The sequence below is a fragment of the Nicotiana tabacum genome, chromosome 1, assembly GCF_000715075.1.
Source record: "Nicotiana tabacum cultivar K326 chromosome 1, ASM71507v2, whole genome shotgun sequence".
Taxonomy (NCBI): domain Eukaryota; kingdom Viridiplantae; phylum Streptophyta; class Magnoliopsida; order Solanales; family Solanaceae; genus Nicotiana; species Nicotiana tabacum.
The window spans coordinates 120,867,456-120,939,544 of record NC_134080.1 but is presented as its reverse complement, the minus strand read 5'-3'; the positions used below and the strand labels follow the sequence as shown (position 1 = coordinate 120,939,544).

Genomic DNA, 72,089 nt, shown 5'->3' with positions numbered 1-72,089 from the left:
GAGAGTGCGAGGTTTCTGGGAATATAAATTTTTACCGATTCTGAGACATGGTCCCGAGGGGCATTTTTGTCATTTTCCATAATTTCGCGTATTAGCTTTGAATTAAAACATAGGATCATTTGTTTGAGATGATATTTACGATATGCAATTGAATTGATTAGATTTGGGCCAATTGGAGTCGGATACTCGTGGCAAAAGCGTGGTTTCTAGTTGATTTTGAGCCGGTTCAAGGTAAGTGGCTTGTCTAACCTTGTGTGGGGGACCTTTCCCCTTAGGATGTGCTATATTTGATAATTAAAATGCCTTGTACGTGAGGTGACGAGCGCGTACTTGAGCTAATTGTTGAAAATCCGGTTTTTCCTTAAGTATTTCAATTGAGTTCTTTTCTTGTTTTATTCTACTTGTGAATTTAGCATGTTGCTAGTCTATAAAGGCATGTTTAATTGACTTAATTGCCTATTTGCTTAAATTGCCTAAATTGCATTACGTGAAGCATGTTAGGCTAGAAGTAAATGTTTACTTGGTACGAAATTACGGTTTAATTTAATATTCTTGTGTTGTTGCTCCGTGTTTTAAATTGGGACTACTGGTTAGATTCCCGGGAGATTCCCCCTGCACATTTACTTTGGGACTACGGGTTAGATTCTCGGGAGATTCCCCCTGCACATTTACTTTGGGACTACGGGTTAGATTCCCAGGAGATCCCCCGTACATATATTGAGGATACCGAGAGATCCTCAGGATACCAAGAGATCCTTAGTACATATTGAGGATACCAAGAGATCCTCGGGATACCAAGTTATCCCTGGCTTATATTGAGGATACCGAGAGATCCTCGGGATACCAAGATATCTCTAGTACATGTCGAGGATACTAAGAGATCCTCGGGATACTTAGAGATCCCCGGTTACTTTCCTTATGGTTTGCTTTCATCATTGTTTCCGTTATTGTACTCTTATTATCCTGCATAGATTCTTACTGTTGGTTCTCAATTGCACTGCTTATCTTATCCTGCCATCTTTATATTTTATATAACCTCAGTAGGACCCTGACCTTCCTCGTCACTACCCAACCGAGGTTAGGCTTGGCACTTACTGAGTACCGTTGTGGTGTACTCACGCCTCTTCTGCGTATGTTTTTTTTTCATGTGCAGATCCAGGTACCTCTACTCAGGCGCACTATCAGTGAGGTAGGAGGACTACGGAGACTTCGAGGTAGATCTGCTGCGTCCGCAGACCGACGAGTCTCCCTCTTTATTCTATCTTTAGTACTTAGTTCTCTTTCCTTCCGTTTGTTAGATATTCTAGAGTTTGGAGCCTCACTATACATTTCTGTAGCCTGTTTTTTCCCGTGAGTTTCCGGGTTTTGGGATTGTTTTAGTCTTGAGATATTGAGTCGTATATGCCGAGCGGCATTCAGTACAATTTCCTTTTTAGATAATTAAATATGGTATTCTATTTTTCCACAATTATTATGTTTCCGCAAGTGTTAGGCTTACCTGGTCACGGAGACTAGGTGTCGTCATGACATGTTCACGGTTGGTGAACTAGGGTCGCGACAATCTAGCGGAAAGTTCCAGCATAATATACTGAAGATTCGAGCACATGTGCATGAACTTTCAGCATATTATACTGGACCGGTATACTTTGCTGGAACTCCATTATATTATGCTGGAGTTCCAGTATACTTCTATTGGAACTCCAGTATAATATGCTAGAGTTCCAGTATACTTATGCTGGAGCTCCAATATAATATACTGGAGTATTTTCCGGATTTTGAACAGTGTTTTCGTTCAGATTTATCTTTGCATGAAAAGTGGCTAAATTTCGATTACTTTTGAAAGCGTGACTATTTTTAAATGACCACTTGTAAATCTGGCTATTTTTTAATTTCTCCCATTTTAGCCCAAGTAACATTTGGGCATGATTGGGCAATAACCCATTTATTAGTTTAGCTCATTTTGACCCGCCCATTTTCCGCCATTTGCCACCCCTACAAAATATCACAAGATATTTACTATACTAACACAAAAGTCACAATGCCGAAACCACAACCTTCTGATGCCCTGATACTTTTTTATTTCCTATTTTAACTCAGTTAAAAATAGATCTGACCCGACCCTACCAAAACCCATCACTAGGTCTCTACTACTCAATCAGTTTCTTTTCTTTGTTTGGTCATATTAACTATTCTAAGATGACTTTACCAAGAATAAAATTTTATGACTGTTTATGTAATATAACAATGAAATGAATGCAAACTTATTTAATTACATAGTTTTCTAAATTAACAATCTGACGACCCGGCCAGTCGTCTCATGATTTACCGCTCAGTTTTCCCCATTTCTGCTTCTAATTGCTTTGTATAATGGCTCTATATGTGATCGGGTTGATTGGTTAAGGTTTGGAAAGGATTTGATAAGGTTTGAGACACTTAGTCTTATTTAAGGAAGGTTAAGTTGGAAAAGTCAACCGGATGTTGACTTATATGTTAGAGGGCTTGGATGTGAGTTTCGATGGTTCGGTTAGCCTCGAGAGGTGATTTGGGACATAGGAGCATGATCGGAATGAGTTTTGGAGGTTCGGAGTAGATTTAGGCTTGAATTGATGAAAATCGATTTTTGGCAATTTCTGGTTGGTAGGTGAGATTTTGATCCAGGGGTCGGAATGGATTCCGAGAGTTGCAGTAGTTCCGATATGCCATTTGGGATGTGTGTGCAAAAATTCAGGTCATTCGGACATGGTTTGGTTGGGTTTTTTATCAAAAGCGAAATCCGGAAGATTTTTAGAAACTTAGGCTTGAATCCGATGTGTTTTAGTTGATTAGAAGTTGTTTGAGGTGTTTTGAAGTTTCGAACACATTTGAATAAGGTTTTGGGATATGTTGGTGCCTTTGGTTGAGGTCCGAGGGGCCTCGGGTGAGTTTTAAAGGGTTGATCGGACCATTTTTAGTTAAGGAAAAGTTGCAGAATTTTGTTCAGCTGTTGCAGGCATTTTTACTCTTCGCGTTCGCGAGTTGACCCTCGCGCTCACGAAGAGTCAGTTGAGGAAGGCTAAGATTAAGCCTTCGCTTTCGCGATGGGAGCTCTGCGTTCGTGAAGGTCTAAGGATTGATGCATCGCGTTCGCAGGATAGGTGTCGTGTTCGCATAGAAGGAATTGAGAGCCTGAGCTTCAGTTGAATTAATTCATCGCATTCGCGAACTTTTGTCTGGGTAAAGCATCACATTCGTGAGAGCTTGGTCGCGATCGCGTAAGAGGAAAAATTGGTCAAAGTTAAGTTGTTCTTCGCAAACGCGAGCCTTTGACCGCGTTCGCGAAGAAGGATTTTCAGGCCTGGGCCGAAAGTTTAAAAGGTCGTCTTGTCCGCGAATGTTAGGTTTATTTCCTCCATTGTTGGTCGTTTTTGGAGATTTTTTGAAGGAGATTGAAGAGGGATTCAAGCGGAAACGTTTGGAGGTAAGAATTTTGGACTTAAAACTCGATTCTATTACAAAATCTAACTAATAAATCATGGAATCTAAGCCTAAAATTGAGAAATTAGGGCTTGAGATTAAGACACTTTAAATGAGGATTTGAGGGGTCATTTGGACTCTGATTTTAGTTTTTTTGATACTCGTGGGAGGATAAGGATTCCGGAGATGTGATTTTTACCGAGTTTCGAGACGTGGGCCTGGGGGTCGGGTTTGGCCAATTTCGAGATTTTTGGTATTATTTGATTGTTTTTGCTTGGGCTTTGTTCTCTTAGCATATTTTGACGTCGTAATTCTGATTTTGCATAGATTCGACGCGAGTGGAGGCCGATTCGAGGGGAAAAGGCGTCGCGGAGTAGTATTTTCACCGGTTTGAGGTAAGTAACCATTGTAAATCTGGAATTGAGGGTACAAAACCCCAATATTTGACTTGTTTTGATAAACGCGGTGACGCACATGCTAGGTGACGAGCGTGCGGGCATGTACCGGTAGGGATTGTGACTTGGTCCGTCCCATAGCGACTAATAAGCCGCATTTTTTATTTGGAAATGTTAGGTTATTTTGTATTTTGGATATTTATACTGTATTATGGGTTGTGTGCAATGTTTGGGGCGTTGTGTCGACCTGTAGAAACCCTTAGGGGCATTTTGACTGTTTTTCTCACGTTACTTGCTAAAAGCATATCCTCATCCATGTTTTACCTGCTTAAATGTTTAAAACTGGTTTTGTCATTCCACTTCTAGATGAGATGACTATTTGGGCTGAGTTCCCTAATTTTCACTATTGTACCCGAGAGGCTGTGAGGTTAATGAATGAGAGAGGTTGAGAACCTAACTGTGAGGATATTTATATATATGATGTATGGATCTGGCTGCACGCCGCAACGATACTTATATGGATCGGGCTGCACGCCGCAGTAATATATATATTGGATCGGGCTGCGCGCCGCAGCGATATGACGCTTGGGCTATAGGAGCCACTCCGGAGTCTGCACACCCCCAGTGAGCGTAGTCAACTATAAATTATGGATCGGGCTGCACGCCACAACAGTTATTATGATTTCTATTATTAAGAGACTGAGTGACGAGAGTTGAGTCACGAGTGACTGAGAGGCTGCCCGAGAGGCCATATTCTGAGTGATTCCTTGCCCAAGGGGCCCAGTTATGATTTTTTCACTGATTTTACTCTTCTTTTAAATAAGCCTCTGTTGGATATATTTCTAAGTATCTAATTTCAAATGTTTTAAACTGTAAAGGTTGATTTTATGACGAAACTATTTTAAATTGTAAAGTTGATCCGTTATTCTGTTGATTATTCAGTTATATGCTTTTTGAACTGCTCGTCACTATTTTCATTCCTTATTTACTTTAGTTACTTACTGAGTTGGCGTACTCACGTTACTCCTTGCACCTTGTGTGCAGATCCAAGTGCCCGAGCGGCCGAGTGAGGGTCTTCAGTTGATCCAGTGTGTTGACGGAGATTTCCATGTAGCTGCATGGCGTCCGCAGCCCTATTTTCTCCTCCCTATCTTATTATTTTTCCGCATTTTCTAGGCTTATGATGTAGTAGGTATTCAGGCATGTACTAGAGGCTCTAGACTCATGACACCAGATTATGGGCTATGCAGTTTCCTATTTATTTGACTTCCGGATATTTTTCTGTTGCTTTAAACGTTATAATGAAATTTGGTATCTAAAACATGTGTTAGAAAATGGCTTATTGTTAAAGGAAAAAGGGTTGTGGTTAATTAATTGGTTAGCTTGCCTAGTAATGTGATAGGCGCCATCACGACCGGTATTTGGGGTCGTGACAAGTTGGTATCAGAGCCTAGGTTGCATAGGTTTCGCGAGTCATGAGCCGATTTAGTAGAGTCTCCCAGATTGGTACGGAGACGTCTGTATTTATCCTCGAGAGGCTGTAGAACCTTTAGGAAAAACTTCATATTTTTGAAATTCTTGTCGTGCGAATCTGTTGATCTGAGTACTAAACTTTTGTTATTCCATTCTCTCATAGATGGTGAGGACACGTGCTACCCGGCAGGATGGACAACCGCCAGTACCACCAGCTGGGGCCACCAGAGATCGAGGTCGCGGTCGAGGCCGTGGCAGGGGCAGAGCAGCACCAGCAGATCCACCAACCGCCCCAGTTCCAGACCAGGTCCCAGTTGTGGACGCTACAGTAGGACCAGCTGTGCCTATTGTGATCCCAGACCTTTAGGAGGCATTAGCTCAGATCTTATCAGTGTGTACCGGTTTGGCTCAGGCGGTCTCAATTACTACGGCCGCAACTACTTCTCAGGCCGGGGGAGGCACCAAGACTCCCGTTGCTCGCACACTTGAGTATGTTGTGCAGGGACCCGGGGGCACCTCCAACCCAGCCAGTTACACCAGTTACACTTGTGCGGTTCTCCGAGTTAGCCCGACATGCGGTTTGGTTGGTTCCCACATATCGAGAGAGGATCAAGAGGTTTGTTGATGGCATCACATATCAGCTTCGGATTCTCATGACTAGGGAGAGGGTGACAGGTGCTACCTTCGAGGAGGTTGTTGATATCCCCCGTGAGATTGAGTCGGTTTGCCATCAGGAGCGAGAGGAGAGGGAGGCCAAGAGGCCTCGGGGATCTGGTAGCTTTAGCAATACTCCTTCGAGGGGTCAGTTCCAGCAGGGTAGAGGTCATCCTTTCAGGCAGGCTCATTCAGCTCGCCCAGGTTACCATGGAGCATCATCAGGTCATGGCTTTCATAGTTCTCATTAGGGTCACTCATCACTTAGTTCTCTTCCAGCTTAGAGTTCGTCCCGTGCTCCATCAGTCCAGGTTTCTTCCATGCCAGGTCCTTCTACTGGTCATTTCGGTGCTAGGGGTTCCCTTCAGTCCCCATCTCCAACATTGGGGAGTTGTTATGAGTGTGGAGAGTTTGGACATATGAGGAGGCAGTGTCCTCATCTTCATAATGGTCAGTCTTAGTAGAGGGGTCAGCCCTCGACTTCTTCTCCAGTTACTTCACCACCCGCCTAGCCAGCTAGGAGTGGAGGTCAGGCATCTAGGGGTCGCCCCAGAGGGGGAGGTCGATCAGGTAGTGGTCAGGCTCGTTTCTATGCCCTCCCAGGTAGACCAGATGTTGCTGCTTCAGATGCCGTGATTTAAGGTATTGTTTCAGTCTACCACAGAGATGCATCTATATTATTTGATCCTTATTCCACCTTTTCTTATGTGTCATCATACTTTGCTCGCTATCTGTATATGCCTAGTCAGTCTCTTGTTTCACCTGTTCATGTATCTACTCCAGTGGGCGATACTGTTGTTGTAGACCGTGTGTACTGGTCGTGTGTGGTGACTATTGGGGGTCTGGAGACCCGAGTGGATCTTTTATTATTGTGTATGGTGGATTTCGATATCATTTTGGGCATGGACTGGCTATCTCTGTGTCATGCTATCCTAGATTGTCATGCTAAGACAGTCACATTAGCTATACCGAGTGTGCCACGGATAGAGTGGCGAGGCTTGATTGATTATGTTCCCAATAGAGTGATCTCATTCTTGAAGGCCCAGCGTATGGTTGGGAAGGGATGTCTTTCGTACCTAGCCTTTGTGAGGGATGTTGGAGCTGAGGCTCCCAGTATTGATTCTGTCCCAGTTGTGTGGGATTTTCCAGATGTGTTTCCTGCAGACCTTCCGGGTATGCCACCGGACAAGGATATTGATTTTGGTATTGATCTGGTGCTGGGCACTCAACCCATTTCTATTCCGTCGTATTGTATGGCACCAGCGGAGTTGAAAGAGTTGAAGGAGCAGCTTCAGGAACTCTTTGATAAGTGGTTCATTCGGCCTAGCGTGTTGCCTTGGGGTGCACCGGTTCTATTTATAAAGAAGAAGGATGACACAATGAGGATATGCATTGATTATAGGAAATTGAACAAAGTAACAATTAAGAACAAGTATCCCTTGCCTTGCATTGATGATTTGTTTGACTAGCTTCAGGGAGCGAGAGTGTTCTCCAAGATTGATATCCATTCGGGTTATCACCAGTTGAAGATCAAGGACTTGGATATTCTCAAGATAGCTTTCAGGACCAGATATGGTCATTATGAGTTCATGGTGATGTCTTTTGGGCTGACTAATGCCCCAGCAGCATTCATGCATTTGATGAACAGTGTGTTTCGGCCTTATCTTGACTCGTTTGTCATAGTCTTCATTGATGATATTCTGGTGTATTCGCGTAGTCAGGAGTAGCACGCGGAGCATTTGAGAGTTGTGTTGTAGATATTGAGGGAGGAGAAGCTTTATGCAAAATTCTCCAAGTGTGAGTTTTGGCTCAGTTTAGTAGCTTTCTTGGGGCACGTGGTGTCTAGCGAGGGTATTCAGGTTAATCCAAAGAAGATAGAGGCGGTTCAGAGTTGACCCAGACCGTCCTCAGCTACAGAGATCGCAACTTTCTTGGTTTGGCAGGCTATTATCGCCGGTTTGTTCAGGGATTTTCATCTATCGCATCGCCCTTGACCAAGTTGACTCAGAAGGGTGCTTCATTTCTATGGTCGGACAAGTGTGAGGAGAGCTTTCAGAAGCTCAAGACAGCTTTGACCACAGCTCCAGTGTTGGTTTTGCCATCAACTTCAGGTTCATATACCGTGTATTGTGATGCTTCGAGAGTTGGGATTGGATGCGTGTTGATGCAGGAGGGTAGAGTTATTGCTTATGTTTCTCATCAGTTGAAGTCCCATAAGAAGAATTACCCCATTCATGATTTGGAGTTGGCTGTCATAGTTCACGCATTAAAGATTTGGAGGCATTACTTGTATGGCGTGTCTTGTGAGGTGTTCACTAATCATCGCAGTCTTCAGCACTTGTTCAAGCAAAAGGATCTTAATTTGAGGCAGCGGAGATTGTTGGAGTTGCTTAAGGATTATGATATCACTATATTGTACCATCCGGGGAAGGCCAATGTGGTGGCCGATGCTTTGAGCCGAAAGGCAGTGAGTATGGGGAGTTTGTCATATATTCCAATTGGGGAGAGACCTCTTGTAGTTGGTGTTTAGGCCTTGGCCAATCGGTTCGTGAGGTTAGACGTTTCGGAGCCCAGTCAGGTATTGGCTTGCGTGGTTTCTCGGTCTTCCTTATATGAGCGCCAGTATGATGTTCCGCATTTGTTTGTCCTTAAGGACATAGTTCAGCATGATGATGCCAGAGATGTGACATTGGTGATGATGGGGTGTTGAGGATGCAGGGCCGGATTTGCGTGCCCAATGTGGATGGGCTTCGGGAGTTGATCCTGAAGGAGGCCCATAGCTCGCTGTATTCCATTTATCCGAGTGCCACGAAGATGTATCAGGATTTGAGGCAGCATTATTGGTGGAGAAGAATTAAGAAAGACATTGTGGGATTCGTAGGTCGGTGTCTCAATTGTCAGCAGGTGAAATATGAGCATCAGGGACCGGGTGGCTTGCTTCAGCAGATGGATATTCCCGAGTGGAAGTTGGAGAGGATCACTATGGACTTAGTTGTTTGGCTTCCACGGACTTTGAGAAAGTTCGATGCTATATGGGTGATTGTGGATCGGCTGACCAAGTCTGCGCACTTCATTCCTGTGTGTACTACCTATTCTTCAGAGCGGTTGGCAGAGATCTATATTTGGGAGATTATTTGTTTGCATGGTGTCCTAGATTCCATCATTTCAGATAGGGGCACTCAGTTTACTTCGCAGTTTTGGAGGTCTGTGCAGCGAGAGTTGGGTACTCAAGTTGAGTTGAGCACAAGTTTTCACCCTCAGACGGACGGGCAGTCCGAGCGCACTATTCAAATATTGGAGGACATGTTGCGTGCTTGTGTCATTGATTTCGGAGTGTCATGGGATCAGTTTCTGCCGCTCGCAAAGTTTGCTTATAACAACAGCTACCAGTCGAGTATTCAGATGGCTCCGTATGAGGCTTTGTATGGGAGGCGGTGTAGATCTCCAGTTGGTTGGTTCGAGCCCGGTGAGGCTAGGCTATTGGGGACAAACTTGGTGCAGGATGCTTTAGAAAAGGTGAAGGTGATTTGGGTGAGGCTTCGTACAGCGCAGTCGAGGCGGAAGAGCATTGCTAATAAGATGGTTCGGGATGTGTCCTACATGGTTGGCAAGAAGGTTCTGTTGAAGGTTTCACCTATGAAGGGTGTTATGAGATTTAGGAAGAAAGGGAAATTGATTCCTCGATTCATTGGGCCTTTTGAGATGCTTCGGAGGATTAGGGAGGTGGCTTATGAGCTTGTGTTGCCACCCAGCTTGTCGAGTGTGCATCCGATATTTCATGTTTCTATGCTCCAGAAGTATATTGAGGATCCGTCTCATGTTTTGGATTTCAGCACGGTTTAGTTGGATGATGATCTGACTTATGATGTGGAGCAAGTAGCTATTTTGGGTCGTCAGGTTCGAAAGTTGAGGTCAAAGGATATAGCTTAAGTGAAAGTGTAGTGGAGAGGTTGGATCGTGGAGGAGGCTACCTCTGAGACCGAGTGGGAGATGCGGAGCATATATCCTCACCTGTTTGAGGCTTCAGGTATGTTTCTTGACTCGTTCGGGGATGAACGTTTGTTTAAGTTGGGGAGGATGTGACGACCCGGCCAGTCGTCTCATGAGTTACCGCTTCATTTCCCCCATTTCAGCTTCTTTATGCTTTGTTATCCGTGTTTTTGTGGTATCGGGTTAGGCAGATCGAGTCCGTTTCAGCATAAATATTTAGTTTGGGCCCAATATCGATATTTCAATTAGTCTCGACTTTTTTACTTTATTTTATCAAAAAAAATTACTAATATATTTCTTCTTTTTAGTTGCTTTTAGTTTATTACTTTTCGTAAAACTAAAAAAAAATATATACAAAAAAGTACCTTATTTTATTTTAGTATGATATTTGAAAATTGCCAAAAATAGGTTTGTTTTAAGGATTGGTCATATTTTAATAGTTATTTACTTAAGTAGGATTAATTAATAAACAAGATAGTATTTTAGTCTTGCTTGCGCGAAAAAAATAAAAACTTGGGCTCGAGCAACCCATTTTTAGGCCTAATTTTGGACCTAACCCATAATTCCCAAGCTCATAATTCCTAGGCCCATACTCCTAACCTAATTCCTAATCCTATATAATAGTAGCTAATCCCTGCATAGACCTAAGCTCTAATACCGTAGACTCTATACACAATCCGCCATTTTCCATGATTGTCAGAAGAAGGACCTAAGAGCTAAAGGACACAAATATTGAAGAAAAAAAAGGCTGCCTCGACCTAGGGACTTGAAGTTGTCCACCGTTCCCATCTTGGACATAAACTCCAAGGCTAAAAACGAAACAGGGAGCTGACCAAAATCGATAAGAGAAGTTTCAGTCGTTATCCCCTTCTCCATTATACACCAACTGACGAAACCCACCAAAAATCATTGACCCCTAGCAGCCATCTTCATTTCGTGCCTTAGTTCTAATGGAATGATATCCATACCTGACTTTATATTTTTTGATAGGAGCATTAGATCTCTTTATGTAAGGCTTGCTGGTTAGTTCTTAAGAGAAGAACGTTGAAAGTATGCCAGACTTCTCCACAGGCTAAAAGAAGTGTGATCTCAATCAGTCCAAGTTTCTGTTACCGTTCGAGTCGTCGAGGTCACCACGGTCCTAAGAATAAATTTGATTTGCTAGAGGTATTTTATTTTTATATCTCTCCTTTATGACTTATTGAAATTTGTTTGATTGAGAGTTAGAGTTTGGGATAGTATATATTGTTATTTGAAAGTCAGAAGAGGCAATTTGCTTAGTTTTGTTGTATTGAGAATTAGCTTGCAATTTGACGTTTTTGTCTGTAAGTTAAAAATAGCGTTCTTATCAAATGTATGTTACCATGCAGTTCATTGCTATATTAGATGCCATTTTGGGGGTGGTCACCCCAGCTAGTTATAACTACAATTGCTATAAGCTTCGATAGCATGCTTTTCTTGACCATATATATTGTATACCCCAAAATTCATGAACACCGTAACTATGAACACCGTAACTTATTTAGGCGCGTTTTATAATAAACCATCGTGATTATGGGTATAGTTCTCGTAGGATAGTCATGATACCTAATTCCCAAAGTCGGGGGTGCATTTCATGTAACCCGATTATAACAACTTCGAATAATAAAACCCTTTGGAATAATTCGAGGCGTGCCATGCCAAATAAAATCCCGAAACCCATGGCCCTCACTCAATTAATTTTAATCCTTAGAAATCGAGGCATGCCATTTAGTTGAATTTCTATGGCCCTCGCAAATTTGAAAATGCGTAGTTGCTTTAGGCGCGTTATTTTAATAATATTACCTACCTAAACTCGGGTGCACATTTATGTGACCCAAATCCAAATCTCAACAATATTAAAATATGTCAAAGACCCCGGGTGCATTTATGTGACGTGGTTCAAGACGTGTTTTAGTAACGCTGCAATCTTTCTAAAAATGAATAAAAGCGGTTAAAAACTAAAATTTGCACATAGGGTCATAATTGTTTAAAATCGGATAATTAAGCCAAATATAACAGTTGAGCGACTGTGCTAGAACCACGGAACTCGGGAGTGTCTAACACCTTCTCCCGGGTTAATAGAATTCCTTACCCGGATTTCTGGTTCGCGAACTGTAATACAGAGTCAATCTTTTCCTCTATTCGGGATTTAAACCGGTGACTTGGGATACCATAAATTATCCCAAGTGGCGACTCTGAATTTGAATAAAAATAATCTCGTTTCGATTGTCACTTAAATTGGAAAAAACTCTCTTTTATACCTCTCCGGAGGTGTAGGTAAAAAGGAGGTGTGAAACTTTGTATAATGGTTCTATATGTGATCAGGTTAATTGGTTAGGGTTCAGAAATGATTTGGTAAGCTTTAAGACATTTAGTCTCTTTTAAGGAACGTTAAGTTGAAAAAGTCAATCGGATGTTGACTTATGCGTTAGAGGGATCGGATGTGAGTTACGATGGTTCGGTTTGCTTCGGGAGGTTATTTGGGACTTAGAAGCGTGATCGGAATGAGTTTCGGAGGTTCGGAGTAGATTTAGGCTTGAATTGGCGAAAATGGATTTTTGGCGATTTCTGGTTGGTAGGTGAGATTTTGATCCATGGGTCGAAATGGAATTCCGAGAGTTGATGTAGTTCCGTTGTGTCATTTGAGATATGTGTGCAAAAATTCAGGTCATTCGGACGTGGTTTGGTTGGGTTTTTTTTATCAAAAACGGAATCCAAAAGATTTTTAGAAACTTAGATTTGAATCCGATGTGTTTTAGTTGATTTGAAGTTGTTTGAGGAGTTTTGAAGATTGGAACACGTTTGAATAAGGTTTTGGGATATGTTGGGGCCATTGGTTAAGGTCCTGGGGGCCTCGGGTGAGTTTCAGAGGGTTGATCGGACCATTTTGAGTTAAGGAAAAGTTGCAGAATTCTGTTCAGCTGTTGCAGGCATTTTTACTCTTCCCGTTCGCGAGTGGACCCTCGCGTTCGCGAAGAGTCGGTTGAGAAAGGCTAAGATTAAGCCTTCACATTCGCGATGGGAGCTCCGCATTCTCGAAGGGCTAAGGATTGACGCATCGCGTTCGCAGGATAGGTGTCGCGTTCGCATAGAAAGAATTGAGAGTGGAATTAATTCATCGCGTTCGCGATGGACGAAACACATTCGCAAAGGTTCATCTGGGTAAAGCATCGCATTCGCGAGGGCTTGGTCGCGATCGCGTAAGAGGAAAAATTGGTCAAAGTTAAGTTGTGCTTCGCGAACGCGAGGCTTTGACTGCCTTCGCGAAGAAGGATTTTCAGGCCTGGGCAGAAAGTTTTAAAGGTCGTCTTTTCCACGAATGTGGGGTTTATTTCCTCCGTAGTTGGTCATTTTTGGAGCTTTTTTGAAGGAGATTGAAGAGGGATTCAAGGGGAAACGTTTGGAGGTAAGAATTTTGGACTTAAAACTCGATTCTATTGTGAAATCTACCTAATAAATCATGGAATCTAAGCCTAAAATTGAGAAATTAGGGCTTGAGATTAAGAGATTTTAAATGAGGATTTGAGGGGTCATTTGGACTCCGATTTCAGTGTTCTTGATACTCGTAGGAGGATAAGGATTCCGGTGATGTGATTTTTATCGAGTTTCGAGACGTGGGCCCGGGAGTCGGGTTTAGCTAATTTTGAGATTTTTGGTATTATTTGATTATTTTCGCTTGGGCTTCGTTCCCTTAGCATATTTTGATGCCGTGATTCTGATTTTGGATAGATTCGACGCGAGTGGAGGCCGATTCAAGGGGAAAAAGTGTCACGGAGTATTTGAGATAAGTAACCAATGTAAATCTGGAATTGAGGGTACAAAACCTCGATATTTGACTTGTTTTGATAAATGCAGTGACGCACATGCTAGGTGACGAGCGTATGGGCGTGCACCGGAAGGGGTTGTGACTTGGTCCGTCCTGTAGTGACTAATAAGCCGCGTATTTGATTTGGAAATATTAGGTTATTCTGTATTTTGGATATTTATACTGTATTATGGGTTGTATGCCATGTTTGGGGCCTTGTGCCGACCTATAGAAACCCTTCGGGGCATTTTGAATGTTTTCCTCACGTTACTTGCTAAAAGCCAGTCATGTTTTACCTGTTTAAATGTTTAAAACTAGTTTTTTCTTTCCACTTCTAGATGAGAGGATTATTTGGGCTGAGTTCCCTAATTTCCACTATTGTGTCCGAGAGGCTGTGAGGTTAATGAATGAGAGAGGTTGAGAATTTAACTATGAGGATATTTATATATGTGATTTATGGATCGGGCTGCATGTCGCATCTATACTTATATGGATCGGGCTGCACGCCGCAACGATATATATATTGGATCGGGCTGCGCGTCATAGCGATATGACGTTTGGGCTGTAGGAGCCCTTCCGGAGTCTGCACACCCCCAGTGAGCATAGTTGACTATAAATTATAGATCGGGCTTCACGCTGCAGTGGTTATTATGATTTCTATTATTAAGAGATATTAAGAGACTGAGTGACAAGAGTTGAGTCACGAGTGACTGAGAGGCTGTCCGAGAGGTCATATTCTGAGTGATTCCTTGCCCGAGGGGCCCAGTTATGATATTTTCACTGATTTCACTCTTCTTTTAAATATGCCTCTGTTGGATATATTTCTAAGTATCTGATTTCAAATGTATTAAACTAGAAAGGTTGATTTTATGATGAAACTCTTTTAAATTGTAAAATTGATCCGTTATTCTGTTGATTATTCAGTTATATGCTTTTTGAACTGCTCATCACTGCTTTCAGTCCTTATTTACTTTAGTTACTTACTGAGTTGGCGTACTCACGTTACTCCTTGCACCTTGTGTGCAGATCCAGGTGCCCGAGCGGCCGAGTGAGGGTCTTCAGCTGATCCAATATGTTGACAGAGATTTCCATGTAGCTGCATGGCGTCTGCAGCCTTGTTTTCTCCTCCATATCTTTTTATTTTTCCGCATTTTCTAGACTTGTGATGTAGTAGGTATTCAGGCATGTACTAGAGGCTCTAGACTCGTGACACCGGATTATAGGGCTGTGTAGTTTCTTGCTTATTTGACTTCCGGATATATTTCTGTTGCTTTAAACGTTATAATGAAATTTGGTATCTAAAACCTGTGTTAGAAAATGGCTTATTGTTAAACGAAAAAGGGTTGTGGTTAATTAATTGGTTGGCTTGCCTAGTAATGTGATAGGTGCGATCACGACCGGTATTTGGTGTCGTGACAAACAATTTGCTTGGCATATCTTGTTGCATAAACAAAGACTCAACTATTTTCAAATTTTAACCCACATAGATAAGAAAAAAAAATAATATATCTCCCTCTCACTTCAGGAATATACTAGATGAATGTCACTTCGCCTAATATTCAATTAGATGTATTTATTGTACCAAATATTATTTGGTAAAGCCATATAATATATTAATTACCTGTCAGAAATGAAGAAAATAGAAAATTGGTTTAAAATGTAGGTCGATTTTCATCAGATTAAAAACAAAAAGTAGGTTAATATGTGGAGTAAGAGATTATCAGTACATTAAAAGGTTGGGTTCTTGGCACCGTGATTTTTGTGATAGTATGATGTGATGTAAACATATGGTCCACCAAAACATAAAGAACCTCAGTTTCTCCAGAACATACTCACAACAGAGTTTTACGTGAAAAACTCCCAGTTCATAGGATTGAAAACCACGAACTACCTTCGTAGGATTTCAACTTTTCTAACTGACCAACTTTCAGATTACAACCTATTGTATTCTAGGAATTAACCTCTTAATCCCATACATACTTGCAACATCTCTATTACAAGCCTCTTTATAATAACTCTATTACAAATCACATACTTTGACTAACTCTAGCCAATACAAAAACACAGTATGATGACCCAAAGGGTCATCTCATGTTGTAGAACTCAATTCTATGTTTCGAGGCCTTTAAAATCTTATTTTATCCCTCCTCGACTTGTGTGCACAGTCAAAACGTATTTTCGGAAAGCTTTTATGTTGAAAGTTGATGAAAATAATAATTTTTACCTTTAAAAAGTTGATTTAGTTGACTTCGATCAACGTTTTAAGTAAACGTACTCGGACTCGTATTTTGACAGTTCTGGTGGGTCCATATCGAAATGTGGGACCTGGTCGTATGCCCGGAATCGAATTCGGAGGTCCCTATCTCAAGTTATGAATTTTTTTAAAAAATTGTAAGTCTGAAAATTTAATGGTTTTTAAGAAAATATTAATGTTTGATCTTGCTGGTATAGGGTCCGTATTTTGGTTCTAGAGCCCGGTACAGGTTCAATATAATATTTAATTCATGTTTGTAAAAATTGGTGATAAATGGAGTTGGTCTGACGTGATTCGGACGTCCGGTTGAAAAAATAGAAATTTCAAAGTGTTCTTGAGAATTTCATTTGATTTGGTGCTAAGTTCATAGTTCTAGATGTTATTTTGGCTATTTCATCGCGCGAGCAAATTCATATGATGTTTTAAGATTTGGGTGCTTGTTTGGTTTTGAGATCCGAGGGCTCGGGTGAGTTTCGGATAGGCTACAGAGTAAAAATAGGAATTTGAATACTACTGGTTTTTGTAGCAGGCCTCAGACCTCGCAACGCATTTGCGATCTCTGAAGAGTTTCGCATTTCTGAGCTTCTCATCGCAAATGCGAAGAGAAGCTGGGCCAGCTTATGTTCGCAAATGCGACCATTCCTTCGCATTTGCGATAGGGACAGGGGGAGGCAACCTTCGCAATTGTGATCATCTGATTGCATTTGCGACAGCTTAGTTCGCATTTGCGAAGAAGGCAGGACTGTGGAAATGTCACGACCCAGATTTTCCCCCCTCGGGAGTCGTGATGGCGCCTACTAATGAAAGCTAGGCAAGCCGACTGTTTGAACAAATTAACTTTTTCCCATTTTTAATCCTTTGACAATTATGAAGAAATAACTTGTAGACAGCGGAATTTATAACAAGCGGAAAAAAAACAATAAAACTATCTGAGTATATCCAATACAACTGTTTGAACAACAACTACCTAGAACTGGTGTCACAGCTTCACAGACGGTCTAAGAATAGTACAAAGAAAGTCTGAAAGATAAATAATACATTGTTCTGAAATACGTAAATGAAACAGGATGAAGGGATAGAGGGAGACGCCAGGGCCTGCGGACGCCTGCAGGACTACCTTGGATCTCCGTATAGACTGAAGGCAGCCACCCAAGCTAAGGTCCAAAAGCTGCCGCTCAAGGATCTGCACACAGTGCAAATTGTAGTATCAGCATAACAGACCCCATGTGCTGGTAAGTGCCTAGCCTAACTTCGGCAAAGTAGTGACGAGGCTAGGACCAGACTACCAAATAAACCTGTGCACTAAAACCATATACAGCGGAAAAGAAGAACAGTAATGTACAGTCAAGTATGGAAAGGGGAAACATGTTGTGGGGAAACATCAATTAAGAATAGAAAGACAGCGGATAAATAAGAGGAACACCATATCTCAGTCATCAGCAAGAATCTAGAATCAATAAGTGCACGACATCACCCTTCGTGCTTTTACTCTCGTCCTCACCAAAGAATCAATATAAATTGCACGGCATCACCCTTCGTGCTTTTACTCCCGTCCTCACCATATAATCAATATAATCGGCACGGAATTGTATATCGTGCGGTACGGCATCACCCTTCATGCGTTACATTCTTCCTCACAAAACATACACGGCATCACCCTTCTTGCTTTAACACTCTCTCACCAAAATAATACACGGCATCACCCTTCGTGCTTTAACACTCTTCCTCACTCAAATAACAATCACAAGCAATAGGGCAAGGAAATAAATAAAATTACAATAAAAATATCAGCAAGGGAACAATAATTCAACAATCAAGTCCCGGCAAGGGAACAACATCAAAACATCAACATCCCGGCAAGGGAGATAGCATTAAAAGCAACAATATCCTGGTAAAGGAGACAATATAATGATTCTCTTCTCTTTTTTTCACTTTTACTTTACAACTCACTTCGCAACTTGAGCCAATACTCTAAAAGGTTCAATTACCATTTATACTTTAACATTTCATTGTACAACTTGAGCCAACGCTCCTCAATGTTCAAATATCACTATTACTTCCACAAACTTTGCCCAACAATAGAAATCATCACCAAAGGCATGAACAATACAACGAAGTCATAATAATCATAATATAAGACTCACGGGCATTCTTGACACCAACGTATAGATACTCGTCACCATACCTATACGTCGTACTCAACAAATATCACATAGCAAATAGGACTCGACTCCTAATCCCTCAAGATAAGTTTAGACCAAACACTTACCTCAATGCCACGAACACAATTCAAGTCTCAACTATCGCTTTACCTCTTGATTCCACCACCAATTCACTCGTATCTAGCCACAAGTTACTTAATTACATCAATAAATTCTATTTGAATCAATTCTAATGCATGAAAAAAAGTTTTTCTAAAGTTTTCCCCAAAAGTCAAAAAATCGCCCCGGGCCCACATGGTCAAAACCCGAGGTTCAAACAAAAACCCGATTACCTATTCCCGCACGAACCCAAATATATATTTCTATTGAAATCGGACCTCAAATCGAGGTCCAAATTCCCAAAACTTGAAAAACCTAAGTTCTACCCAAATCACCCAGTTTCCACCATGAAAATCATTGATTTTGAGTTGAAATCATGTGAAAAGATGTTAAAGATTGAAGAAAACTAGTTAGAAACGACTTAGAATTGATTTGGAGAAGAAACTTTCTTTGGAAAATCGCCCAAGAGAGTTTATATTTTGAGAAGATATGAAAAATGGTTGAAAATGCGTCTAAGTGTGAATTTACAGGTTGCATGTATCGCAATTGCGAACCCACAATCTGCTATGCTCGCATTTGCGAAGTGACTTTTGCATTTGTGAAGTCGCTTTTGGGATACATATGTCGCATTTGCGATGATTGGCTAACACTAGGGGCATCGCATTTGCAATGAGTTCCTCGCATTTGCGAGGTTAAGCTGCCTGGGCTCTTTCGCATTTGCGTCATAGCCTTCACATTTGCGACATAGCCTTCTCATTTGAGAGCTCGCATTTGCGATGCGAAGCCTGTAGGCCTGCTACACCCCAGTTCAGATCTTCAACACACTAAGTCAAATTCCACTCCGTGGCCTATCCAAAACACACCCGAGCCCTCGGGGCTCCAAACCAAACATGCACACCAACCTAAAAACATCATACGGACTTGCATGTGCATTCAAATCACCAAAATAACATCAACAACTATGAATTTAGCATCAAAATCATGAAATTACTTAAAAACATCATATTTTTCAATTTTTCTCAAATAAGGTCCGATTCACGTCATTTCAAGTCCGTTTCTTACCAAATTTCACAAGCTCGACTCAAATCATATATAAGATCTGTACCGGGCTCCGAAACCAATGTACGGGCCCGATACCAATGGTTTCAAACATGAATTCGTTTCTTTACTTCATAATTAATTCAGCAAAATAATTTCTTTCAAAATTTCATTTCTCAGGCTTGGGACCTCGGAATTTGATTCCGGGCATACGCCCAAGTCCCATATTTTCCTACGAACCCTCCGGAACCATCAAATTATGGTCCGGGTTTGTTTACCCAAAATGTTGACCGAATTCAACTTAAAATTATTTTAAAGTTAAAATTCATTATTTTTCACAAATTTTCACGTAACGGCTTTTCGGCTACGCACCCGGACTGTGCACACAAATCGAGGTGAGGCAGAAAAAGGTTTTTAAGTCCTCAGAACGCAGAATTTATTTTTAGAACAAGTGATGACCCAAACAAGAAATCTTTGCAAATGCGATGGATTTCTCGCAATTGCGGGCTTCGCATTTGCGAAGCCCAGATCGCATTTGCAACATCTGAAGCTGGTAAAACTTGACTTAGACAGGATTTTTGCTCATTTTTGAAAACGTTCAAAATAAGAAACCCTCTAGACGATTTTCCAAAGATTACTTCTTACCCAAATCATAGGTAAGTGATTCTTAACTCATTTCTTTGAATCATTAACTTTATTTTACAAGATTTCAACCTTGAATCTAAGATTTTCATGGTGGAATTGGATTTTTTGTTCGAAACTAGGGATTTCTAAATTTGGGGAATTAGACCTCAAATTAAGGTTGGATTCCAAAACCAATTATATATCCGGGCTCGAGGGTGAATGAGTAATCAGGTTTTGGTCCGAATTTTGGGTTTGAACCAAGCGGGCCTAGCTGTTGACTTTTTCAAAAATGGCCTAAATTGAATTTCTTGCAATCGTAGGTAGTTCCTAAGGCTTAAATTGAATTGTTTGTTGGTAATTTGTTAGATTTTATTGGTCCATAGGCTTGTGTGAAGGGAAAAGTGGTGGTTGAGCTTTGAGTTTGGCCTTGAAGCGAGGTAAGTGTTGTGTCTAACTTTGACTCGAGGGATTAGGAACCCTTGACTTATTTGCTATGTGAAAATCCATGTGATTTGCGTATAGGTGAGGTGACAACTACCTATGCCCCGCCAATTTACCCTTTTGCCTATTTCTTTCTTGTTCTCTATATATTGTTCCTTCCCTGCTTTAATTTTTACATGCCTACTTCTACATCCATGTCTAATTGCTACCTGTTGATACTATTTCACCTTGTTAAAGATAATTGTTGTATTTATTTGTCCCCAATTACTTGCTTAAGTTGTTCTTGATTGTGTTTTGGTAATATTCTGGTTTGGTCTCACTGAGTAGTATAATTCGTATAGATTCTATATTGATTGAGGTTTATTTTTCTTAGTTTAGTTTGGTAATTATTTATCGTAAAGGCCTTCTGATTTAGCCTATTGATTTGTATATTGTGTGTTTAGTTTTGATATGGTAGGATCGGGCTGCACACTGTAGCTGGTGTAATAAGGGAGGATTGATATGGTGGAATAAGGGTGAATATATATTATATGTATACAGGGTGGGATCGGTTGCACACCGCAACAGGCATAATAAGGGTGGATTGATATGGCGAAATAAGGGTGAAATCTCGATATTGATATTGATATATGGTGGGATTGGGTTACGCACTGCAACATATATATATTATTTACTGTTATTGACATTGTTATGGTGGAATAAGGGAGGATTATGTGTTGTCTGGTGGGATCGGGTTGCGTGCCGCATCAACCTATATGTTTCTATTTATTGAGATGCGTTGTTTTTATGATATTTTTGTTTGAACTAGTAAGATTGGTAATACTGGACGATACTGGTTTATTTTCGAGGTTGTGGTTATCATTTCGTATTGGCTGTTTAATTTCGTACTGTATTTCTATTACTCTGTCATTATTATATATTGCATATAGGTTTATCGTAAGTGACCCGCCTTAGCCTCGTCACTAATTCGTCGAGGTTAGGCTCGGCACTTACCAGTACATGGGGTCGGTTGTACTGATACTGCACTTTGCACTTTCTATGCAGATATTGGAGGAGGTACTGCTGATCGAGAGGTTGGCTGCAGATTTTTACAACAGGAGACCCAAGGTAGTCCTGCTGGCGTCCGCAGGCCCCAAACGTCCCCTTCTATGCTCCTACACTTATTGTTTTTACTTCCCTTCATAAACAGCCGTATTTTCATTCAAACAAATGTTTGTAGCAAATCTTAGTGTATTCGTGGATTGTGACACCGGATTCTGGATAGTAGTAATAGTATTGGTAATAGTATATAAACAAAGAGGCTATTTACTTACTTCCGCATTTATTTATTTTTACTGGTTTTAGCTTGTTTATTGTTAATCCCTGAAACGTAAAGGATTTGGTTAATAAAAACTCTAACGTTGGCTTGCCTAGCATGTGTGATGTTAGGCGCCATCACAATCTCAATGGTGGGGATTCTGGGTCGTGACAAGTTGGTATCAGAGCACTAGGTTGCCTAGGTCTCACAATTCATGAGCAAACTTAGTAGAGTCTGGAGGATTGGTACGGAGACGCTTGTACTTATCTCCAGAGGCTACTGAGCTTAGCAATAATTTCAATTCTATTCTTCGCTGTCGTGCAATTTTGTTCTCTCAATACTAATTGAACTCTTTACTCTTGTTCTTTCATAGATGGCGAGAACACGTACCGCTTCTTCAGTTGAGCAACAGCCGGAGCCCGCAGTGGCAGCTCCTACAAGGGGCAGAGGACGAGGCCGAGGCAGGGGAAGGGCTCAGTCTAGAGCCTAGGCAACAGCACCAGCGGAGGAGCCTTAGGTAGAGTTTGATGAGGAGGCTCCATCCCAGACTGTTCCAACAAGGCCAGCTTATGTTTCATAAGGGTTCATTGCTACCCTGATACTTCAGGATGCTTTGGTCTGTCTAGTGGGCCTCATGGAGAGTGTGGCACAGGCCGGCACATTCCCTGTAGCACCAGCCATCTCTTAGGCTGGGGGAGGAGCACAGACTCCTGCTACCCACACTCCGAAGTAGATGACTCCTCAGTTTCAGACTCCAGCAGCTCAGCCTGTTGGGGTAGTTTCGCTGAGTGTTGCAGCACATATCGATAATGGATCGGTTATATCTTCTAAGGCTTTGTGGAGATTGGATAGGCTTACCAAGCTTTTCCTAGTTCGCTATGGTAGTACATCTTCAGAGGATCCCCCAGACTATCTGGACAGTTGTCATGAGGTGTTATGTAACATGGGGATAGTGGAGACCAATGGGGTCGACTTTGCTGCGTTTCATCTGTCAGGTTCCGCTAAGAAATGGTAGAGTGATTTTATGTTGGCTAGACCAGCTGGATCATCATTTCTTACTTTGGGTCAGTTCTCTCAGCTATTTCGGGAGAAGTATCTTCCTATCACTCAGAAAGAGGACTACCGGAGGTAGTTCAAGCGACTGCATTAGGATTCTATGATTGGCACTCAGTATGAGACTTAATTTGTGGGTATGGCCTGTCATGCTATTCTTTTGCTTCGTACTGAGAGAGAGAAGGTTAGGAGATTTATTGAGCAAATTGCCCAGCCTATCAGACTGCAGATGGCTAAGGAGACTGGGAGCAAGATTTCCTTTCAGGCGGCAGCCAATATTTCTAGGCGAGTCGAGATGGTTTTAGCTCTAGGAGTGGTCAGGGGTCTGACATTAGGCCGCATCACTCTAGTGGATTCATTGGGGCCTCATCTAGAGGTTGAGGTACTTTTGGTAGAGCCCATTCTCCCAGTCCATTTCATTTAGTGCTCCAGACATCCCACAGTGCTTCAGGGAGTCATGGTCCTTATGTGCCTCATTCGGGACAGCCAATTTACAGTGCACCCCCACCTTCTATCAGTACACCTCCTATCCAGAGTTATTATCATGGTCAGCCGGCCCGTTTGGGTTTGTCTCAACTTCCACCACCATAGTATCAGGATGGATGTTTCGAGTATGGTGGTTATGGGCATATCAGGAGGACCTGTCCAAGATTATTTGGTGTTTAGCCAAGCATTAAGGTTCTCGTGCCATGCTTCCAGCACCAGTTGTTGCACCGCCCGCTCAGCCAGCTATAGGTAGGGGTCAGGGAGCCAGAGGTAGATCTCACGGAGCTAGAGGTGGAGGTCGGGCCGTTAGAGGTGGAGGCTAGGCCACTAGAGCTAGAGGCCAGCCAGTAGGAGGTCATCATAGAGATATGGTTCAGGGTGGTGGGGCCCATCCCTGATGTTATGCTTCCCAACCAGGCATGAGGTTGAGTCATCCGATGTTGTTATCACATGTACTATTTCAGTTTGCAGTAGAGATGTTTCATTTCAATTTGATCAAGGATCTACATATTCCTGTGTGTCATCTTACTTTGCTTCGTATTTGGTTGTGCCTCGTGATTTATTGAGTTCCCTTGTATATGTGTCCACACCTATAGGGGATTCTATTGTTGTAGATCGTGTCTATCGTTCATGTGTGGTTATTATTTAAGGTCTTGAGACTCATGTAGATCTCCTACTTCTCGATATGGTTGATTTTGATGTCATTTTGGCGATGGATTGGTTATCACCTTATCATGCTATATTGGACTGTCATGCCAAGATAATGACCTTAACCTTGTCGGGGTTGCCTCAATTAGAGTTGAGAAGGACTCATGGGCATTCTACCAGCAGGATTATTTCACATATGAAGGCTCGACGTATGGTCGAGAAGGGTTGTCTAGCTTATTTGGCTTATGTCCGCGATTCTAGTGCGGAGGTTCCTTCCATGGATTCTTGTGATGACCCAAAAGGTTATCACTTGTTTTAAGAAAATAAATTATGTGTTTCGAGGCCTTAAAACCCTCTTTTAGCATCACCTCGATTTGCATGCGCAATCCGAGCACGTAACCGAAAGCCATTATGTGAAAATCTATGGAAAATGATGAATTTTGACCTTAATATGAATTTAAGTTGACTTCGATCAACATTTTGGGTAAACGGACCCGTACCCGTAACCTGACGGTCCCGGAGGGTCCGTCGGAAAATATGGGACTTGGGCGTATGCCCGGAATCGAATTCCGAGGTCCCAAGCCCAAGAAATGAATTTTTAAAGAAAATTATTTTCTGGAATATTTATGAGTTTTTGGAAATGAAACGTGTTTATAACTTGATGGTATCGGACCCGTATTTTGGTTCCGGAGCTCGATACAGGTAGATGAGTCTTTGAAATTTGGTAAGAAACGGAAGTTGTTTGAGGTGATTCGGACCCGTAGTTGTGAAAATTGATACTTTGAAAGTTTTGAGATTTTTCTTAGATTTCTATGCTAACTTCGTTGTTTAAGAGGTTATTTTGGCAATTTGACCGCATAGATAAGTTCATACGATATTTTTGAGTTAGTATGCATGTTTGGTTTAGAGCCCCGAGGGCTCGGGTGAGTTTCAGATGGGTTTCGGAAGGTTTTGAACTTAGAAAAAATTGCAGGTTTTTGTTGTCTCAATGCACAGAGGTTTTGTTCTTCACGTTTGCGTGGTTCCACTCGCGAACGCGTAAGGCAATTTCCTTAGGTGCCAGTTTTCTCTTTGCGAACGCGGAGCTTGGGACGCGAACGCGAGGCTGTGGGGGGAGTACCCTTCGCGAACGCGTCCAGGCACTCGCGAACGCATAAAGTTAAAGGCCTGGGGGAGGGGTTTCACCATTGTTCTACGTGAATGCGGCCATCTGACCGAGAACGCGAAGGATCTAGGAGCTGAAGCTCTGCAAATGCGAATCGTCGAACGCCAACGCGAAGGTCAGCTAGGTCTGACCCATCGCGAATACGACAGGCCTATCGCGAACGCAATGAAGGCCTGCCCAGTGATTATTAAACAGTAAGAGAACATATGGGATTTAACAAAAATTTCATAACTTCTTTTTCCAAACTCCAAATTGGGCGATATTTGAAAGAGAACTTCACCACAAATCTATAGGTATGTAATCTTAGACTCATTTTCTTCAATTTCCATTAACACCCATTATATTTCTAGGCCTAAATCATGTTCTTAAGGGTAAAAAATTAGGGATTTGGGTATAGTTAGGGCTTTTTGCATAATTGGGATTTAGACCTCATTTTGGGGACAGATTTTGGAACTAATTACATATTCGGGCTCGTGGGTGATAGGGTTTTGGTCCGAACCTCGTGTTTTGACCATGCGAGCCCGGGGTCGATTTGCGACTTTTTGGGAAGAATGATAGAAAATCTATAATTAAGCATTTGAATTGGACAATTTAGCGTTTATTGATGTTATTAAGTTGATTATGTCTAGATACAATTGATTTGGAGCCAAATTCAAAAGGAAAAGCGGTGTTTGAGGCTTGAGTTGGCCGTGGAAGTTCTAGGTAAGTGTTTGGTCTAACCTTAGCTTGAGGGATTAGGAGTTGTGTCCCATTTGCTACGTGTTACTTGTTGAGTACGACGTATAGGCATGGTGACGAGTATCTATACGTTGGTGTCAAGCATGACCGTGAGTCTTAAAGTGAAATTGTTGTGTTCCTAATAAATGTTATGAATGCCTAAGTTGTTGATTATCTGTGTTGAGCAAGGATTATGATTATTCTCGTAGAAATTACTTATGATCGAATATTTTTGCTAGTTGAGGAAGTTAGATGTTAGAACAAGTTTGGTTATAGTTGGTTTTCCCTTGCCGGGATGTTTTTACTTTTACTGTCGATTTCCTTTCCTGGATAGTATTGTTTCTGTATTGATCCCTTGCCGGGACTCTCTTTGTGATTTGGTGTTGAACTGTATATGTGGATCGAGTTGCACGCCGCAACAATATTATGTTTGGATCGGATTGCATGCCGCAACAATGATATAATTAGATCGGGTTGCATGCCGCAACAATAATATAATTGGAACGGGTTGCACGCCGCAACAATAATATAATTGGATAGGGTTGCACACCGCAACAGTGTTATTATGTTTTGGGATCAGGTTGCGCGCCACAACAATAGATAATACAAAGTGTTTATAGATTCGTTACGAGTTCCTTATTGTTTTGCTGTAAATTCTAAATTGTCCTTGTGTATTTCCCTTAAATTACTGTTGGTAATGATATTCCCCCCTCCCCCCCCCCGCAACATTTTCCCCCTCCCATTTTTACTTGTTTAATTCTTTTTTATTTTCCGTTGCATATTATATAACTGCACAATTTTATTTGGTAGTTTGGTCCTAGCCTCGTCACTACTTCGCTTGGGTTAGGCCAGGCATTTACAAACACATGGGGTCGGTTGTGCTGATACTATACTCTGAATTGTGTGCAGATCCCGGAGTGGCAGCTTTTAGACCATAGCTTTAGGTGGCTGCCTTTAGTCCAGTCAAAGATCCCGAGGTAGTCCTGCAGGCGTCCGCAGGCCCGGCATTCTCTTCTATCATTATATTCTATTTTCATTTACTTTAGAGACAGATTGTACCTTTCTTTCCAGACATTTGTATGTAGTATTCATAGAAGGTCCATGATATTGTGACTCCGGTTCCGGGTAGAGACGTACTTGTTGTGGTCGTACTTGTTTTTGGCTAAGTTATTGGAATTACGTCTTCTGCAAGTCTTTAATTATTGCTATTATTTCACTGTTTATCGCATGTTGATTCAAATTGTTAAAAAGGGCTAAATAAAAGAGTTAGTGAATCTATAATATGCGGCTTACCTAGATTTCATGAGTAGGCGCCATCATAACTCCCGAGGGTGGGAAATATGGGTCGTGACAATTCTATACTAGTTGTTCGAGAGTTTCCAAAAGTATTTCCTGTAGACCTGCCAGGGATGCCACCCGACAGGGATATTAACTTCTGTTTTGATTTGGTTCTGGGCACTCAGCCCATTTCTATGCCTCCATACGACATGGCCCCGCCAGAGTTGAAAGAGTTGAAGGAGAAGTTGCAAGATTTGCTTGATAAGGGCTTTGATAGACCCAGTGTCTCACCTTGGGGTGCGCCTATGTTGTTCGTAAAGATGAAGGATGGATCGATGAGGATGTGGATAGATTATCTGCAGTTGAACAAAGTTACTATCAAGAACAAGTATCTATTGCCGAGGATTGATGACTTATTTGATCATCTTCAGGGTACCAAGGTGTTTTCGAAGCTTTGAGGTCTGGCTACAATCAGTTGAGGATTAGAGCATCCGATGTCCCTAAGATAGATTTTCGAACACGGTATAGGCATTATCAGTTTTTAGTGATGTCATTCGGGCTAACAAATGCCCTAGCAGCATTTATGGATTTGATGAATCGGGTGTTCAAGCCTTACTTGGATTCCTTTGTGATTATGTTTATTGATGATATCTTGATCTACTCCCGCAGTCGAGAGAAGCACGAGCAGTATCTTCAAATCGTACTCCAGATTATGAGAGATAGCAGTTATATGCTTAGTTTTCAAAATGTGAGTTTTGGTTGAGTTCAATTACTTTCTTGGGTCACATTGTATCAGCAGAGGGTATTCAGGTGGATCCTAAGAAGATTGAGGTTGTTCAGAATTGGCCTAGACCTTTTGTAAAGGGGTTTTCATCTAGTGCAGCCCCATTGACCAGGTTGACCCAAAAGGTGCCCCGTTTAGATGGTCAGACGAGTGTGAGGCAAGTGTTCAGAAGCTCAAGACAGATTTGACTAAGGCAGCGGTGTTGGTGTTGTCCACAGGTTCAGGGCCTTATATAGTATATTGTGATGTATCTCATATTGGACTTGGTGTGGTATTGTTGCAGGGTGGCAAGGTTATTTCATATGTGTGACGACATCTAAAGGTTTATGAGAAGAATTATCTAGTTCATGACTTGGAGCTGGAAACCATTATTCACGCGTTGAAGATTTGGAGGCACTATCTATATGGCGTGTCGTGTGAGGTGTTTACGGATCATAAAAGTTTGCAGTATTTGTTCAAGCAGAATGAGTTTAATTTGAGGCAGAGAAGGTGGTTGGAGGTATTGAAAGACTATGATATCACCATCTTGGATCATCCCAGGAAGGCTAATATGGTGGCCGATGCTTTGAGTAGGAAGTCAGCTAGTATGGGCAGCCTTGCGTACATTCCAGTCGGTGAGAGACTGCTTGCATTAGATGTTCATACCTTGGCCAATCAGTTCGTGAGATTGGATGTTTCTGAGCCTAGTCGTATTTTAGCTTGTACAGTCGCTCGGTCTTCTTTGTTTGATCGCATCAAGGAATGGCAGTATGATGACCCTCATTTTATTGTCCTTAGAGACACAGTGCGGCAGGGTGATGCCAAGCAGGATACGGTTGGAGATGATGGAGTTTTGAAGATGCAGGATCGTGTTTGTGTGCCTAATGTGGATGGACTTCGTGAGTTGATTTTAGAGGAGGCCCACAATTCCAGGTATTCTATTCATCTGGGCACCGCCAAGATGTATCAGGACTTGCGGCAGCATTATTGGTGGAGGAGGATGAAGAAGGACATAGTTGTATATGTAGCTCGGTGTCTAAATTATTAGCAAGTAAAGTACGAGCATTAGAGGCTTGGTGGTTTGCTTAAGAAGATATAGACTCCTGAGTGGAAGTGGGAGCGTATCACTATGGATTTCATTATTGGACTCCCACAAACTCAGAGGAAGTTCGATGTCGTTTGGGTTATTGTGGATAGACTGACCAAGTCAGCGCATTTTATTCATGTGGCAATTACCTATTCTAGCGGTTGGAAGAGACTTATATCTGTGAGATCATTCGTCTTCACGGTGTGCCCATGTCTATCCTTTTTGATCGAGGTACACAGTTTACCTCACACTTCTGGAGGGCAATACAATGTGAGTTGGGCACGTGGGTTGAGCGGAGCACCGCATTTCATCCTCAGATGCACGGACAGTCCGAGCGTACTATTCAGATCATGGAGGATATGCTTCGTGCATGTGGTATAGACTATGGAGGATCGTGGGATCAGTTCATGCCCCTTGCAGTGTTCACCTACAATAACAGCTATTAGTCGAGCATCCAGATGGCTCCCCATGAGGCATTATATGGTAGATAGTGTCGATCGCCGGTTGGATGGTTTGAGCCGGGGGAGGCTCGATTATTGGGTATAGATTTGGTACAGGATGCCTTGGATAAGGTTAAGATCATTTAGGATAGACTTCGCACGGCTCATTCCAGGCAGAAAAGTTATTTCGATCGTAGGGCTCGTGATGTGGCATATATGGTCGGAGAGAGAGAGTTGCTTCGGGTATCACCCACGAAGGGTGTAATGAGGTTTGGAAAAAAGGGCAAGTTGAGCCCTATATATATCAGGCCTTTTGAGATCTTTGAGCGAGTGGGAGATGTGGCTTACAGACTTGCGTTGCCACCAGCTTTATGAGTGGTACATCCAGTGATTCATGTGTTCATGCTCCGGAAGTATCATGGCAATCCATCCCATGTGTTATATTTCAGCACTGTCCAGTTGGACAAGGATTTGACCTACGAGGAGAAGTCGGTAGCTATTCTAGACCGGTAGATTTGTCAGCTGATGTCGAGGAGTTATCCTTTGGTTCTAGTGCAGTGTAGATGTCAGCCTATTTTGGCAGTTACCTGGGAGTCCGAGTCCGATATGTGGAGCAGATATCCCCATCTTTTCAGCAGCACAGGTACTTTTCTATGTCCGTTCGATGACGAACAGTTGTTTTAGAGGTAGAGAATGTAATGACCCAAAAGGTCATCGTATGTTCTATAACTCAATTATCTGTTCCGTGGACTTTAAAACCTCATTTTATCCCTCCCCAATTTGCATGCACAGTCCGGGCGTATTTCAGGAAAGCTTTTATATTGAAGTTTGATGAAAACAATAATTTTTTCCTTTAAAAAGTTGATTTAATTGACTTCGGTCAAAATTTTGAGTAAACGAACCCGAACTCGTGTTTTGACAGTCCCGGTTGGTCCGTATTAAAATATGGGACCTAGGTGTATGCTCGGAATCGGATTCGGAGGTCCCTAGCCCGAGTTATAAATTTCTGTTAAAAATTGTAAGTCTGAAAATTTAATGGTTTTAAGAAATTGTTAATGTTTGATCTTGTTGGTATCGGGTCCGTATTTTTATTTTGGAACTTGGTACAAGTTCAATATAATATTTAAGTCATGTCTGTAAAATTTGGTGAGAAACGGAGTTGGTTTGACGTGATTCGGACGTCCGGTTGAGAAAATAGAAATTTCAATGTGTTCTTGAGAATTTCATTTGATTCGGTGCTAAATTCGTAGTTCTATGTATTATTTTGGCGATTTGATCACGTGAGCAAGTTCTAATGATATTTTAAGTCTTGTGTGCATGTTTGATTTGGAGCCCCGAGGGCTCGGGTGAGTTTCGGATAGGCTACGGAGTGAAATAGGAATTTGAACACTGCTCGTTTTTGTTGCAGGCCTCAGACCTTGCAAATGCGAGGTCAATCATCGCATTTGCAATCTGAAGAGTTCGCATTTGCGTGCTTCTCATCGCAAATGCGAAGAGAAGCTGGACTAGCTTATGTTCGCAAATGCGACCATTCCTTCGCATTTGCAACGGGGATAGAGGGAGGCAACCTTCGTAATTAAGATCATCAGATCGCATTTGCAACCAGCTTAGTTCGCATTTGCAGACTTTTCTTCGCATTTGCGAATAAGGTAGGATTGTGGGAATCTTCACAAATGCGATGGATTTCTTGCATTTGCGAAGCCCAGGTCGCACTTGTGACATCTACAACTGGTAAAACTTGATTAGATAGAATTTTTGCTCATTTTTGAAAACTTTTAAAATAAGAAACCCTCTAGGCGATTTTTCAAAGACCACTTCTTCCCCAAATTATAGGTAAGTGATTCTTAACTCATTTCTTTCAATCTTTCACTTTATTTTACAAGATTTCAACCTACAATCTAAGATTTTCATGGTGGAATTGGGGATTTTTGGGTAGAAACTAGGGATTTCAAAAGTTGGTGATTTAGATCTCAAATTGAGGTCGGATTCTAAAACCAATTATATATCGAGGCTCGGGGGGTTTTGACCAAGCGGCCCGGGTGTTGACTTTTTTAAAAATGGCCTAAATTGAATTCTTTGCAATCATAGGTAGTTTCTAAGGCTTAAATTGAATTGTTTGGTTGGCAATTTGCTAGATTTTATTGGTCCGGAGGCTTGTGTGAAGGGAAAAGCAATGGTTGATCTTTGAGTTTGGTCTTGAAGCGGGGTAAGTGTCGTGTCTAACTTTGACTTGAGGGATTAGGAACCCTTGACTTATTTGCTATGTGAAAATACATGTGAGTGGCGTATAGGTGAGGTGACGAGTACCTATGCGCCTCCAATTTACCATTTTTCTTATTTCTTTCCCGTTCTCTTTATATTGTTCCTTCCCTGCTTTAATTGTTACATGCCTACTTGTACTTCCATGTCTAACTGCTACATGTTGATGCTGTTTCACCTTGTTGAAGATAATTGTTGTGCCGTAGTTTCTTTATCCCCTATTACTTGCTTAAGTTGTTCTTAATTGTGTTTTGGTGATATTATGGGTTGGTCTCGTTGTGTAGTATTATTCGTGTAGATTCTATATCGATTGAGGTTTCTTTTTCTTGGTTCAGTTTGGTAATTATTTATCGTAAATGCCTTGTGATTTAACTTATTGATTTGTACATTGAGTGTTTGGTTATGATATGGTTGGATCGGGCTGCACGCCGCATCAGGTGTAATAAGGAAGGATTGATATGGTTGAATAAAGGTGAATATATATATATATGGTGGGATCGGGTTGAACACCGCAACATGTGTAATAAGGGTGGATTAATATAGTGAAATAAGGGTGAAATTGCGATATTGAAATTGATATATGGTGGGATCGGGTTGAGCGCCAAAACAACCTATATGTTTCTATTTCTTGAGTTCCGTTGCTTTTATGATATTTTTGTTTGAACTGGTAAGATTTGTACTCCTGGACGATACTGGTTTATTTTCGAGGTTGTGGCTATCATTTCTTGTTGGCTGCTTAATTCCGTACTATATTTTAACTATTTTATCATTATTATATACTGCGTACAGGTTTATTGTAAGTGACCCTCCATAACCTCGTCCCTACTTCGTCGAGATTAGGCTCGGCACTTACAAGTACATGGCGTCAGTTGTACTAATACTTTACTCTGCACTTTCTATGCAGATTTTGTAGCAGGTAGTGGCTAATCGAGAGGTTGGCTGTAGATTTTTACAACTAGGAGACCTAAGGTAGTCCTGCTGGCGTCCGCAGGCCCTGGCATCCCCTTCTATGCTCTTACACTTATTGTTTTTACTTCGCTTCATAAACAGTCGTATTTTCGTTCGAACAAATGTTTGTAGCAAATCTTAGTGTGTTCGTAGATTGTGACACCGGATTCTGGGTAGTAGTAGTAGTAGTAGTAGTAGTAATAGTAATGGTAATAGTATATAAACAAAGAGGCGATTTACTTACTTCCGCATTTATTTTTGGTTTTAGCTTATTTATTGTTAATTACTGAAATGTAAAGGATTTGGTTAATAAAAACTCTAACATTGGCTTGCTTAACTGTGATGTTAGGTGCCATCATGGTCCCGATGATGGAAATTCCGGGTTGTGACACACAGGATTTATGATTTTACAAAAGATCTCCTACAGAAATGCTTCTAAGTAAGCTGAGTTGGAGTTACAAATAAATGACACAAACAAAGACACAACAATGTTAAGGACATATGATAGACTTGATACTGAGATCTGGTCCTTGGTTCAGTTGTTGCTTTGTTCTTCAATGACTTGATGTTTTCAGCACACTTGAGAGAATTGATTGTTTAGGGTTATGCAAGTGTATTGATTTCCCTTGTTTCGTATTGGTAATATACAAGTGAAGTCATTAGGATGATGTATGCATTTATCCGGTACAAAGCATGCTCAAGGAAGTGACTGTTGCACTGTTGCATATGCAGAAAACAGTGCATCGACTTTACAACTATAGAGAGTTGACTTGTATTGTCATCAGAGGAATTGATGGGCATTTGTTCCCTCTTTCGTTTCTTTGACTCAAGCTGTTGGGACTTGTGTCAGATTTAAGACTTGTTGTCCTTGAGCACTTTGAGGATGTGTAACAGATTCCCAATCTGATTTTAATTAAGAAGTTTGTTAGATCATCAAAATACACAAAGGCACGTAACTTAACATGATGAAAGTCTTGAATTTTTTATGTTAAAAAACAAAGTTATGCGATTTTTGTGGGAAAACCAAAACAATAGTTATATGACCTATAAAATTTACCCGGTTAAAATTCCAAATATATATTTAATGCCCCATTTGTTGAATGTTTGGCAGGTTACAAAGTTTGGGTTACTTTTGACAATCGTAAGCAAAGCATGCCTGCCAGTCTTACAGTTTGTAGACAAACCTGAGTAAAATGATGTAGTAGGAACAAATTTATATTTTCATATATTTCTACTTCTGATTTGTTGCTGAAATCTCACGTGTGGAATACTGGTACCCCACTTTTATTTTGTTTTAGGATTTGTCTTTAGGGATTGGAAAGGTACTTAAGAGTTTTTTTTTTCTCATACAGTTTGATATGGTATGATCTTATATGTGAATTCCTTTTGCTCTTAACTGAATTCTTTCGCGGGTAATATCCAAAACCTAAGATAGGGTGGCAATGTAACCAACTGCTATGTGTATATATATTTTGAGTATTTCTTACTTAAACGAGCTTGAGTATAACATCAAATGATATATAGTATAGGGAATTAAAAAACTAAAACACCAGTACAAGTACGACCAAAGCTTACTGTTTTTCATTTATTTATAACTGAGACGTTGATGCAAACAAGGGTAGCTTAAGTGGAAATCATTTCCTAATACTAGGCTAAACATACATGTCATTTATTTATTAGAACCAGGACCCCCAAAAAAGACAGCATGCCCAAATTCCTTATTGGTAATTGGTTTATTAGCAACCCCGTATAGGGCGTGGGCTTCTTCAAAACTTGATACCGCGGGATCCCGAGTGTTGCCAACAGAATCAAGAATTGAAATTTTGCTACAAAATGCATCTTTATCGGTGTCTACAAATTTAGGGAAACGACCAGAACCCATTGGAGGGAAAGTAGGGACTGAACTAAATGCCTCTCCACCCCATGGCGCCTGTGATGCAAAACCCTTTAATCCCATGAAAAGCTCTGGAAAACCAATTTGTGTTAAATCATGACTATAACGGAGCCACCGTCTTCCATTTTTCAGATCCTGCGTATAAAAAAATGATCACATATGCTCTTAGTTACTTTTCGAATGAGATGAAATTTCAATATGGTATTAATCTAACCCTTTGAATGAAGAACCTCTTGCCGAATACGCGTCCATGTGTGGAAGTCGGAAATATCATGTCCAAAGGTATTTGCGTATTCACAATTACGAATCCAGGGCAACGTGTGTTGAAGCATTGAATTGTGCCTGCCTATGTCATGATGTAACAAATTTAACTAACCTTGAGTAATTAAGGATATTTTGCTAAAGCATAGTTCACTAATATTTGAATGAATAAAAAAAACTTACTTTAAATAATGAGAAAAATCGAGTACGAGTATCACCATAAAGGATTGGATCCACCTAGATCGATATAACATTCATTATCAAACTTTTGATATTCTATTGTGTAGAATTAAAGCAAGAAAGGGGGATTTTTTTTTGTTGGTAAAATCTACCCTGCCTTGGCAGTGTAGGTGTTGTAGTTCATGTAATAAAAGAGGGGGACTAGGCCGAAACCTCTGAGTTACAACATAATACAACACAAGAAAGGTGTACCAGACCATTCTTCAAAAAGGGTGGAGCCTACGGACAAAAGAACTCCTGAACTTTCCATATTCAACTTACAAAAAAATTGGCCTTGTCGTATCTACTTCTAAAACTTGGAAGTTGCAATTTATCTAATTGGAATGGACCCTTTGCGCCACCAGGTAATTGTTGGAGTCTATCATGGAATGTCCCATTATCCAGTGTTGTCGCGTGTTTTGCCAAAGCATATGCAACTTGGTTTGCTTCCCTGTACCACTGGGAGACCTTTACTCGAATTTGATCTAAAATTTGTATGATCTCCTCAATGATATTCCTCATTTTGGCATTTTAGTTTTTCCTGTTTTGCAGCATTTCCACGATGAGTAGTGAGTCCATCTGTAGCTCAATATTGTTAATACCTCGGCTAAGACATGGCTGAATCCCAGCTCTTGCTGCGAAAGCCTCAGTCATATTATTGCTGCTACAGTGCACTGGTATGGAAAAAGCTGCGATGAAATCTCCGACCTCATTCCTTATGATTCCTCCAATTCCTGCCTTGCCTTTATTTTCCATGTAGCTTCCATCCGTGTTTACTTTGAAAGTTCCTTGTTCTGGCAGACTCCAAATTATTGGAATAATTCTCTGTACGTGCTTGAGCTTCTCAATATCCTCACATAGTTTGCACCAAGGCCACTCTGCAGGACAATTGGGGAAGGACATCCCCAGTGCTGCTTTGATGTTCCAATAGACATTGTGCTCCATGTTCCTAGTCAAAAACTTCTTCTGATTCCCATATCTACATGCACACCAATTTTTCCATATTTTCCATACAATTAGTATGGGCGTGATCTGTAACAAGTATTTGTGAACACCATTTTTTGGCCTAACATTCCACCATTGAAATATTGTGCCTCTAACATTGTTCATTTGGAGGAGGACCCCCAACGGATCAACAAATTTCCTCCACAGATATTTAGCTGGCTGGCTTTCCACAAAATTATGTTGTATAGTCTCAGTTTGGGGGACTAAGCAACATACACATCTTGATGTTGTTTGACTTCCAAATATGATCAAAAAATCCTGGAAGGGGAGCTTATTTTGCATTAACCTCCATGCTAATATAGAGATCTTTGCTGGTAAGTTCCTATTCCAGACTTTTGAGAGTATTGGATTTGGGAGTTTCTTCCTTCTAGTAGTTTGCCATGCCGAGAAGTTGTTGAAATTTCCATCTGCTGCCGGATCCCATATTGCATAATCTTCCTTGCTTTGATCTCCAATAGTGACTACTTGTATCTGCTGAACCAGATTGTGTGGCAGTGTTTCCCTTAATTTCTATTGATTCCAGCTTCCATTTCTAATGAAGTCCTTCACCATTGGCTTTGAAGACTTTGGGTATGAGATGTAATTGCTGGCTAGGGGTCCTTTGCCAGTCCAATTATCCCACCAAAAGCTACAATTTCCTCTGTTGATCATCCAAACTATGTTAGGTTTTGCTTTCCCTCTTATCTTCATCATGTCTCTCCAAATGTGCGATTGCTTAGATGCCCCCTTCAATGCCACCGGGTGTCCTTTAGAACAATATTTTGCCCTAAGAAAGTTAGTCCATAGATTTTGCTGCGTTCTAAAATTTCACCATCTTTTGATTGTGAATGTGTCTCCAATGTCTTGAAGACACCTGATGCCAATGCCTCCTTCCTCCTCGGGATAGCACAGATTCTTCCACGAGCTCCAATGGTATTTGGACTTGTCTGTGTTTGCTCCCCAGAAGAAATTTGCCAGGTATCTTTCTAGTATTTTGTAAGTACACTTTGGTGGGTTCATCGCAGCCAGGGTGTATGTTGGAATTGCCTGCAAAACATGTTTAACTAAAGTTAGTTTTCCTCCATGTGACAGCATCTTCCCTTGCCATCCAATAAGCCTTTTCGATATCTTGGAGACTAGGCCATCAAAATAGGCTATCTTCTTCCTCCCAACAAAGATAGGGCAGCCTAGATAGACAAATGGGAATTTTTTGTTCAAGAACCCAGTCGTGCTTCTCATTCTGTTTATCCTTGATGGTGAGGCTTTAGGATTAGTGAGGAAATAACTTTTATCATGATTGACCAGTTGTCCTGATGCCGCTTCATATTTCTTCACCACTTTCATAATCATTCGAACTTATCTAGAGCATCCAGCCGTGAAGATTACAATGTCATGTGCGTAGGACAGATGACTCACCTGAGGACCCCTGGGACTCATTGAAAAAGGAGTAAAGTTTCTTTCATGTTGGGGGTTGTTAAGCATCCTAGAAAAGACCTCAGCAGCAATTACAAACAGTGAAGGAGATATTGGGTATAGTTTCTCTAACTTCCATTTCTCCAGGGATTGAAGTCAAAAACTCATTATCTGCTTGTGTGACTACAGTTGGAATGCACTCCAGGATCTTCCTATTTTCCTTGGTTGGCCTAAGGTTGAAGAGTTTCTTGAAGTGTCTGATGGCTGCTTTGGTGATCTTTTCATCTCCTTGAATCCAGTTGCCTCTATATTTTTGATTTTGTTCAATTGCATTCTTCTCATTCTGTCTCTTATCATACTATGGAAGTATTTGCTATTGTAATCTCCTGCTTCAAACCATTTTTGTTGAGCCTTTTGTTTGAGCATTGATTCTTGCATAGCTAGCCAGCTGATACATTCCGCATGTGCTTTGTTCAGTTCTTGTCTTGTTCTTTCATCATTACTGATCAATTCTCGCTCCTCCAATCTCTGCACTTCTGTTTCCCATTCTTTGCATTTCATGTGTACATCCCCAATCTCTTCCCTAGACCATAAACCTAATCTTCTGCTAAGTGCCTTCAATTTCTGTTGTAATCTCCGCATTGGATTACCTGTGACCTGTATGTTCCATGTTTCCTGTACTACCTCTTGAAAACTATTCATGTTTCCTGTACTACCTCTTGAAAACTATTCTGATCTGTCCAGAATTCCATGAATCTGAAGTACTTGATAGGTTCCTGTTGATTGTTGACGCACTTCATGAGAATTGGCCTATGGTCAGAGCCAGTTCTAACAAGGTGCCTAACACTATTGTTTTGAAATTTCTGAAGCCATAGGTCATTGATCATGATCCTATCCAATCTCTTCCAAATCCTCTTTGAAGGTCTTCTATTGTTGCACCATGTAAACTTAACCCCCACATATCCAGCATCTAATAGCTCACAATTGTTCATACAATTAGAAAAATCAATGCTTTTGTTGATTCTGTAAGGCCTTCCTTCCAATTTCTCATCTGTGTCTAGGATGGAATTGAAATCCCCTCCCACGCACCACGGGCCATTCACCATTGCATTTACCCTTTCTAGACTATGCCAAAGCTCTCTTCTTTCAGTAGAAGTGCACTTAGCATAAACAGCAGTTACAAACAGTCCATTGCCTCCTCCTTCTTCACTAATGTTTATTGTTATTTGTTGGTCTTCATTTGTCATCGTAGTTGTTTGACAGTTTGTTGTCCAGAAACACCATATCTTGCCATTGTCATTTGAGATACATTGATGGAATCCCATAAACTTTTTGTATCCTTCAATCTTCTCTTTCTGAACAAACGGCTCCATGATGGCTACAAAAGCAACTTTGTTGATAGTGATTAAATTTTTTAGTCTATGTATGGCCTTTTTTGACCTAACTCCTCTGATGTTCCAAAATATCGCACTTATTATGAAAATTACTTTTTTAAAGGTTTTGTTACTCCCTTCGTTTGTCTAGGGGGAGTTATCTCTTTGTTTCTTTAGCTTTTGCCTTCCCTTCTCTGCTGATTTCTTCCTCTTTCAGTTGGTAAGCATTCCTTCTTGTTTGAACTTCCAATCATCTTTTGATCCGAATTATTAAAACCTTCTTTTTCCTGTTCTTCTACTGTCTCAGAATCTCCTACACTGCCTAGTTCTTCTTTGTCTCTTTCCTGTGGCATATTGTGTCCCCCATACAACTCCACAACTAGGTGATTTCCTTGCTGATTTCTGACGGTCGTGTCAACACTGGATGTGTCTGGTTCTGTTTCCTCCACCCTTTGAATGTTGTCGTTCTGCTTTGCCGCTTGCTTATCTTCCAGTTCAGTGTTTTGAGGCCTCTTACTTTGAGGCGTATGGCAAAAGTTAACATCTTTATTGTCATTCTCCCCTGGTAAATTTGTTCCCTGTTGTTGCATCTCTTGCTCCCCTACTTTTGTGCTTTACCCATTTTCATTAACTTCATCAGTATTTTCATTAACTCTTTGAATTGGTATTTGCTTCAGAATTTCCTTGCTCTTAGCCCTCTTTTTGGTTGTTTTGAAGATCACTTTGCTTCTTTTCTTTGGTATTTTCTTCTCTTTCTTGTCCTTCTTTTGCTTTGTTGTCTTATTGACAGATGCGTTGGCCTCCTCCTTCTCCTTATCTTTGTTGTAATCAATCTTGTCTTCATTGTTTACTTCCTTCTGCTTGACTTGATTTCCCTGCTTCTTTTTGTCATTATCATGTGGTTCTCCCTTGCTTCCTTCAACTACAACTCTGTCCCTTTCTAAGCTTTTCCCTGCTGCAATTGTTTCACTGTCTTTTGCCTCTAATTCCTTGACTTCATTGGCTCGTCTTCTCTCCAAGACTCGACAATTCATCATCGAGTGTCCCAGCTTCTTGCAGTGTTTGCAATATTTTGGTACATTATCATACTCCAGTTTCTGCTCGAATCCTTTTAGGGGGGAGTCATCATCTTCATCTCCCACCCAAACACTAGTGAGCAAAGGTTTGAGCAAATCTACCTCTATTCTCACCTTAGCCATACTAGGCCTCGTCTTCTCTCGTGTAGCTATGTCCATTTCCAGCGGAGTGCCAGTGTCTTTTACAATTTGTTTCACATAGTGCCATGTATGTAGATGGAAAGGTAATCTAGGAAGATTAACCCATACCGGAACTATGGGCATGTCCTCCTCTGGTTTGAAGTCTGGGCTCCATTTCTGTAGCCACATTTGATTTCCTTCAATGTCCACTGATCTTCTATACCACACTGTGCTATAGTCCTCATCATTTGTGAAGTCTAGAAATACATTGTTGTTATCATAGACTCCAATTTTGACCGAGCCCTTCAATGGAAATCTCTCCAGAAACCTCGACCTAATCTTTTCAATTTGGGGGCGAATTTTCAGAAATCTCCCCACAATCGTTCTCCTGCATTCCGCTGTCATGACTCCATAGTAATCCTTAGTCTTAAAAATCACCGCTGGCATGCCATTATGAGATGTTCTTCTCGCTATCACTGATTCCTGCTCTTGCTTAGTTGGGTTTGGTGTGGAGTTGATGGTGTTAGCATAAGTAAGTTTCATTGGAATTCCTTCTGGTATCTGACTCGTACTGGCCTTGGCATCTCTCTGGTGTTCTACACGCGCCGGAATCTTGCGGTCTGGCGGCTCCATGTGATGGGGTGGTTCAGAAACGGGGGGTCTGTTAGGGGTTTTACATTAGGCGCGTGAGGCGCGTTCTATATTGGGAGAGAAAGGGGGATTGAATTTCACTTAATTAGCAAAGTAAATTAAAAGTAATACTTTGTCACGGCCATTTTGTACCTTCACGATGGATGCACTCCATTGATTCGGAAGAACCTTTGGATTAGAAATACTACTTGTCGTTCCAGCTCCCGAAATCTTGAGATTTGGGTCATTTATTGTTTGTTCTAGAGCGAACTAAATGTTGAAATCAGAATAAGTAAGGCGATATGCTCACATTGGTTGATTAAAAATATCCCTTTTTTGAAAAAAAAGTTGCAAGTTCTTAACGAGGTATAAAAACAAAAATATATGCAAGCCGCATTGAGATTAACGTCCACATATACCCATAAATTCGAAATCTTAAAATAAATTAATAAATAAGATGAAAATCATGAGTTTCAATGCAATAAGAGCTCCAACAAGATAATAACAATAGTAGAGTTCCCACTTGGATCATGTTTAATTTGTTGCTATTGCATATAATTATTTCAATTTGCATCTTAGTGTATTAGAATAAACAAAAGCAGTTTATCAAGGAGTAGCTTACGTGTAAGACGCCACCAACATAACTAGCATTAAATCTCCTTTCTCTAATGAGATCTTCTTTCGTAGTTCTTCTAATAGGAACTGTTCCCATTGGACAACCTTCATCTTTAAGCCCGATTCTGGAGCAGCTATTGGATGTTGAGGATATTTTGTCTCTCTTTAATGGGGAGAGAGATGGTTTCATCTGCATGCATCATATACAAAAATTCAAGAATCACAATGTCACGCCCCAAAAATTGAGGGGCGCGACCAGCGCTTGACCGGGTAGCCCCAAGCCAAGCGGATCTGGGTGTCTTTTCTATTCCACGTGATACCCTGCGTTTCCATTACCCATTAACCAAGTGAAATAGTCATTTATAAATTAGAACACATTCTTACGAGATTTACATAACATACATAGTTACTTAGCGTGGTTTAAAAGTTATACTACCCAAAATACATAAATACATAACCCACATTTCCTAAATGCCCATGTAGCCTCCAACTTATAGATGTGGTCGACAACACACCGATAAGGAGGACTCTACTAGACACGGCTCCGAGACATCCTAGGACACTTTAAAACCTTAGGCTCTGATACCAAGTTTGTCACGCCCCAAAAATCGAGGGGCGCAACCAGCGGTCGACCGGGTAGCCCTCAGCCAAGCGGGCATGGGTGCCTTTCCTATTCTACGTGATACCATGCGTTTCCATTACCCATTAACCAAGTGAAATAGCCATTTATAAATTTAAACCCATTCTTACGAGATTTACATAACATACATAGTTACTTAGCGTGGTTTACAAGTTATACTGCCCAAAATACATAAGTACATAACCCACATTTCCTGTCTATGGAGCCTCTAGAGATACAGAAGGGTGTTACAATACTTGCCGGTAACAACGCTCCGGCTATACCTTACGCAAATACCAAAATAAAATTTTGGGGAGGATAAGCGGCATGAGCCACGCAGGGCCCCAAGAGGGAAGGGACTCACCAATTCAGCTGACGGGAGGTGAAGGAGTGCTACTGTCGGTGGGCTGGAGTACCTGTTATGGAACCACCTACAATCATAACACGAATGTAGCGCCCCCGGCAAAAGGGACGTCAGTACATTTGAATTGTACTGGTATGTATGAACAAACTTTACCCCAAGTAAAATCAAGAAATACACAGATAACCAACAGTAATAGAATCAACAATCAAATGCACATGAAAGGAACAACCAAAGCCAAACAAACTCCACAATCTATCCTTTTCCCCTTTCAACATTATTTCATCACATCAATGATTTCACAACTTTCACATATTTTTATTTCAATAGTGATTTCGATCACTTTTCCACCCTTATTACCTCGGCCACCCTTATTACCTCGGCCACCCTTATCACCACAACCCACACCTTATAACTTCGTGTTGCGGCGCGCAACCCGATCCCACCGGACAATTACATTTCACACGACAACAACAACAATTCACAAAGAATTTTCATAAACGTCAATACCATTTGCATCATATGCAACAGCCCGTATACAGCTTAAGTCACAACGATAATTGCCCGCGACAAGTCACGTATGATATTACCACAGTTTTTTCAATTGCATCAATTACGATTTCTTTCCATCATTTGTTACACAGCTCTTACCACATAAATACATTCACACACACACTTGGTTTGTTGCCATTTACTTACACCCTTAAATCGGGAGACTTAACCAACAACATTCAAGGCATATTAATCACAAGAATTCGCAAATAGTCCACATAAGTAACACATACCAATTACTCGTACACCAAACAAGGTGACTTTACAAAGGTTAAAGTTAGCAATGCATACCTGGAGTCGAATTCCCCCCTGTTTTTCTTCTATTTCCAATTCACCAACAACCTAGTACCGTCAATCTAGTTCACAAGTTAACACATATAACTTAGAATTGAAGTTCACAAACTCAGCCTGAACTTACTTAGGTTATCAACCCCTCTTTTGCAAATCTTTAGTTCTACCCAATTCCTCTTACTAGATTCTAGGTTTTAAAGAACATACATGTGTATCTCAACTTCCATTTTCAAGAATTAACGCATGAGAATCTCTTTTTTTGTTTAAATCTGAAAATAATGAAAAAGGGTTGGGGATTTTACCTGCAAGAACGGAGATGAAGACAATTACTTGAAATTCCCGGCCCGAGTGACTTTGAAGAATCAAATTGATGAAGGTAGGACTTTATCTCTCAAGAATTCTCTCTTCCCTCTCTCTAGTTTTGTTCAGAAAATATGTTAAAATAAGGGGTTGGGGTATTTTATTGAAGAAGGGGTCGGATTTAAAATTTAGAAAAATAGGAGCTCGAGTTAGGTATGCGATCGCACTTTGCGATCGCAAAGTGGAAATGCGGTCCGCAAAATGGACCGCAAAAGTGGTCCCAAAATCTAAACACACTGCCTGGGTATGTGGCAGAAATGCGGTCCGCATACCCATTATGCGGTCGCATAGTGCACCGCAGAACTACCCCTCACAAAATCCCAAGGGAAATATGCGATGACTATGCGGTCCGCATATCCGTTATGCGATCGCATATTGGACCGCATATTTAACCTCCAATTCGACCAACGCACTGACTCACTTTGCGACGATTATGCGGTTCGCATATCTGTTATACGACCGCATTCTAGACCGCAGAATTGCATTTCCTGGAAAACAGTATTTCTTGACTTTTTATAACATAGATCAGTACCAAAAGGGTCCGAACCGCGGCTCGCTTAATTTTACACATTCCTAACATATATTCGGGACTTGGCACCACGAGCTACCCGGTTTTCAGTACACGTTTTCACGGGGCCTTACATCTTCCCCCACTTAAAATCATTCGTCCTCGAATGAGGATTTTGGAAATCGGTTGGTTTTGAAAACATGATAATGATAAGTATGATTCTTTAGTAAAGGATGATCAAATGCAGGTTGTTGATAGAAACCCACACAATCATAAATATCTCCATATTCAGTCTACAAAATAATATAACTTGTTACTGGTTTTAAGTATATAGATTATTTATGTGTAATGTTTTATTAGCTCTATGAAAAGGACATAATTTAGAATAATGCGAACAGACCAAAACGAAAAATAAAAATCTATCTTAATAGTTTTGACTGCTGGCTTATTTAAAAGTTTTAGTTGCCTCTCCAATGCTTCATGGTCCTTCTTTGATAAGCCCTCAACTTCATTATAGTTCAGATAAATCATAATTGCAACAAAAAGTTATATAACGTTTAGATGTATTCTTGTGGTCTTCATCCTATAATAAATTTAAAATATATTATTAGATACAAATAAAATCATCAAATTAAACATAAAGGCTAATAAGAGAAATGGAAAACTATGATTATTGTGCAAATAGCTAGCACATGACATATAATCCATCCCTTCAAGGATGGAATTTAAGAAATAAGAGACCAAGTACCTATTTCTTTTTATGGATGGAATACTGAATTGTCCTACAAGAATAACACACTTTATATAGCAATCGTCGGGCATTTCATAATCTTGTAATTCTATTGTTTGCATTGATTTACTTTTATTAGATTGGATTCGTACAATCATTCTGTCCTTAAATTAACAGATATGAGATTTTCTCCTTAATTTCTTACTACATATTTATGGCACAATTAGCTCGAAGAGGCAAACCTTCACGTTATGCAAGTATAGCTATATATAACAAAAATGACCTATTGAATATTTGATATCAAACCTATAAAGTGAATATGAAAAATCTTATTTTCTTAATGGCCTTCCTTGAGTTTTAGATTATAGGCTATGTATAACGCTTGCCTCTGGTGGTTCAAGCTTTAATCACTGTCAGCGAGATTGGAGAAATTGAATGATACTTTAAGATTGAATTCATAATAAAAAATGATGGTAGCAAGGTCATCTTAGTTCTCTTAAATTGTTGTGTTCTTGTTACTTCGTGCCAAAGAATCTGAATGATACCAAAATATTCATTATTTAATTTTATTTGTCACGTTGATTTCCTTTCAGTCTATCAGATTAATTCTTCTTACCAGTTTATCCTTAAATTAACAAATCTCGAATTTTTTTAATTCTTATATTTTGGTAAAATTAGATCTTTCATACTATATATTTTAAACGTTTGGGTTCTTAATTATTATTCCTCTTTTAGAGGAGTTAAAATCTTATTCTTATGAGTAACTTATTGTGAGGGTCATCACTTGTTTTAAAACGAATTCTGCCTTCCGAGGCCTTAAAAAAAACCTCTTTTAGCATCACCTCAATTTGTGTGCGCAGATCGGGCGCGTAGCCGGAAAGCCTATATGTGAAAATCAATGAAAAATGATAACTTTTGACTTTAAAATGAATTAATTTGACTTCGGTCAACGTTTTGGGTAAACGAACCTGGACCCGTAATTTAACAGTTCCGGAGGGTCCGTAGGAATATATGGGACTTGGGCGTATGACCGGAATCAAATTCCAAGGTCCCAAGCACGAGGAATAAATTTTTTGAAGAAAATTATTTTTTGAAATTGTGTATAAGGTTTGGAAATGAATTTTGATTAAAACTCGATGGTATCGGGCCCGTATTTTGGTCCCGGTGCCCGATACAGGTCTTATATATGATTTAAGATAATTTTGTGAAGTTTGGTAAGAAATGGAATTCATTTGATGTGATTCGGACCTTAAATGCAAATTTGAAGTTTAAAGAAGTTTTGAGGAAATTTCATTGGTTTTGAGGTTTAATTCGATGTTCTGATGTTATTTTGGTGATTTGATTACACGAATAAGTCCGTAGGATGTTTTTGAGGCAGTGTGCATGTTTGGTTTGGAGCCCCGAGGGCTCGGGTGGATTTTGGATAGGCCACGGGGTGCATTTCGGACTTAGAAAATTGCAGGTTTTTCAGTTGTTTGCGAAGCCTGACTCACAAATGTGAGCGGCTTGTCGCAATTGCGAAAGAAGCCCAGGCCAGCTCCCTCTCGCAAATGCGAGACTATCTTCGCAAATGCGAAGTTTCCCAGTTTGGCCAGTGATCGCAAATACGATGCCTAGTTCGCAATTCCCAGCACGCAAATGCGAACTCCCTTCGCATTTCCCAACCCAACAGAGGTTAGGGTTCGCAATTGCGAACCCCTGTTCGCAATTCCCACATCTGAGACCTGCAACTTTTATACTTAGACGATTTTCAACTCATTTTTCACATCTTTTCAAAACACAAACTCCCTAGGGCGATTTTTCAAGAACAACTTTTCTTCCAAATCGATTGTAAGTTAATTTTTACTTATTTCCTTCAATCATTAATATCTTTTTTAACATGATTTCAACTCAAAATCAATGATTTTCATGGGGGAAATTGAGTGTTTTGGGTAAAACCTAAGTTTTTCAAAAATTGAGAATTTGGACCTCGATTTAAGGTCTGATTTCAAAACAAATTATATATTTGGGTTCGCGGGGGAATGGGTAATTAGGTTTTGGTTTGAACCTCGGGTTTTGACAATGTGGGCCTGTGACGACCCGGCCAGTCGTCTCATGAGTTACCGCTCCGTTTCCCCCATTTCTACTTCTTTTATGCTTCGTTATCCATGTTTTATGGTATCGGGTTGGTCGGATCGAGTCCGGAATGATTTTGGTAAGGTTTGAGATACTTAGTCTCTTTTAAGAAGGTTTAAGTTGGAAACGTCAACTGGATGTTGACTTATGTGTTGGAGGGCTCGGATGCGAGTTCCGGTGGTTCGGTTAGCTTCGGGAGGTGAAATATGACTTAGGAGTGTGATCGGAATGGGTTTTGGAGGTCCGTAGTAGAATTAGGCTTGAATTGGCGAAGTTGATATTTTGGTGATTTCCTGTTGATAGGTGAAATTTTGATATAAGGGTCGGAATGGAATTCCGAGAGTTGCAGTAGCTTCGTTGTATCATTTGGGATATGTGTGCAAAATTTTCGGTCATTCGGGCGTGGTTTGTTTGGGTTTTTGATCAAAAGCGTAATTCGGAAGATTTTAGAAAGTTTGGCTTGAATCCGATGTTTTTGGGTGATTTGATGATGTTTGATGTGTTTTGGTGATTGGAACAAGTTTGAATAAGGATTTAGGACATGTTGGTGTCTTTGGTTGAGGTCCCAAGGGCCTCGGGTGAGTTTCGGATGGTCAACCGGACCATTTCATGCCTTAGAGAATTGCAGGTTCAATTGTTGCAGAAATTCCTTCTCTGCGATTGCATGGATGTTCCTACGATCGCATAGAAGCTTTTGGAGGGAGCAGTCCATTTGTTCTTCGTGTTCGCATAAGTGGATATGCGGTCGCATAGTGTGGTGAAATTGTTGATCGCGCACGCTTAGAGAAGGTCGCGTTCGCATAGAGTAAAGTGGACCTGGGGTCTTAGTTGGAATTTGTTCATTGCGAATGCGTAGGGTTGTCCGCGATCGCGTAGAGTAATATGGCAGTGCATTGCGTTCGCAGGGCTTGTATTGCGTTTGCATAGGGTAAATTTCGAGAGCTGAGTTTTTGTGCTTCGCGATCGCGAAGGTTTTCCCGCGATCGCATAGAAGAAAAATATGCCTGGGCAGAATGTTTTTAAACTCGTCTTGTCCGCGAGGAGTGGGCTTATTTCCTCCATAGTTGGTCATTTTGGGAGATTTTTGAAGGAGATTGAAGAGGGATTCAAGGAGAATCGTTGGGAGGTAAGATTTTCGGACTTAAACCTCAATTATTATGCGAATTCCACCTAGAAAATTATGAAAGCTAAGCCTAAAAATTTAAGAACTAGGGCTTGAGAAATTGAACTTTTAATTTGGGATTTGAAGGACAATTTGGGGTCGGATATGAGAACTTTTGATATGTATGTACTCGTGGGGAGATAAGGAATCTATTGGTGTGAAAATTTCTGATTTTCGAGACGTGGGCCCGGGGGTCGGGTTTTGGTAATTTCGGGATTTGTGCCCTTTATTGATTGTTTTCGCTTGGGCTTTGTTCCCTTAGCATATTTTGATGTTCTCGTTCTGATTTTGGATAGATTCGACGCGCGTGGAGGCCGATTCGAGGGGCAAAGGCATCGCGAGCTAGAGATTTAGCCGGTTCGAGGTGAGTAATGATTGTAAATGATATTCTGAGGGTTTGAAACCCCGGATTGCACATTGTAGTGCTATATTGAGGTGAGACACATGCCCGATGACGAGCGTGGGGTCGTGCACTATTGGGGATTGTGACTTGGTCCATCCCGATTGGTGATTTTATTGCGTATTTGATTGTAAACTATGTGTTGTCATCATTATTTGGACTGAATTCCATATTTGGGCCTAGTGCCAGCTATTTGAACCCTTCGGGGCTATTTATTGATATTTCCTCACTGTTTTGACTTGTTACTTGAACTCAGTCACGATATTTTCCCACTATTTTACTATCCAGCCATTCTTTCTCAGTTTTCAAGACTTAAATGATATTTTAAATGATATTTGGGTTGAAAACACTGTTTTGCTATTGTCGAGGGGCTTGTGATGATTTTTGGACTTAGTAAGGCCGAGGGCCTATATTGTGTGGAACATTTATACTGATATGAGGCCGAGGGCCTGAGATACATATATACGCCATGAGGTGGCTTGATTGATATGAGGCCGATGGCCTAGATTTGATGCCACGAGATGGTTTGATATTGCGCTTGGTCCATAAGGGGCCCCTCCCGGAGTCTGCACACCTCCCAGTGAGCGTGGGTACCCATTGTGATGTGAGGTTGAGCCCGAGGGGAGAACTTCTATGTGTTTACTTTATCTTAACTGTATGTCAATTACCTGTTTATTTGTTGTAAAGGTATTTTATTCTACTTTTCATTGGTTTACTCCTTACAAATTACTTATTTAACTGTTTCATTATAGAATACCTTGTGTATACGTGTTTTCTTACTTTCATTCATTATTTATATTTATTACTCACTGGGTCGGAGTACTCACATTACTCTCTGCACCATGTATGCAGATTCAGGCATCGCTAGTTCCGCTCCTGAGTGCTGATTCCTCTAGTTCCAGGCGATATTCGGAGACTACGAGGTAGCTGTTGGCGTCCGCATCCCCGTGTGTCTACAATCTTGTCATTTCTATTTCCTTCAAACATTTGTAATAGATATTGGACTTAGCAGACTTGTATCATGGTCTATAGATGTTCGTGACTTGTGACACTCCGGTTAGGGTTGTGTCGGGATGGATTTCTGCTTCGTTATCTCTATTTCCGCTAACTATTGCTATTAAATCATGTTGAAATTATTTTATGCTATTTAACTGCTTAAAAGGATGAATTATGTTAGACGGGTTGGCCTTGTCCTCACGAAAGCCGCCATCACAACCGGGTTCGGGGTCAAAGTCGTGACAAGTTGGTATCAGAGCCTAGGTTACGTAGGTCTCACGAGTCATGAGCAAGTTTAGTCGAGTTTCAGGGATCGGTACGGAGACGTCTGTATTTATCCTCGAGAGGCTGCAGAACCTTTAGGAAAAACTTCATATTCTTGAAATTCTTATCGTGCGAACTTGTTGGTCCGAATACTAAACTTCTGTTATTCTATTCTCTCATAGATGGTGAAGACGCGAGCTACTGGACGAGGTGGACGACCACCAATGCCACCAACTGAGACTACCAAAGGCCGTGGATGCGGTCGTGGCAGAGGCAGAGCAGCGAGGGCAGCACCTGTAGATCCACCAACTGCCCTAGCTCAGGATCAAGCTCCAGCTATGAATGCTCCAACAGTACCAGTTCAGGCACCAGCTGTGCCCATCGTGATCCCGGGTCTTCAGGAGGCCTTGGCACAGATCTTATCAGTTTGCACTAGCCTGGCTCAAGCAGTTTCAGCCACTACAGCAGTGACTACTTCACAAGTCGGGGAGGCAATTAGACCCCCGCTGCTTGCACACCTGAGCAGGTTGTGCAGGGACTTCAGACACCGGGGGCTTCTCCAGCCTAGCCGGTTGTACCAACTCAGGAGTTTGCAGTACCAGTTATGCCGGACGATGAGCAGCGTCGATTTAAGAGGTTTGGTAGACTCCAGCCTCCGACATTCAGTGGTGCAGAGGATGTCTAGGGTTTTTTGGATAAGTGCCAGTGGATGCTTCGTAAAACAGGGATTCTTGAGTCTAGCGGTGTGACATTTACTAACTTTCAATTTTCTAGGGATTCCTTCACTTGGTGGGAGGATTTTGAGAGCCGTAGGCCTGTTGGTGCAGCACCCCTTACTTGGCAGCAGTTCTCTGTTCTCTTTCTGGAGAAGTATGTGCCGCAGTCTCGCAGAGAGGAGCTGCGTAGGCAGTTTGAGTGGCTGCATCAGGGGGAGATGACCATGTCCCAATATGAGAGGAGGTTTTTTGAGTTGGCTCGTCATGCCATCTGGTTGGTTCCGACGGATCGAGAGAGGATCAGGAGGTTTGTCGATGGCCTAACTTACCAGCTCTGTATCCTGATGACTAGAGAGAGGGTGACAGGTGCCACCTTCGAGGAGATGGTTGATATCGCTCGTGAGATTGAGTCAGTCCGCCGTCAGGAGCGAGAGGAGAGGGAGGCCAAGTGGCCTCGAGGATTTGGCAGCGATAGTGGTGCTCCTTTGAGGGGCTAGTTTTAGCATGGTAGGGGCCGTTCTTTCAGGCCTGCTTAGTCAGCCCACCCAAAGTATCGCAAGGTATCTTCAGGTCATGGTTATCATGGATCTCAGCCGGGCCAGTCATCACTCAGCGCCCTTCTAGCTTAGAGTTCATCTCGTGCCCCATCACCTCAAGGTTCTTCTATGTTGAGCGCATCTGCTAGTCACTCCAGTGCGAGGGGTTCCCTTCAGTCCCCTTCTCCTGCACCTGGGAGTTGATATGGGTGTAGCGAGATGGGCCACATGTGGAGGCAATGTCCTCGTCGGGTTGCTAGTTCGTCTCAGCAGAGGGGTCAGCCCTTGACTTCTGCTCCAGTTACTTCATCACCTGCCCAGCCAGCTAGGGGTGGAAGTCAGACAGCCAGGGGTCTCCCCAGAGGGGGAGGTCGATTAGGCAGTGGCCAGGCTCGTTTCTATGCTATCCCAGGTAGTCCAGATGTTATTGCATCAGATGTTGTCATTACAGGTATTGTTTCAGTCTACCACAGAGATGCCTCTGTATTATTTGATCCCGGTTCCATCTTTTCTTATGTGTCTTCATATTTTGCTCATTATTTGGGTATGCTCCGGGAGTGTATTGCATTACCTGTTCATGTATCTACCCTGGTGGGCGATACTGTTGTTGTAGACCATGTGTACCGGTCATCTGTAGTGGCTATTAGGGGTCTGAAGACCCGAGTGGATCTATTGCTATAGAGCATGGTGGATTTTGATGTCATTTTGGGCATGGACTGGTTATCTCCGTGTCGTGCTATTCTGGACTATCATGCTAAGACAGTCACTTTGGCTATGACGAGTGTGCAGTGGATCAAGTGGCGTGATGTGACTGATTATGTTCCTAATAGAGTGATCTCTTTCTTGAAGGCCCAACATATGGTTGGGAAGTGTTGCCTTTCATATATAGCGTTTGTAAGGGATGTCGGAGTTGAGACTCCTAGTATTGATTTTGTGCCTGTTGTGAGGGATTTTCCCAATATGTTTCCTACAGACTTGCCGGTCATGCCACCGGACAGGGATATTAATTTTGGTATTGACCTGGTGACGGGCACTCAGCCCATTTCTATTCCGCCGTATCGTATGGCACCAGCGGAGTTGAAGGAATTGAAGGAGCAACATCAGGAACTCCTAGATAAGGGGTTCATTCGGCCTAGTGTGTCACCTTGGGGTGCGCCGGTTCTATTTGTGAAGAAGAAGGATGGCACAATGAGAATGTGCATTGATTATAGGTAATTGAACAAGGTAACAATTAAGAACAAGTATCCTTTGCCTCACATTGATGATTTATTCGACCAGCTTCAGGGAGCGAGAATGTTCTCCAAGATTGATCTCCGTTCGGGCTATCACCAGCTGAAGATCAGGGATTCAGATATTCCTAAGACAACTTTCAAGACCAGATATGGTCATTATGAGTTCCTTGTGATGTCTTTTGGGTTGACCAATGCCCCAACAGCGTTCATGCATTTGATGAACAATGTGTTTTGTCCTTATCTTGATTCATTAATTATAGTCTTCATTGATGATATTCCGGTGTACTCGTATAGTCAGGAGGATCACGCGGAGCATTTGAGAGTTGTGTTGCAGAGATTGAGGAGGAGAAGCTTTATGCAAAATTCTCCAAGTGTGAGTTTTGGCTCAATTTAGTGGCTTTTTTGGGGCATGTGGTGTCCAGCGAGGGTATTCAGGTTGATCCGAAGAAGATAGAGGCGGTTCAGAGTTGGCCTAGACTGTCCTCAGCCAAAGAGATTCGCAGCTTTCATAGTTTGGCAGGTTATCACCATTTTGTTCAGGGATTCTCATCTATCACATCGCCCTTGACCAAGTTGACTCAGAAGGGTGCTCCATTTGTATGGTCGGACGAGTGTGAGGAGAGCTTACAAAAGCTCAACACAGCTTTGACCATAGCTCCAGTATTGGTTTTGCCATCAGCTTCAGGTTCATATACCGTGTATTGTGATGCTTCGAGAGTTGGGATTGGTTGTGTATTGATGCAAAAAGGTAGAGTTATTGCTTATGCCTCTCGTCAGTTGAAGCCCTATGAGAATAACTACCACGTTCATGATTTGGAGTTGGCCGCTATAGTTCATGCATTGAAGATTTGGAGGCATTACTTGTATGGCGTATCTTGTGAAGTGTTCACTGATCATCGCAGTCTTCAGCATTTATTCAAGCAAAAGGATCTTAATTTGAGGCAGCGGAGATGGTTGGAGTTGCTTAAGGATTATGATATCACTATATTGTACCATCCGGGAAAGGCCAATGTGGTGGCCGATGCTTTGAGCCGAAAGGCAGTGAGTATGGGGAGTTTGGCATATATTCCAATTGTGGAGAGACCTCTTGTAGTTGATGTTCAGGCCTTGGACAATCAGTTCATTAGGTTAGATATTTCGGAGCCTAGTCGGGTATTGGCTTGTGTGGTTTCTTGGTCTTCCTTATAAGATCGCATCAGAGAGCGCCAGTATGATGATCCGCATTTGCTTGTCCTTAGAGATAGAGTTTAGCATAATGATGCTAGAGATGTGACCGTTGGTGATGATGGAGTGTTGAGGATGTAGGGCCAGATTTGCATGCCCAATGTGGATGGGCTTCGGGAGTTGATTCTGGAAGAGGCATATAGCTTGCGGTATTCCATTCATCCAGGTGCCGCAAAGATGTATCACGTTTTGAGATAGCACTATTGGTGGAGAAGAATGAAGAAAGATATTGTGGGATTTGTAGCTAGGTGTCTCAATTGTCAGCAGGTTAAATATGAGCATCAGAGACCGGGTGGTTTGCTTCAGCAGATGGTTATTCCTGAGTGGAAGTGGGAGAGGATCGCTATGGACTTTGTTGTTGGACTTTCACGGACTTTGAAGAAGTTGGATGCTACTTAGGTGATTATGGATCGGCTGACCAAGTTTGCACACTTCATTCCAGTGTGTACTACCTATTCTTCAGAGCGGTTGGCAGGGATTTATATCCGGGAGATTGTTCGGTTGCATGGTATTCCGATTTCCACATTTCAGATAGAGGTACTCAGTTTACTTAGCAGTTTTGGAGATCCATGCAGAGAAAGTTGGGTACTCAGGTGGAGTTGAGCACGACTTTTCATCCTCAGATGGACGGGCAGTCCGAGCATACTATTCAGATATTGAAGGACATGTTGCGTGCTTGTGTCATTTATTTAGGAGGATCATGGGATTAGTTTCTACCGCTTGTAGTGTTTGCCTATAACAACAGCTACCAGTCGAGTATTTAGATGGCTCCATATAAGGCTTTGTATGAGAGGCAGTATAGATATCCAGTCGGTTGGTTCGAGCTCGGTGAGGCTAGGCTATTGGGACTGATTTGGTTCAAGATGCTTTGGAGAAGGTAAAGGTGATTCAGGAGAGGCTTCGTACACCGCAGTCAAGGCAAACGAGTTATGCTGATAGGAAAGTTCGAGATGTGTCATACATGGGTGGCGAGAAGGTTCTGTTGAAGGTTTCACCCATGAAGGGTGTTATGAGATTTGGGAAGAAAGGGAAATTGAGTCCTTGGTTCATTGGGCCTTTTGAGGTGATTCGTAGGATTGGGAAGGTGTCTTATGAGCTTGCTTTGCCACCCAGCTTGTCGAGTGTGCATCTGGTATTTCATGTTTCTATGCTCCGGAAGTATATTGGAGATCCGTCTCATGTTTTGGACTTCAGCACGGTTCAGTTGGATGATGATTTGACCTTTGATGTGGAGCCAGTAGCTATTTTGGATCGTCAGGTTCGGAAGTTGAGGTCAAAGGATATAGCTTCAGTGAAAGTGCAATGGAGAGGTCAGCCCGTGGAGGAGCCTACCTGGGAGACCGAGCGGGAGATGCGGAGAAGATATCCTCACCTGTTTGAGGCTTCTGGTATGTTTCTTGACTCATTCGAGGATAAACGTTTGTTTAAGCTGGGGAAGATATGACGACCCGGTCAGTCGTCTCATGAGTTACCACTCTGTTTCCGTCATTTCTACTTCTTTTATACTTCGTTATCCGTGTTTTGTGGTATCCGGTTGGTCGGATCGAGTCCGGAATGATTTTGGTAAGGTTTGAGACACTTAGTCTCTTTTAAAAAGGTTTAAGTTGGAAGAGTCAACTGGATGTTGACTTATGTATTGGAGGGCTCATATGTAAGTTTCGGTGGTTCGGTTAGCTTCAGGAGGTGAATTATGACTTAAGAGTGTGATCGGAATGGGTTTTGGAGGTCCGGAGTAGAATTAGGCTTGAATTGACGAAGTTGATATTTTGGCGATTTCCGGTTGATAGGTAAGATTTTGATATAAGGGTAGGAATGGAATTCCGAGAGTTGCAGTAGTTTTGTTGTGTCATTTGGGATGTGTGTGCAAAACTTCAGGTCATTCGGACGTGGTTTGGTTGGGTTTTTGATCAAAAGCGTAATTTGGAAGATTTTAGAAAGTTTGGCTTGAATCCGATGTGTTTTGGGTGATTTGATGTTGTTTGAGGTGTTTTGGTGATTGGAACAAGTTTGAATAAGGTTTTAGGACATGTTAGTGCCTTTGGTTGAGGTCCTGGGGGCCTTGGATGAGTTTCAAATGGTCAACTGGACCATTTTATGCCTTAGAGAATTGCAGGTTCAGCTGTTGCAGAAATTCCTTCTCTGCGATCGCATAGGTGTTCCTGTGATTGCATAGAAGCTTTTGGAGGGAGCAGTCCATTTGTTCTTTGCGTTCGCATAAGTGGAGATACGATCGCATAGTGTGGTGAAATTGTTGATCGCGAATGCGCATAGAAGGTCGCGTTCGCACAGAGTAAAGTGGACCTGGGGTCTTAGTTGGAATTTGTTCTTTGCGAACGCGGAGGGTTGTCCGCGATCGCATAGAGTAATATGGCAGAGCATTGCGTTCGCAGGGCTTGTATTTCATTCGCATAGGGTAAATTTCAAGAGCTGAGTTTTTGTGCTTCGCGATCGCGAAGGTTTTCCCGCGATCGCATTGAAGAAAAATATGCCTGGTCAGAATGTTTTTAGTCTTGTCCACGAGGAGTGGGCTTATTTCCTCCATAGTTGGACATTTTGGGAGATTTTTGAAGGAGATTGAAGAGGGATTCAAGGAGAATCGTTGGGAGGTAAGATTTTCGGACTTAAAACTCGATTATTATGCGAATTCCACCTAGAAATCATGAAAGCTAAGCCTAAAAATTTAAGAACTAGGGCTTGAGAAATTGGACTTTTGATTTGGGATTTGAAGGACCATTTGGGGTTGGATTTGAAAACTTTTGATATGTATGAACTCGTGGGAGATAAGGAATCTATTGGTGTGAAAATATCTGATTTTCGAGACGTGGGCCCGGGGGTCGGGTTTTAGTAATTTCAGGATTTATGCCCTTTATTGATTGTTTTCGCTTGGGCTTTGTTCCCTTAGCATATTTTAACATTCTCGTTCTGATTTTGGATAGATTCGACGCGTGTGGAGGCCGATTCAAGGGGAAAAGGCATCGCGAGCTAGAGATTTAGCCAGTTCGAGGTGATTAATGATTGTAAATGATGTTTTGAGGGTTTGAAACCCCAGATTGCACATTGTAGTGCTATATTGAGGTGAGACACATACCCGATGACGGGCGTGGGGTCGTGCACTATTGGGTATTGTGACTTGGTCCGTCTCGATTGATGATTTTACCGCGTATTTGATTGTAAACTATGTGTTGTCATCATTATTTGGGTTGAATGCCATATTTGGGCCTAGTGCCAACTATTTGAACCCTTCGGGGCTATTTATTGATATTTCCTCACTGTTTTGACTTGTTACTTGAACTCAGTCAAAATATTTTCCCACTGTTTTTAATATTCAGCCATTCTTTCTCAGTTTTCAAGACATAAATGATATTTAAATGATGTTTGGGCTGAAAACACTGTTTTACTATTGTCGAGGGGCTTGTGATGATTTTTGGACTGAGTAAGGTCGAGGGCCTATATTGTGAGGAACATTGATACTAATATGAGGCCGAGGGCCTGAGATACATATATATGCCACGAGGTGGCTTGATTGATATGAGGTCGAGGGCCTAGATTTGATGCCACGAGATGGCTTGATATTGCGCTTGGGCCGTAAGGGGCCCCTCCCGGAGTCTGCACACCCCTAGTGAGCGCGGGTACCCATTGTGATATGAGATATAGCCCGAGGGGCAAACTTCTACGTGTTTACTTTATCTTAACTGTCTTTCAATTACCTGTTTATTTGTTGTAGAAGTATTTTATTCTACTTTTCATTGGTTTACTCCTTACAAATTACTTATTTAACTGCTTCATTATAGAATACCTTGTGTATACATGTTTTCTTACTTTCAGTCATTATTTATATTTATTACTCACCGGGTAGGAGTACTCACATTACTCCCTGCAGCATGTGTGCAGATTCAGTCGTTGCTGGTTCCGCTCTTGAGTGCTGATTCCTCCAGTTCCAGGCGGTATTCGGAGACTACGAGGTAGCTATTGGCGTCTGCAGCCCCGTGGCTCTACTATCTTGTCATTTCTATTTCCTTCAAACATTTTTACTAGATATTGGACTTAGCAGACTTGTATCATGGTCTATAGATGCTCGTGAATTGTGACACCCCGGTTAGGGCTGTGTCGAGATGGATTTCCGCTTTGTTATCTTTATTTCCGCTAACTATTTCTATTAAATCATGTTTAAATTATTTTTATGCTATTTAACTGCTTAAAAGGATGAATTATGTTAGACTGGCTGGCCTTGTCTTCACGAGAGACGCCATCACGACTGGATTCGGGGTTAGAGTCGTGACAGGGCCGGGGGTGATTTTTGACTTTTTGGGCAAAACTTTGGAAAACTCATTTTCATGCATTCGAATTGATTCATTTAGCATTTATTGATATAATTAAGTAACTTGTGACTAGATACGAGCGAATTAGTGGTGGAATCAAGGGGTAAAGCTATAATTGAATCATGAATTGTGTTCGTGGCATCAATGTAAGTGTTTGGTCTAACTTTAGCTTGAGGGATTAGGAGTCGAGTCCTATTTGCTATGTGGTAATTGTGGAGTACGACGTATAGGCATGGTGACGAGTATCTATACGTTGGTGTCTAGCATGCCCGTGAGTCTTATATTGTGATTTTCATGACTTCGTTGTATTATCCATGCCTTGGTGAAGATTTCTATTTATAGTGTAAAGTTTGTGGAAAGAATTGTGATTTATGAACATTGAGGAGTGTTGGCTCAAGTTGTATAACGAATTGTAAAAGTATAAGTTATAATTAAACTTTTAGAGCATTGGCTCAAGTTGTGAAGTGAATTGTAAAAGTATAAGTGATAATTGAACCTCTAGAGCATTGGCTCAAGTTGTGAAGTGAATTGTGAAGCAAAGGTGAGAAAGAGAAGAGATCATTATGTTGCCACCCTTGCCAGGCTATTGTTGCTTTATTTGTTATCTCCCTTGCCGGGATGTTGATGTTATTGATGTTGTTACCTTGCCGGGACTTAATTGTTGAATTGTTGTTCCCTTGCCGGTATTCTTATTATAATCTCATTTATTCCCTTGCCTTATTGTTTATGATTGTTGTTTGGGTGAGGAAGAGAGTTAAAGCACGAAGGGTGATGTCGTGCATTGTTTTTGTGAGGAAAGAGTGTAAAGCACGAAAGGTGATGCCGTGTATGATTGTGAGGAAAGAGTGTAAAGCATGAAACGTGATGTCGTGCCACACGATGTACCATTCCATGCCGATTATATTGATTATATGGTGAGGAAATCGAATAAAAGCACGAAGGGTGATGCCGTGCACATTTTTATTATATGATTGCGTTGGTGAGGACGAGAGTAAAAGCACTAAGGGTAATGCCGTGCATTTATTGATTTCTGATTCTTTGTTGATATCCGAATTATATTGTTTCTTTCGTTTACTTGATGTTTTTATATTCTGAATTGTTATCTGGCCCAGTACATGCTCCCCCTCCCATACTTGACTGGTTATTTCTGTATTTCTTTTTCGCTGTATATATTTGAATTGCACAAGTTTATTTGGTAGTCTGTTCCTAGCCTTGTCACTACTTCAACGAGGTTAGGCTAGGTACATACCAGCACATGGGGTCGGCTGTGCTGATACTACACTCTGCACTATGTGCAGATCCCGGAGCAGCTCTTGGACCGTAGTTTGGAGGCTACCTTTAGTCCACGCGGAGATCCAAGGTAGACCTGCAGGCGTCCGTAGGCCCTGGCGTCTCCCTCTATCTTTATTCCCTGTTTCATTTTCCTTAATTCAGAAACAGTGTATTGTTATTTTCTTCAGACTTTGTATGTAATGAATCTTAGACCTTCTGTGACACTGTGATACTAGGTTTTGGGCACTCAAGGTTTAAGCAGTTGTAATAGATACATATTTCAGCTATTTTATTTTTTTCTTCCGCTTAAATTTAAATTTCTGCTGTTATCACGTTATCGCCATATATTTGTTAAAAAGAAATAATACGATAACGAAGTAAGTAGTTAAAGGATTGGCTTGCCTAGGTCACATTAGTAGGCGCCATCAAAACTCCCGAGGGTGGGAAATCCCGGTCGTGACAAGTTGGTATCAGAGCTCTAGGTTGCATGGGTCTCACAGTTCACAGACAAGATTAGTAGAGTCTGAGGGATCGGTATGGAGACGTCTGTATTTATCCCCCAGAGGCTACAGAGTTAGGAAAAACTTCACATTTATTCTTTCCTGTCGTGCGGGTTGGTTTCTCAATGCTAATTGAAATTCTACTTTGTTCTTTTGTAGATGGAGAGAACACATGCTTCCTCATCCACTGACCAGTAGCCCGAACCCTCAACAGCAGCTCCCACGAGGGGCAGAGGGCGAGGCCGAGGTAGGGGCAGAGCTCAGCCCCGAGCAGCAGCACCTGCAACGGAGCCTTAAGTTGACTTTGATGATGAGGTTCCGGCCCCAGTAATTCCGGTAGGCCCAACTCTGGTCCTAGAGGGGTTTATTGCCACCCCAGTTCTTTAGGATACACTAGTCCACCTAGTGGGCCTTATGGAGAGTGTCACCCGGGCAAGCTTGCTTCCTGTAGCAGCAGTCGTCTTTCAGGCTGGAGGAGGAACCCAGACTCCTACTACTCGCATTCCGGAGCAGGTAGCTCCCCAGATTCAGACTCCAGCAATTCAGCCAGTTGGAGCAGTTCAGCCGAGTGTGGTAGCTCAGATCGGTTATGGAGCAGCTATGTCTGCTGATGCTTTGTGGAGGTTGGATAGGTTCACCAAGCTCTTCACTACTACTTTCAGCGGTGCATCTTTTGAGGATCCCCAGGATTATCTAGACAGCTGTCACAAGGTTCTCAGGAACATGGGGATAGTTGAGACTAATGGGGTCGATTTTGCCACTTTTCGCTTGTCTGGATCCGCCAAGACTTGGTGGAGGGATTACTGTTTGGCTAGACCAGACAGATCGCCAGCTTTGACTTGGGAGCAGTTTACTCAGCTATTTTTAGAGAAGTTTCTTCCCCTCACTCAGAGAGAGGCCTATCGGAGGTAGTTTGAGAGTCTCTAGCAGGGTTCTATGACTGTTACCCACTATGAGACCAGATTCATAGACTTGGCTCGTCATACTCTTATCATACTTCCCACCGAGAGAGCGAGGGTGAGGAGGTTCATTGATGGACTTATTCAGCCGATTTGCCTTCAGATGGCTAGGGAGATAGGGAGTGAGTTTTGCTTCCAGGAGGCGGCCAATGTGGCCAAGAGAGTAAAGATGGTTCTGTCACATGGAGGTGGTCATGGGTCGGACAAGAGGCCCCGTCATTCAGGCTGATTTAGTGGTACCTCGTCTGGAGGTAGGGATTCATATGGTAGAGGCCATCCTCCTAGGCCTTTTCAGTCAACACTTCAGGTTTCTCACAGTGCTTCAGGTGGTTGTGGTCCTCATATACAGTATTCTAATCAACAGTCCTACAGTGCACCACCTACTCCTATCAGTGCACCGTTGCTTCAGAGTTTTCGGGGTGGTCATTCAGGTCGTCAGGGTCAGCAATCTCAACAGCCGAGGGCTTGTTACACTTGTGGTGATATGGGTCACATTGCTAGGTTTTTCACTCGAGCACCAAGTAGCTTTAAGCATCAGGGTTCCTATGCCATGGTCCAGGAACCAGGTGTTTCACAGCCCGCCCAGCCAGTTAGAGGTGGGGATAAAGGTGCTAGAGGTGGAGGTAAAGATATTATAGGTGGAGCTTAAGTTGCCAGAGGTGGAGGACAGCTAGCAACAGGCCGTCCTAGAGATGTAGTTTAGGGTGGTGGGGCCCAACCCAGATGTTATGCTCTTCCAGCCAGGCCCGGGGATGAGGCTTCAGATGCAGTTATTACAGGTACGGTTCTGGTTTGTGATAGAGATGCTTCAGTGTTATTTGATCTAGGGTCTACATACTTATATGTGTCATTTTATTTTGCATCGTATCTGGTCATGCCTAGTGATTCTTTGTGTTCTCCTGTCTATGTGTCTACACCAGTGGGTGATTCTATTATGGTAGATCGAGTCCATTGTGCATGTATAGTTGTGATTGGGGGTCTTGAGACTCGTGTAGATTTGTTTCATCTGGACATGGTTGATTTTGATATCAAATTGGAGATGGACTGGTTATCACCTTACCACGCTATCTTGTACTGTCATGCCAAGACTGTGACCTTAGCCTTATCGGGTTTACCTCGTTTAGAGTGGAGAGGGACTCATAGTCGTTCTACCCGTGATGTTATTTCTTATGTGAAGGCTCGGCGTATGGTCGAGAAGGGGTGTTGGCCTATTTGGCATATGTTTGTGATTCTAGTGTTGAGGTTCCTTCTATTGATTCTGTGCCCATTGTTCGTGAGTTTCCTGAGGTTTTTCCTTCAGATCTGCCAGGTATGCCACCCGATAGGGATATTGACTTTTGCATTAATTTGGCTTCAGGCACTCAGCCCATTTCTATCTCGCCGTATCGTTTGGCCCCGCCTGATTTGAAAGAGTTGAAGGAGCAGGTGCAAGACTTGCTTGAGAAAGGATTTATTAGGCCGAGTGTTTCGCCTTGGGGTGCGCCGGTGTTGTTTGTTAATAAGAAGGACACATCGATGGGAATGCGTATTGATTACCGGTAGTTGAACAAGGTTACAATCAAGAATAAGTATCCATTACCGAGGATTGATGATTTGTTTGATCAGCTTCAGGGTGCCAAGGTATTTTCGAAGATTGATTTGAGATATGGCTACCATCATTTGAGGATTAGGGCATCCGATATTGTTTTGAAATCGAATCTTAAATCGAGGTCCAAATCCAATTTTTGAAACACCTAGGTTCTACTCAAAACACCCAAATTCCCCCATGAAAATCATTGATCTTGAGTTGAAATCATGTTAAAATATGTTAATGATTGAAAGAAATGAGTAAAAATTAATTAAAATCGATTTGGAAGAAAAATTGCCCTAGGAAGTTTGTGTTTTGAAAAGATGTGAAACATGGGTTGAAAATCGTCTAATTATAAAAGTTGCAAGTCTCAGATGTGGAAATTGTTAACCCCGACCTCTGCTGGGTTGGGAAAAGCGAAGGGAGGCTCGCATTTGTGAGCTGGGAATTGCAAACCAGGCATTGCATTTGCAATAACTGGCCAAACTGGGAAACTTCGCATTTGTGAAGATAGTCTCGCATTTGCGAGAGGGAGTTGGCCTGGGCTTCTTTCGCAATTGCGAAAAGCCGCTCGCATTTGCGAGCCAGGCTTCGCAAATCCGAAGCCTGCAGGCCTGCTATGCACAGCTGAAAAACCTGCAATTTTTTAAGTCCAAAATGCTCCCTGTGGCCTATCCAAAACCCACCCGAGCCCTCGGGGCTCCAAACCAACCATGCACACTACCTCAAAAACATCCTACGGACGTATTCGTGTAATCAAATCACCAAAATAACATCATGAACATCGAATTAAACCTCAAAACCAATGAAATTTCCTCAAAACTTCTTTAAACTTCAAATTTGCATTTAAGGTCCGAATCACGTCAAATGGATTCCGTTTCTTACCAAACTTCACAGAATTATCTTAAATCATATATAAGACCCGTACCAGGCGCCGGAACCAAAATACGGGCCCGATATCATTGAGTTTTAATCAAAATTCATTTCCAAACCTTATAAACAATTTCAGAAAATAATTTTCTTGAAACAATTCATTTCTCAGGCTTGGGACCTCGGAATTTGATTTCGGACAAACGCCCAAGTCACATATTTTCCTACGGACCCTCCGGGACTGTCAAATCACGGGTCCGGGTCTGTTTACCCAAAAAGTTGACCAAAGTCAAATTAATTTATTTTATAGTCAAAATTTATCATTTTTCACAGATTTTCACATATAGGCTTTCCGGCTACGTGCCCAGGCTGCGCACGCAAATTGAGGTGATGCTAAAAGAGGTTTTTTAAGGCCTCGAAAAGCAGAATTCATTTTAAAACAAGTGATGACCTTTTGGGTCATCACATTCTCCACCTTTAAAACAACCGTTCATGCTCGAACGGACAAAAGAAAGAAGTACCTGAGTCGGGGAAAAGATGGGGATAACGGCTCTGCATATCGGACTCGGACTCCTAGGTCAATGCCTCAGTAGGCTGACCTCTCCACTGAACACGAACAGAAGGAAAACTCTTCGATCTCAACTGACGAACTTGCCGGTCTAGAATAGCTACCGGCTCCTCCTCATAAGACAAGTCCATGTCCAACTGGATAGTGCTGAAATCTAACATGTGGGATGGATCGCCGTGATACTTCCGAAGCATAGACACATAAAACACTAGATGCACGACTGATAAGTTCGACGGCAATGCAAGTCTATAAGCCACCTATCCCACTAGATCAAGAATCTCAAATGGGCTAATGAACCTAGGGCTAAGCTTCCCCTTCTTCCCAAAACTCATCACGCCCTTCATAGGCGATACTCGAAGCAATACCCGCTCACCGACCATGAATGCCAAATCACGAACCTTGCGGTCGGCATAACTCTTTTTCCTGGACTGAGCTGTACGAAGCCTATCCTGAATAATCCTAACCTTGTCCAAGGCATCCTGAACCAGATCTGTACCCAACAATCGAGCCTCTCCTGGATTAAACCACCCAACCGGAGACTGACACCGCCTACCATATAAAGCCTCATAAGGAACCATCTCAATACTCGACTGGTAGCTGTTGTTGTAGGCAAACTCTGCTAAAGGCAAAAACTGATCCCACAAGCCTCCAAAGTCAATGACACAAGATCGGAGCATATCCTCCAAAATCTGAATGGTCCGCTCGGACTGCCCGTCCGTTTGAGGATGAAACGTTGTGCTCAACTCAACCCGTGTGCCCAACTCTCGCTGAACTGCCTTTAGAAACGTGAGGTAAACTACGTACCTCGGTCCGAAATGATAGACACGGGCACACCATGAAGGCGAACAATCTCCCGGATATAGATCTCAGCTAACCTCTTAGAATAATAGGAGACTGCCATAGGAATGAAATGCGCTGACTTGGTCAGCCTATCAACAATAACCCACACTGTATCGAACTTCCTCCGAGTCTGCGGGAGTCCAACAACGAAATCCATAGTGATCCGCTCCCACTTCCACTCGGGAAGATCAATCCTCTTAAATGAACCACCAGGCCCCTAATGCTCGTACTTAACCTACTGACAATTCAAACAACGAGCCACATATACAACGATATCCTTCTTCATTCTCCGCCACCAATAATGCTGCCGCAAATCTTGATATATCTTCGTGGCGCCCGGATGAATAGAGTACCGGGAACTATGGGCCTCCTCTAAAATTAACTCTCGAAGCCCATCCACATTAGGCACACAAACTCGACCCTGCAATCTCAAAAATCCATCATCACCTAAGGTAACCTGCTTGGCACCTCTGTGCTGCACTGTATCTCTAAGGACACACAAATGGGGATCATCATACTACCGATCTCAGATCCGCTCCAATAATGAAGAACGACCAAATGTGCAAGCTAACACACGGCTGAGCTTAGAAACATCCAACCTCACGAACTGATTGGTCAAAGCCTAAACATCCAAAGCAAGCGGCCTCTCACCGACCGGAATATAAGCAAAACTGCCCATACTGGCTGACTTCCTACTCAAAGCATCGACCACCACATTGGCCTTTCCTGGATGATATAAGATGGTGATATCATAATCTTTCAACAACTCCAACCACCTCCTCTGCCTCAAATTCAACTCCTTTTGCCCAAACAAATGCTGAAGACTCTTGTGATCCGTGAACACCTCACATGCCACACCATACAGATAATGCCTCCAAATCTTCAACGCGTGAATTATGGCTTCCAACTCCAAATCATGAACCAGATAGTTCTTCTCATGAATCTTCAACTGCCGCGAAGCATAGGCAATCACCTTAACATCCTGCATCAACACCACACCAAGTCCAATACGAGATGCATTTCAATAAACTACATAGGGCCCTGAACCTGTGGGCAAAACCAACACTGGTGTGGCAGTCAGAGTTGTCTTGAGCTTCTGAAAGCTTGCCTCACACTCGTCCGACCATCTGAACCGGGCACCCTTCTGGGTCAACCTGGTCATCGGGGCTGCGATAGATGAAACCCCCTCCATGAACCGATGATAGCAGCCTACCAACCCTAAGAAACTCCGAATCTCTGTAGCTAATGCTGGTCTAGACTAGTTTTTGACTGCCTCAATCTTCTTCGGATCAACCTGAATGACCTCTACTAATAAAACATGACCCAGAAATGCAACTGAACTCAACCAGAACTCACACTTCGAGAACTTAGCATATAACTGACTATCCCTCAAAGTCTGAAGAACCACGCTAAGATGTTGCTCGTGCTCCTCCCGGCTGCGAGAATATATCAAAATATCATCAATGAAGACTATCATGAACGAATCCAAATAAGGCCTGAACACTCGGTTCATCAATTCTATAAAAGCTATTGGGGCATTCGTCAAACCAAATAACATCACCAAGAACTCATAATGCCCATACCGAGTGCGAAGGTTGTCTTAGGGTTTGTGGGGGAATGGGTAATCGGGTTTTGATTCGTACCTCGGGGTTTGACCATTTGGGCCTGGGGGCGATTTTTTACTTTTTGGGCAAAACTTTGGAAAACTCATTTTCATGCATTCGAATTGATTCATTTAGCATTTATTGATGTAATTAAGTAACTTGTGACTAGATACGAGCAAATTGGTGGTGGAATCAAGGGGTAAAGCTATAATTGAATCGTGAATTGTGTTCGTGGCATTGAGATAAGTGTTTGGTCTAACCTTAGCTTGAGGGATTAGGGGTTGAGTCCTATTTGCTATGTGGTAATTGTGGAGTACGACATATAGGCTTAGGGACGAGTATCTATACGTTGGTGTCTAGCATGCCCATGAGTCTTATATTGTGATTTTCATGACTTTGTTGTATTATCCATGCCTTGGTGAATATTTCTATTTATTGTGTAAAGTTTGTGGAAAGAATTGTGATTTATGAACATTGAGGAGCGTTGGCTCAAGTTGTGAAGTGAATTGTGAAAGTATAGTGATAATTGAACCTCCAGAGCATTGGCTCGAGTTGTGAAGTGAATTGTGAAGCAAAAGTGAGAAAGAGAAGAGATCATTATGTTGCCACCCTTGCCGGGCTATTGTTGCTTTATTTGTTATCTCCCTTGCCGGGACTTAATTGTTGAATTGTTGTTCCCTTGCCGAGATTCTTATGATAATTTCATTTATTCTCTTTCCCTATTATTTGTGATTGTTGTTTGGGTGAGGAAGAGAGTTAAAGCACGAAGGGTGATGTCGTGTATTATTTTTGTGAGGAAAGAGTGTAAAGCACGAAGGGTGATGTCGTGTATGATTGTGAGGAAAGAGTGTAAAGCACGAAGGGTGATGTCGTGTCGTACAATGTACCATTCCGTACCGATTATATTGATTATATGGTGAGGAAAGAGAGTAAAAGCACGAAGTATGATGCCGTGCACATTTTTATTATATGATTGCATTGGTGAGGACGAAAGTAAAAGCACGAAGGGTGATGCCGTGCAATTATTGATTTTAGATTCTTTGTTGATATCCGAGTTATGTTGTTTGTTTCATTTACTTGATGTCTTTCTATTCGGAATTGTTATCTCCCCCACAACATGCTCCCCCTCCCATACTTGACTGGTTATTTCAGTATTTTTTTCCGTTGTATATATTTGAATTGCGCAGGTTTATTTGGTAGTCTGGTCCTAGCCTCGTCACTACTTCACCGAGGTTAAGCTAGGCAGTTACCAGCATATGGGGTCAGTTGTGCTAATACTACACTCTACACTATGTGCAGATCCCGGAGCAGCTCTTGGACCGTAGTTTGGAGGCTACCTTCAGTCCACGTGGAGATCCAAATTACACCTGCAGGCGTCCGCAGGCCCTAGCGTCTCCCTCTATCCTTATTCCCTATTTCATTTTCCTTAATTCAGAAACAATGTATTGTTATTTTTTTCAGACTTTGTATGTAGTGAATCTTAGACCGTCTGTGACACTGTGACACCAGGTTTTGGGCAATCAAGGTTTAAGCAGTTATAATAGATACAGATTTCAGCTATTTTATTGTTTTCTTCTGCTTAAATTTAAATTTCTGCTGTTATCACGTTATCGCCTTATATTTGTTAAAAAGAAATAGTAGGATAATGAAGTAAGTAGTTAAAGTATTAGCTTGCGTAACTCACATTAGTATGCGCCATCAAGACTCCCTAGGGTGTGAAATCCGGGTCGTGACACTTATGTTAATATACTATCTGGCTATTATGGAGTACTTAATGGTATTATCATTTAATAAAAGATTAGAGATCTCAAACGTAACCTTCTCATTCAGCAAACATGGCAAGTCAGATACGTTGACAAAATAATTCAAGAAAACAAATAATCATATCAGCAATATGATTTGAGATTCTCATTCAACAAACATGGCAGGTTGGAGACGTTGACAAAAAAATTCAAGAAAAAAGAAAAACAAAAATCATATCAGCATTATGATTTGAGATTCTCGTTCAAAATCATGCACCCTTCTTAGTCTAGTTTTTTTGTTACAGTCAAATCTCTCTATAACAGCATCATTTGTTTTGATATTTTTGGCTTTTATAATGAAGGACTGTTATACATTTATAATAGCATTTGACGTTTAAAAATATTTTGGCTATTATAGATAAAAATTATCCAAAAATTAATTTTTCTATTTTAATATTACATATAAAAAATATTTAAAATTAAAATATCAAAAGATATGAATATTTCATAATTAAATGCTAAAGAAATCTAATACATTTAAAATTCACAACTAAATGTACAACACCTCTAAAGGCACACGATCAAATCTTTCAAGCATTGATGGAAGAGCTCCATAATTGTAGCTTGTTTTGTAGATTCTAGTCTCTAACTAGCGGTATAATATTTGAATTGATAAAGATTTGCGTCCAAACATTCTACAAAAGGACTTCAAATAAAAAGAATGATATGCATATCTTCAAAAAGTATAAATAAATCTTTTAAATACCTTTTGGCATTTTTCCAATGCAAAATATATCATTTGTAGATCTTCAAACTAAAATATATTTGATGTGCATATATTCATGGAACATACTGCCATCCTTAAGATAATACATTTTTATTGTAGGTTGTACATTAAAGTTATAAAAATATTTAGAATCATTATTCGTAATAATCTTAAAAAATTTATATGACTCTTATAGAGGGGTAGTTTTACAAAGAGCGTACTGTCATAAAGATGGGTGTTGTTGTTATAGGTATAAAGCTGTTATAGAGAGGTAAGATATAACATAAAAAATCGGTTTTGAGAAAAACTAGGTTGCTATAATGAATGACTATTATATAGGGATGTTGTTATATAGAGGTCTGATTGTATATCAAAAATTATAGCCTACTCATCCACCAATCAATAAAGCGGCAATCGTATCAATTTGGCTTTTTTCGTTTCTCCTTAGAGATCTATCTGACCTTTACTAATTCTCAAGATTTTATGAGGTGCATGAACTCTTAGTTTTTCCACTAAATTAGGTATCTTTGTCACGACCCAAAATTCCTCCGAAGGAGTCGTGAAGGCACATAATCTCTAAAATTAGGTAAGCCTAACATTAACAGAAATAACGACAATATTTACTAACATTGAACAAATTTGAAATAGGAATCTCTGTACAATTTACAATCCTAAAACCGGTAGTACGAGTCATAAGTCTTTCTAGGAGTAGTTATACATAATTAATACATCACTGTTCCATAACAAAAAAGGAAACAATGAAAATAAATACAATAGAAGGTGACTTCGGAGCTTGCGAACGCCCAGCAGGTGTACCTTGAAGGCTCCAGCTACACCAAGCATAAGTCTCAAAACCAACTCGATTCGAAATACCTGGTTCTGCACAAAAAAATGTGGAGAAGTGTAGTATGAGTACACCACGGTGGTACCCAGTAAGTATCAAGTCTACCCTAAGTAGAGTAGTGACGAGGCCAGGTCAAGATACCTATCGAACATATAAACCAGAGCAGGATATGACATAAAGCTAACAAGATATGGAAAAGTTAGGCCAATAGTAGGAAGAATCATATTCAAAACACTAGTGATGATAAGGGAAAAACAGAAATGGCAACGAGAAATAACCAAGTAATTAAACAACAACATAGTTTGGATATAGATAAGTGTAAATGTGCTAAAGTAGGGAAAACGATGTCAAATCAACCAAACAAATTGTTTCTAATACACGATTCCAATAATTCCATTTCTCGTAATCTCATACCATAAACCACAACTTTCAATCCTTTAACACACACGATACCTTGTGCCCACATCTTTCATCTCACTTTGCACGGCAAAATTCACGTACTACTCGGTACATAATATCCGTGTCAATTGCTAATTAAGATATCCAAGAGATTTCATTTATATATATCATAAAGTAAATTTATAGTTTCTAGACCAAATAGGAAATCCGCAAGAGAGATGAATTTTGTTTTAGAAATAATTTGAGTGAAGAAAATAACATTTACAAATAAAATTCAACATCGAATAGCTATTGCATCTAATATAGAATTTATTAATTTAAAACATAATAACAATTTCTTTTTAAGTAAAATAAAACCTTAGACAGGTTAAGAAGATTAAGCTAGGAAAGCAATTGAAAAAAAATATAACGATTATTAGAAATAGTAGATACTGAATTATACAGTGATTTCTAACTTAAAGTCACACAAGGTAGTATGATATTATTTTTTTCATTTTAAATCACTATATTACTAACAACTCATCAGGGTAGGAGGTAATGACTCAACGTAGTAATTTCACTTTAAAAATCGATCACTAGAATAATAGTATTAGGAAAAGAGCGCAGGAAATAACAGCAAGGCAATAAGTCAATGACAATTACTCGATCCTCAAAATTTATTAAAAATCAGAAATACAGATTATCAAGTCTCGCACGAAGCTAAAGCCAATACAGTAAAACAGGGGATACCAAAATACAAGATATGTTGCGGTGCGCAACCTGATCCCACCACATAATATCCATATCATATGTCACTCTTATTCCACCATATCAATTCACTCTGATTTCACCTGTTGCGGCGTGCAACCCCATCTCATCATACAATATCAATATCATAACAATAATCATAATATGTTGCGCCACGCAACCCAATCTTGCCACAAAATATCAATATCATAATTCACCCTTATTTCACCATAATAATCCACCCTTATTTCACTTGTTGCGGCTTGCAGCCCGATCCTACCGTATAATAAAAATATCACAATATAAATATCCTCCATTATTCCACCACCTCCCTTATTTCACCTGTTATGGCGTGCAACCCTATCCCCCTTACAATAATTTAAATCAAGAACAACAATTCAATAACTCAATTTACAAGAATTTTTACAACCAAGAATATGAGTACACAGCCACAAGGGAATCACGTAAAAATCAAAGGAATACAACAACCTTTACAAAATAACAGGACATGTAAAGCACGTGATAACTACGCAGGCAATCATAATAATTTGGACATGTAGCATATATGCACGGAGTCATAGAGGAACTCACAGTTAAGAAGTAATAAAATAATAAGGAAGACAATAAATTTAACTAAGACAAATAAGGGCCAAACAATGAGTAAGAGGTAATTAAGTGCAAACAATATCATGTAGAGCATGTAAGAGTAGCCTAACAACAAGATACCACATATTATGACAATTTAATTAAAGGCATCGAAAGAGACTAAACAATCTAACCGGTTAACACCACATATAAACTGTGTACCCATATGACGACCCAGCCAGTCGTCTTAAAAATTAACGACCCGATTACCTATTAACTGCTTTTCCCAAGTTTATTTTTGCTATTTCGATTTGTCGGGATGTTCGGTTTTGAGTTTCGAAGAGTTTTGGGAGACTTAGTCCCTAAATGAGAGCTAAAGTGTTGGAAAGTTAAACATAGTCGGAATAGTATGAAGACGGCCTTAGAATAGAGATCCAATGGTTTCGTTAGCTCAGTTGGGTGATTTCAGTGTTAGAAGCGTGTTCGGATTATGTTTTGGAAGTCCGTAGCTAATTTAGGCTTGAAACGCCGAAAGTTGAATTTTTTAAGTTTCCGGTTCGATAGTGAGATTTTGATCTGAGGGTAGGAATTTAATTCTAAGAGTTGCAGCAGTTCCGTTATATCATTTGGGATATGTTTGCAAAATGATAAGTCATTCGAAGGTGGTTTGGTTGGTTTTTTTTTATCAAAAGTGTAATTTGGAAGATTTTGGAAAACTTAGGCTTGAATCCGATGTGTTTTGGTTGATTTGATGTCGTTTGAGGTGTTTTGAAGATTGGTACAAGTTTGAATAAGATTTTAGGATATGTTGATGCCTTTGATTGAGGTCCCGGGGGCCTCGGGTGTGTTTCGGATGCTCAACGGATTATTTTTAGTTGTTAAAAAGTTGCAGAATTGCAGGTTCAGCAATTGCAAATATTTACCCTTTGCGTTCGCAAAGAGTCAGTGGAGGTTAGTGAAATTTTCCCCTTTGGGTTCACGAGGAAGGCTTGGCGTTCGCGAAGGGCTGGATACTTGTGAACCACGTTCTCGATTGGGCTTCGCGTTCGCGTAGGAGGAAAATTGGCCTAGTAGAATTTACTCATCGCGTTCGCGATGAGAGGAACGCATTCGCGAAGGCTTGTCTGGGTAAATCTTAACGTTCGCGAGGGTTTTGCATAAGAGGACTTTTGGTCAACATCATTTTTGTGCTTCGCATACGCGAGGCCTTGACCGTGTTCACGAAGAAGGAATTAAATGCCTGGGCAGAATGTTTAAAAGGTTTATTTTGCGAATTTTAGCCTAGGTTCCTCTATTGTTAGGCGATTTTGAAGCTTTTTGAAGAGGG

At 41.3% G+C, this 72,089-nt stretch overlaps 3 protein-coding genes across 3 annotated transcripts; all 3 read right to left on the bottom strand.

Moving 5' to 3' along the window:
• Positions 1-34,161: 34,161 nt before the first annotated feature.
• Positions 34,162-40,819, bottom strand: LOC107780474 (uncharacterized). The gene is made up of 3 exons (XM_016601024.2): positions 34,889-40,819; positions 34,659-34,790; positions 34,162-34,579 (listed from the first exon to the last, which is right to left on the bottom strand). Exon 1 carries the CDS (start codon positions 40,521-40,523, stop codon positions 39,309-39,311), a length of 1,215 nt encoding a protein of 404 aa, XP_016456510.1. The 5' UTR covers positions 40,524-40,819; the 3' UTR covers positions 34,162-34,579; positions 34,659-34,790; positions 34,889-39,308.
• On the bottom strand, positions 34,220-35,446 carry LOC142163769 (uncharacterized). The gene is made up of 2 exons (XM_075220897.1): positions 35,207-35,446; positions 34,220-34,579 (listed from the first exon to the last, which is right to left on the bottom strand). Exons 1-2 carry the CDS (start codon positions 35,444-35,446, stop codon positions 34,220-34,222), a joined length of 600 nt encoding a protein of 199 aa, XP_075076998.1.
• LOC142163768 (uncharacterized) lies at positions 38,020-38,694 on the bottom strand. Its single transcript, XM_075220893.1, has one exon. It carries the CDS (start codon positions 38,692-38,694, stop codon positions 38,020-38,022), a length of 675 nt encoding a protein of 224 aa, XP_075076994.1.
• Positions 40,820-72,089: the final 31,270 nt, after the last annotated feature.

Bases quoted from the DNA above. Each gene is read 5' to 3' on its own strand.
- LOC107780474 (XM_016601024.2), bottom strand. From the start codon at position 40,523: ATGGAGCCGCCAGACCGCAAGATTCCGGCGCGTGTAGAACACCAGAGA.
- LOC142163768 (XM_075220893.1), bottom strand. From the start codon at position 38,694: ATGGAGCCGTTTGTTCAGAAAGAGAAGATTGAAGGATACAAAAAGTTT.
- LOC142163769 (XM_075220897.1), bottom strand. From the start codon at position 35,446: ATGAGGAATATCATTGAGGAGATCATACAAATTTTAGATCAAATTCGA. The intron at 34,580-35,206 runs GTAAGTTGAATA...TTTTATACGCAG, and splicing joins ACGACAAGGCCAATTTTTTT to GATCTGAAAAATGGAAGACG.